Genomic DNA, 72,089 nt, shown 5'->3' with positions numbered 1-72,089 from the left:
AAATTAAATAATATTGAAAATGTTATGTGTCACCATTAGTAGGACATAGTTTAAACGATGTTATTGGTCAACTTTTTACCACCATGAAGACACACCTGAGATAATCAAGTTAAAAGGAGGAGAAGGTTCATGGTTTCAGAGGATTTAGTCCAAGCTTATTTGGCCCTCATGTTTTGGACATGTGGCAGCAAGTACATCATGGCAGGAACACATGGCAGACAGAAAGTACTCACTTTATGGTAGCCAAAAAGTGGAAAGAGTGAGCAAGAGAGACGGGAAGGGGCCAGGATCCCCAAATCCCATTCGAGGTCATGTTCCCAATGATTTAATTTCTTTTAGGCCTCACCTCTTTGTTCCATCACCCCCAATAAAGTCAAGAGCTGGATATTTAAGTCTTCCACACACGAGCTTTTGGCAAACATTAAAGACCTGAACTATAGCCAACATCAGAGGAAGATTTAGAGTTTCAATTCTTGTAATGGAGAAGAATACGAACCTAAAATTCATGACTTATGGATTATTTTAAATAATTTAAAAGAAAAGAGCAAAACAAATCCTAAGTAATATAGATAAGAGACGGATTCACTAAAATGACGGAACAAAGAAACTTCACAAAGACAAAATAGTGCTATAAAAAAGCATCAACAAGATTGATAAATCCCTAACAGACTGTTGAAGGGATAAAAAAGAATGCACATATTACCAATATTGGGAATAAAATATCGTATAGACACTAAACAATGATAAAGTAATAGGAAGTAATAGTTCCAACACCTTGGGAAATGTATACACATGCAGACACACACTCACACACACACACACACACACACACACTCCATAGAAAACCCAAAACATTGGTGATTTCTATCAAATATTTAAAGAGACTCATTTTAAACAAACTCTTAAAAAAAAACTGCAGAAGAGCAATTGCTTCTCAACTGCTTTTATGAAAATGGAATAACTCAATATCGAAGCTCAAAAAGCACATTACAAGAAAATAAATTCACAAGTCAATGCCTCTCAGGAATTCAGGCCTCAATAAAACATTCACAAATCAAATCCATTCATGATGATAATACATTATGACTAAGTGGAGTTTATTTCAGAAGTGTTGCGTTAGTGTGATCCTCAAATAATTCCAGTAATTTTCCATATGATCAGAATATAGAACAATAATAATGTAACCATTTTAATAAATACACAAAAATGTATAATGAAAGAACTCTCGATCATTTTACAAACTCTTCAAAAAGTACAAATAAGAAGAAATCTCCTGAATTTGATAAAGGACCAAAAAAAAAAAAAAAAAAAAACCTGAAGGTAAGGTAACATTTTACTTAGTAGTCAATCATTGCACAAATTTCCCCTAATGGTGGGAGAAAGAACAAATGGTTCCATTATTTTTAGGCAACATTTAATGAAATGTTCTAGCCACTATAATAACTAACAAGTCACAGGTATAAAGATGATACAAGAAAAAATAAATATTCTTTATTCACAGATGACATGATTATCTATGAAAATCCCAAGGAATTTATAAAGTGACTTTAAACATTAAAGAATGAATATAACATATTCACAGTGCAATGTAATTAAATAAATGGAAATGTATCATATTGATAGACATTAGAACAAATATTTGGAATATGAAAATGACAAAAATCTGTTTATAGTAATGTCAAGATCATAAAATACTTAGAAATAACTATACAAAACATGCCAAATTTCTCAATGAAATTTACACAACAATGCAAAAAAATTAAAACAGATGTAAAGGCATTGTGTCCATGGACTATAATCATTACTATTATTATTTATCTATATATTCAATAAAATAATAGTCATAGCTAATTTTTGGTAACTGTGCAAAAGATAAAAAATACAAAGGCCAAATAAAAAAGCCCAGTGATCTTGAAAATAAAGAACAAATTAGAGAACATACACTACCTGATTTCAATACTTACTATAATATTACTGGAGAAGAGAGTGAGGAACAAGTATAAGAATTTTTAAAAAGTGAACAAATGAGAATTAAGGACCTAGAAATAGATTCACATATACACAATCAGTAAACTTTTAACACAGGAACCATAGATACTTCATGAACAAATATAAGTCTTTTCAAAAAATTGTACTATAATAACTATTTTTAAAAATATTTTGAAAAAAAAAAAACCTCAATCCCTACCTCACACTGTACACAAATATTAATCTGAGGTGAATCATAAACATAAAAGTTGAAACTCAAGGGTGGAATGTTTTCTCTCTTATGTGGAAGCTAGAAATAAAAAAACAAGAGAAAGGGAAAAAAAGAAAGAAAAAGAAAAAGGAAAAGGAATAATATAAGGATCTTATGAAAATGGAAGCAACACTGATAAGGAGAGGAAGGGGAGAAAAAGGAGGGAGGAGGGAAGGACACACAAAATCCTGAGGAATGTAATTTACCAAACTGTGCCTCACCCATGTACAAATATTCTACAATGAATACAGCTGTTACATATAATTATGTTGCACTATATAAAATAACAATAATAAGAACAGAAGAAGAATTGGGTGGATCAGGGAGAAGGAGAAGGGAAGAAAAAAGGAAGTTATTGGAAAATGAGATTGATCAAATTATGTGCTCGTAGAAAAGTGGCATAATGAATCCCACTATTTTTAATAATTATAATGTACAAAATGAACAATAAATAAAAAGTTTGAAATCATATCATTTTTGAGAAATACTTAAAAGAAAATTTTCAAATAAGGAAATTTTTCTTAGGCAAATAAAATAAAGGAAAAATTTGCATGAAAATTCTACTTTATTAAAATAACTGCTATTCTTCAAAGACACTGATAAGAAAATAATTATGTAAATTGTCTACCTAGGGTAAATATTTGAAATCATACAGTAAACAAAGGACTAATATCTAAGACATATAAGGAACTTATACAATTCAATAATAAAGACAAAAAAATGACAAAAAAATTGGTGCATGAGTCACATAGACATTCAAATGAATAGTCAATTTGAGTACATGAAAAAGTGAGAAAATAGACATCAGATAAATCTGAGTAAAAAATGACAATGAGATGCCACTGAACACTCTCTAGTAAGGCTAAAATTAAATTGTCAATACTAAAAGTCAGTAAAGATCTGGAACAATAAGTTTTTATATATTGTTAGTTTAAGTGTTAAGTGGTACAATGCTTCTAAATTGTTGAGGAGTTAAAGATATAAACATAAGCCTATCATTATATGACCTAGTCATTCCGTTTGCTCAAAAGATTCTATTATTATGTTTGTAATTATGAGTCATGATTATGTAACTAATATTATTTTAATCAATTTTTCATTCCTGTGTCCAAAATACCCGAAAAGAACAACTTAGAGGAGGAAGAGTTTATTTGGAATGCATAGTTTCAGAAGTCTCAGTCATTAGATGGCCCGTACATCGCTCTGGGCCCAAGGTGAGGCAGAACATCATGGGCACAAGTGTGGCAGAGGTAAGCTGCTTTGCTCATGGTCCTGAAGAAGCAGAGGAGTCTGAAAGCAGCGACAGGGAAGAGGCACCCTTTCAGTGAAAGCCCCCAGTGACCCACCTCCACCAGCCTTGCCCTATCTGCCTATCAAACTAGGATGGACTGATGAGAATACAGCTCTCACAAGGCAATCACTGTACCTCCCAAGTTTCCACATTAACAGCAGCTCTGGAGGGACACCGCATAGGCAGACCATAACAAATACATCTATAATCGCAAAGATATTGTAAATGAGAGTTTATTGCAGCTTTATTTACAATAGACCAAGGCTGGAAACAGTCCTGTTGTCTATCAATAGTTAAATGAATAAACAGACTCACAGTGTTTCATAATGAAATACTGCTAACAATTTGAAAATGTGAACTAGTAATTAATAAAAGATGTATGGATCTTAAAAACTGCTATGCTGAACAAAAGAAGCTTTTCACAAGTAGGACACATTATAGAATTCCTTTTATATAAGGTAATGAAATAGTCAAAAGGAATCTATCACTAAAATCAGTATAGCATAGCCATTGAGGTCATGGGCACAGTAATGAGTTAGAAAGGGCATAAGGTGAAGGGATGTTCTATTTATTGATAGGATTTGGGGTACAGGATACATATATTTGTTAAAACCAGTGCATATATACAAAGATTTCTACATTTTGTTAAAGTGAATTTAATAAGAAAAATTAAAATATTAAAAAAAATTAAACTCTAATGATATAAATACTGTATATTTAAGGAAATGTTACTAATACCCACACTTTGTTTTGAAAAGAATCAAAAACAAGATAGAGTGGTGGATGAAAGGGGAAATGTAAAGGCAGATCACATAATATGTATTGTACTAAAGCATAATTGGTAGGAACTAGCTGGTGAATATAAGGGTTTTGTAGCATTCAAATTTATTATGTTTGAAATCTTCATAATGAAATTTTGAAAAAAGTTTGTATTCTTTCGTTCTGCTATAAAATTGCTTAGGTTAGACTCTGAGAATATCAAATGAGATAATATTTGGAAAATCCTTAAAATAGTTTCGGGCATATAGTAAGTGCTCAATGAGTTGTATCAGTCAGGTTTTCTAGAGAAAGAGAACCAGTAGAATGTACATGAAATTAGAAGAGGATGTTTTATAAGATTGGCTTATACAATCAGAGGCTGGATAGTCCCATCCTGGCTGTTTGCAGGCTGGAGAGTCAGAGAAACCAGTAGCTTCTCAGTGCAAGAAGCTGGAGTCTCAGAACCAGAGAGATCAATAATGCAGCCCCAGTCTGAGGCTGAAGGTCCCTGGCGAGTTGCTGGCACAAATATTCATTCAAAGGCTAAAGTGTCTGGAGTTTGATGTCTGTAAGCTATAACAGCAGGAAAAAATGAACCTGCTCAAGGAGAGTTGAGCTTCCATACCTGCAAGTTCCCCCTTCTGTCTTCTGTTCCATCTGGGTCCCCAGTCTATTGTACAGTGGCATCCACATTCAGGTGGGTCTTTTCCACTCAGTTTGCTGACCCCCAAGTCAAGATCTCTGGAAACACCCTCAAAGCACATACAGAAGTGGGCTTGACTAGTTTGCTATCTCAATCCAAACTGACAATCAAATTCAACCATCACATGAGTGTTGAACTTTAAAAAAAAAAAAAAAAAAAAAAACTCATTTAGTAAAGAAATAATAAAATATTGAGAAGGGTCACATCACCATGTAAATGGAAAATTCTCAAAATGGGTTTATGCTATAATTCCTAAAGATCTGAAATTGGCTTGAACTGCCTTGCCCTTGTACCTGCAAGGCACTGACCCTTCAGCAAGGAAAATGCAGGTTCATAGTGCGACTGGAAGGGTACAGCTCCAGGTCATGTCCTCCGTGAGGTTGTCAGCATTATTTTTTGTTAAGAATAGGACCCAGGACCTGCAGCTCATCTCAGAGAGATTCCAAAGAGCTCTGCTATTGGGACTGGTTACCTAGGAAGAATATGCCTAGGTAACTGGCAGAGTGTGAGACGTTCCTGCCAAAATTTCATTATGAACTCACTGGTTTCTAGGTATTCCATATTCAGGTGAGTGGTCAGTGAATCAAGAGGAAAAGTTTCTCTAGCAGGGCTGTCACGGAAGGAGAGAAATGGGAGCTCTGACTTTTGCAGTCCTCTTCTTGTGAGGTGGTCCTTGACTGTAATAAGTGTCCTTACTTCATGTTGTGGCTGTCTTGTAGGCTTATCTTGCAATGAACTATAGATTTGTAACCACTGTAATTTTGGATCCTGAAGCCTTTTCTTAGCAATAGAAGAACCCTAAGTGGTACCTTTGGTACAAACTTTTAGAATGATTTTTCTCTAAATAAATGTAGATGAAGTACATTATATCATGCAGATTTATTTTTTAAAAGATGATAGAGGCATGAACTACCATCAGTGGGAATGGTCCTCAGAGGATTTCCATCTCATGAGATCAAAACATCTTGCATATAATAAAAAACAAGTGACTTTTGATCAGGCATGCTGGTTTTATCCAGTCATAACTAACAGTTGAGAAACACAGTTCTGGAGACTTAGTGCAATCTATTTTCTTGAGATATTAAACAAAAGGAAGTCAACTACAATTGGCCTAATTTGCTTCAGAGTAGCGTAATATTTTTCATTTGTCATCACCCAATAAATATGCTGACTTTTCAATGCAATTATTTATTGGAATATTGTGAGTGACATTTTGAGGAGCCATAATCGTGAATTATGTGCATACACATGTACACACTGCACTGTTTTAAATGGAATGAAAAAGTATCAATTGCCTATCTTGACTAAGAACAGATAATCTATAATCATATTTGTAATCCACTGTGCTCTGCTAGCATATATCAGACTTGAGAGACCATCAGCTATGGATATACCTTGTTCTACACATCATTCAGAATTCTTTTGTTTATTAGTACATTATAGATATACCTAATAGTGAGTTTCATTTGGACACAGTTATAAAAGCATGGAATATGATTTGCTCCACTTCAGTCCCTAGTACTTCCCCTTTCTATTCCCTTCTCCTTCTCATAATTTCCTTTCCTCTACTCCATTGATCTTTCTTCCATTTATATATAGTCTGTTTCTAAACTAATGCATTATGGATATATAAAGAAAGGTGAAATTCACTGTAGTATATTCAGTAAAGTTCTCAGATTTATTCCACCATTCCCTTTTCTCATCCCTCCTCTGTCCCTCTCAATACCCTTCCTCTGTTCTACTGATCTCTTCAATTTTTATGGGATTTTCTCTAAACCATTTTTCTTTTCTTTTTTAACCCTTATTTTGATCTAGCTTCCTTATGAGAGAAAGAAGTCAACCCTTGACACTCTGGGTCTGGATTATTTCACTGAAGCATGATGCACTCCAGTTCTATCCATTTACTAGTAAATGTCATAATTTCATTCTTCTTTATGACTGAGTAAAAAGCTATTGTGTGTGTATATATATACACACTATATATATATACACACTATATATATTCTATACAGTGTGTGTATATATATATATATACTGTATATATATGTATGCAGTGTGTGTGTGTGTGTGTGTATGGGTGTGTGTGTGTGTGTGTATATATATATAATATATATATATATACACACTGCATTTTCTGTATCCATTCATCTGTTGACAGCACATAGACTGGTTTCATGCTTGGTTGTTGTGAACTGTGCTGCTATAAACATGGATGTGGCTGCATAATTCTGAAACAGTGATCACTACATATTATTCAGGAGCGTATTATCCAAAAAATGGGTGTTGAAAAATGACTTACATTTTGGAGAATCTGCTGAACACAAAAACAAACAAACAACAATTAAATAAATAGTATATATTTAAAGTGGTTACCAGAGGAAGTGAAATAGGATGCAAAGTTAGGAAGGGAAAAGGTCAAGGCTTTCTGAATATCATTCTGCAAAACATTGATCTCTAATATATTTCCTAGAAAAAAAAAAAAAAGTGCTTTGGCCTGTTAAATGAATGGATTGCCCACCACCCACAGCCACCCCTAGCAGAGTCACAATATGGGGAAACTGACTGAAGTCACAGAGAAAAGCTGAAGGAAATGACTGCTTTGTTTTGTTAATTTCAGGACTTCCTGGTTCTCTTCCTTCACTGCATTTCCCTGGTCTACCAGGCTTTTCTTCAGTTAATCGCATCACCCTTTCTTCTTGGCAACAACATCAATATGTCAAGTGCAGTTTGTTTGGGAAGGACTGGTTAGTTCTGGTAAAAAGGATACCACGGACATGAGAGTTTGTGGGAAAGAGTAAGCCTGAACAAGGGAAGAAAAGAAGAAAACTCATCACCTGAGACAAGATGCACTCACCTGACTTAACATAAACCACGGTTTCTGTCTTACCTCGTTTGCCCAGATGATAATTTTCATAATAAACCTGTGAAAAGCTAAGTTGCAAGAGTCAAATGCAATATAGTTTAAAATCTCTTAATTCACTCAGGAGCTGAAAATCATTTTATCTTGCCCATTAAATCAGAGTTAAAGAGAATGAACAATGCCTTTAGAGGACAATGCAAATTCCAACTATTGGATTCTTGATTTAATTTATGCATTATAATTTAAAAATAATAGTTGGATTCATTTATGATATTCATATATGCACACAACATGACAAACTCTTGGATTTTTAACCAGCAGTACAAACCTGGGGTTAATTGGAACCTTGGCTTATAGGTAACTTGAAAAAACATATAAAGTAACACAATTTTCTTCAAAACAAGAGACAATGTAGTTTTTGAACAACTATAGAAATAACCCTTTTTAAGTTTTTCCTACCAGGGGTGGTTTGTAGGAGTTAGACTTTCTGGTATATATACTGAGTCATTGTTGCTAGGACTCTAAGGGTATGTATCTTTACTTCCTCAAGGAAGTGAAAGAAAGAATTTTAGGTACTTAAAAGGGAATGGTCAGGCTTAAAGTATTGAGAAACATTGCTATCATCACAGAAGCACTCTGGGAAATGTACAAATTTCTCAGATATTGATAAAATAAATTCCTATATTGCTATTGCTTTTCCATTTCAGATCCCAGTAGATCTCCTGGACACTTAGAATTTTTCTTCCAGATCAATGATTACCTACAGCGGCTGGTCACCAGAACTGATCCCACCGGCAGCATAATAGACATGGGGACCCTACTGTGTTAGAGGCCATTATCATTATAGAGTCCCAAGGCACAAGGCCTTTGTCCCACAAACTGGGTGTCTACTTATCTCAGACTGTGTACTTACTAAACTACCTTTATGTGTTGGAAGAAAGCTCACAGTGGCCACACCTTTAGATAAATCATGTATCTTGCATTTGTAGAACACCTATGGGTATCAACGTGCTTGATTCCTAAGTGAATGGCTTAAAACTATCTAGAGAAATTACAGGTGGTAAAATAAGGGATACTTGGCCCTGTGAGATCTTGAGAGATTCTGCTTTCTGGAATTCAGTTTTTCCCCACCTGGTTATGATAACAGTGGAGTTGTTGAACTTCCTCTCAAACTGTAAAAACAAAACAAAAAGTTAAGTTTTTATTGAAATCAGGGATCCGAACTTAGCCATGAGCCTCCTAGAAAGGTACCCTTTCCCTTCTGTAGTTTTTGCAGCTTTTTTAAACTTTTAGACTTAATTTTGGAACACAAAACTCACTCAAAATAGGATTTTAAGTGTCCCAACTTATTATAGTCACTAAAGTGATACAGTTTGTTACCCTTTCCTTCATGTGAGTGAACTAAAAATAATCAGACCAACAGAAGCTTCTTCTTTTTTTTTTTATAAACAACTGAATTTATTAAGAGAAAAGGTAAGAAGCAAGCAGAAAAGGAAAAGACTTCTAAAAAATTCTAATTATGTGTGATATATGCAAGTTACATTGGTACTGGCAAAAATTGTTTTTTTAAAGGTAAGAAAACTTTTCTGTCTTTCAAAAGGTAGGGAAAGCTCACCACCAAATGCTAGTCTTTATTCTACAGAAGAAAAATATTTGATCAAAGTTTGTATCCAGAGGTAGAGTACAGTTAAGCTATATAGGTCATAACTTAATTTCATGCTGAATGGCCCAGATAAAGGCTACAAGAGGAAGGTTAGCTCATATGTTTTGCTTTCAGAGTTTCTCAGTCAGGACTTAGATCTCTCTTTTCCCATCTGATATATCATCCCAGCATGCACTGTGCCAATGACATCACACCAACCACAGAGTCCTGCAGAACACCAAGGCACCCGGCATGAAACTAATAAACAGCATCTTGTCAAACTTCCAAGGTGATGCATTATAATAAAAGAAAAAGCAAACAAGGTTCAATGACAATTGAAAAGTTATGTTGACCATAAGTGGTATGTGGCAGGCATAAACTTTTGTGAAGTGAGTGCTTTGAATTAGGATAAATAGAAAAGCTTAATATAATAGCTACTATATTCAAAGACTTCTGAGATATAATTCTTGGAGTTATGGACCAGAATAGAATTGCAAACTGATTAATGAACAATAATGTTTTTGTTTCCATTGCACTGAACCAAACAGAGCAAGCAAGTTCTACATCAACAACTATTTCCCAAGGAAAGTGTGTTGCAAGATCTCAGTTGGGGATTCTACTGTTGGTCAATACTCAGACATCTTTCATCATAAAGTTAGAGAGAGAAAACCACTATATTGTAACAAACAGAGAAATCAACATGTAGAAGTTAGGGGGTTTTCATTTCCCATGTGCTGTTCCAGTCTTAGAAATGTCCTACCTTTTCTTGGAAAGGCCAGGGCCTACAAAGAGATAAATAATCAGAGATATTGTTCAAGGACTCTTTTTTACCTGCTTGTCGTTTCTCACTAGTCATCTTACTGAAAGATGTGGTAGCATGAGGATTACTGGTAGCCTAGCTTTCAGAGGTTCAGCTGTCAATCTGACAATTTCATGAATCTTTCCTTCCTGTCACCCATTTCCTGTCAGACCCTGCAGTGGCCTTAGTGAAGGATTTCCCATAGGCAAGACCAGAGGGTAGAATGTCAAAGATGTTACCCTTTCTCTTTCAAGGAAGAACCTCATTAATGCAAATGCAAAAAAAAAAAAAAAAAAAAAAGAATGGGTAGAAAAATAAAATTTCTACAGATGCTGAGTTGTTCAGGGTTCTTCAGAGAACCAGCATCAATAAAAGGACATTTATTATGAGTAGTTGGTTCACATTATTACAGAGACTGAGAAGTCCCCCAATCTACCATATATTAGCTAGAAACCCAGGAAAGTAGTAATATAATTTCACTGGGTTTGGAACCCAGTGGCCAGAGGTCCAGGGGTACCAATGAGTTCAGTTCTGATGGTCAACAATGAAGTTGCGACAATCAGAGCAGAAGGAACAGGGAGAAAACCAGAGATGTCGAGTCCTAGTTTCAACCTGAAGACCCTAGAACCGGGAGCACCAGTGAATATCTCAGCTCAGCCAGAGAACATATTCAGACTTCCTCCACCATTTTATTCTATTCAGGACCTTAGTGGGATTGATGAGCCACCCACACGGTTGGCAGGAATCTTCCTTACTAAGTCTACCAATCCAAATGCTAAACTCCTCTAGAAACATCCTCAAGAACACACTCAGCTGTGGCATTTCATGAGCAATCTGGGCATCCCTTAAACTAGTCAAGTTGACAAGTAAAATTAACCATCACAAATGCAGGACCATGCATCCCTTTAAAATCCTCTTCAGAGTGTAGAGTAAGAGTGATATACCCAGACAACCTTCTCACTCATTTGTTTATTCTTTCTGTTATTCATTCACTCTCTTGGGTTTGGTGATTTTGCAACTGTTTATCAATTTTTTTTTAAAGATAAACACCATTCTATGAGCTTGGAGAAACACAGATTTACTATTGTTACCAGAAATCACACTGCTTTCTTGATTGGTGCTTCAAGAAAATATGAGATTGGTTAGTATTATGTCTTTGCTGAAACATGATGGAACAATACTTTGTGTCCAAAGATAGGCTTTCCTAAGTGACTTTCCCTGAACTTCAAGTAAATCTTGGCATAATTACTTGATTTGTGTTAATGCCTTGATTTCCCTATGAGCAAAACAAAATAAAGGAAACACAGCACTTACTTTGTGGGAATATTTAGAGGGCTATAAGAAAAATGCTTTTAACTATTTTGAAGAGTTTGCAAAGTGTCCTAACAAATTATCATGTTTATCAGATGAGAATATAAAAACGAATTTTCACATAAGCCCTTGATACTTCAGACATTTAAATTACAACAGTGAAGAGTGCCTTAAAATGATTCATGTGCTTATCATATAAAGTTGCTTTTATATAAAGAAACTAACTGCTAACTGAAGGAGTTATCAAGTATTGAAACCTGAAATAGTTATAAAAACCTAATTTGAAACACTATTCGGTTGAATTATTAAATAATAAACAAACTATAGCTGGGTGTAATAGTTTAAATAGCAGACATTCTGTTCATGTTTACATGCACTTTCTATTCTTAACTAAATAACCTGAGAAAAGCCACAGTAACCTAGAACACTTATCTCTTGTCACCTTTAAATTGATATTTGAAAGTGCACTTGTATATCCTAATTTAATCAAAACAGCAGTTATTTAGTTTCCCAAATATCATGATAAAGTATTGAATGGGACTTAAAAGGTCCAAAATGAATGTCCTGAAATCCATATGCATTATGTGATTTAAAGGAAAGGACCTATGGAGGGCACTGTGAACCATTTACATTACCTCAGGAGTCCTGGATTCTTTCTTTCATGATTACTTAGTTACATGGTACATGCAGACGTAGTCAAGCTGTCTTCAATTGGTTTTCTACTGTTTTGAGAGAAGAAAAAAATCCAATGGCGAGGCAATAATTTGAATGAGGAATGAAAAAAAAATGCTTACTGTATTTGTCACTTGTTTCTTCTTATATAAATAGAATATCTACATTGTAACATTTTAAGCTAAAACAGCACTTTTGAAAGTTCAAGTTCTCTTGATCTATAAAAGTAATTTATGACTGCACAGTAGGCAAAACAAAGGTTACTAATCCATGGCCCAAATTATTAAATAGAAAAGACCAAGGTGGGCATAATTATTTTTATATTTCTGACAGATGCAATTTTTCACATGCTAATACTTGACTGAATGATGGGAAAGGTTAGGAGAAGTGGATTGTCACTAACTGTAGATGCATTTATAGAAATCGCTTGCTGGGATGCAGGAATGAGTTCTGATTCCTCACAGCTCTCTCTGTAGAAAATTCAATATGTAGTGCAGATATGGAAAAAATATGTTTTTTCTTTATTTCATTTAAACATGTTTCTGCTTGATTTTACTAGAAACAACAACAAAATTCCAAATGAGCTCACTCAACTCTGGGAATCTCAGAGTTTGCTAGTCATGCCCTTTTTTCCCATATCTAGAAAAGGAATAGGATGGATTATGTGCTATTTAAGAATCTCCAGGATCTAAAATTCTATATTTTTCTGAGAGTAATGATGGATTCAGGGATGGATACATATGAGAGAAGTAATCAAATGTTAATGAGGTGGAGTGTATAGGAAGTTCACTATATATATAAATTTTTCATGACAAAATGCTAGAAAATGTAATTTTAATTTATAATATTCCAGAGCAGGGTACTGATATATAAAAACTGACACATGTACTCATATCATTTAGTATTAATAGGAGTAGTTGAAATATAGTTGATTTTTTTTTTCTGAACCGTTTTAAAGATGAAACTTGGTTGCGATCATCACTTGATAGTGAGAGAACTTCTTTTTTTGAACAGCCCCTGATTTTTGTAATTCAAACTAAGGGTTAACATACATTTCTTTGCACAATTCAATTTTATATTTTAGACATGTATTTAAATGTGCATAGTAGTACAGTAATGGACCTCACTGAGTTTTACAGCACTTCACAGTTTAAAAAGTAGTCTCAATTATGTTGACTAATTCAATTAGTTAAACAAACAAACAAACAAACATAAAACAACTATGTGATAAATCAAGCAGGAGATATTACCAATGTGTTAGCAAAGAGAGGTCAGGAGCCAGGGATATATCATAATTTGCTCAGAGTAGTAGAATCAGTAAGAAACAGAATCCTGGAAATGTAGATTCTATGAAAGAAAAAAATATATAGCAGGAGTAAGTTCTAGAGTTCCGGGCACAGCAGGGTGACTATAGTTTACAAATATTTCTTATGCATTTTATAAAGGAACAGAAAGGGTAGATTCAAAGTTCTCAACAAGAAGAAATGATAAATATTTAAAGAGACTGAGAGGTTGGTTACCAGTTTTGATGATTGCATGTTGTACTTACGAATTGAATAATCACACCAAACCCCATAAATGCATGCGATTATTATATGTTGATTAAAAATTTAAAAGGGAAAAGAAAATGTGGAATTTGCCTATAAAAATAAAACTGGTATGATAGATTTTACGAGGTAACCAAAACATAAGTTAGAAAACATTAATAAATACTATCCTGATCATGCAAAAACACACATAAAGGAAATTGCTAAAGAAATTTTAAGAGAAAAGATTGCTGTTACTTTCAGATGACTGATCTTAGAATTGCCAAAATTGGTGTCAATTTTGAAAAGTATGAAAAAATGTACTTTCATTTGTTGTAAGAAATTCTTAAATTATCCAGCAAATTTGATGGTATAGTAGTCAGTCTTCCTCCAAATTGAGTCTTGAGATAGTTCCCTTTATAATCAATAACCCCACATTTTACTTTGGACTATATAAATGATAGTTCATATTGCCTATCATTGTGACCTCAATCTGACCAACTTGTTTCTTGAAAGAAAAAAAAATATCACTATGGTGATAAAATGCTGGTTATCACAGTACCAGCACGCCATGAATATTCAGGAACTTAGTGTAACTTTCAATGATGTAAATTTGTAACAGTAGAATCCAGACAAAATGAATATTTTTTCTTCAAATTTAGTAATAAGGTGTTAGTTTTTGAATAAAGAGAATTAAATTATGTAGTTTGACTTTATTTTCCTGTGTTGATACAATATCAAATGTCAAAAAAAATTTTCAATTATAAGTGTGTGTGTGTGTGTTTTAAATATGGCAAAATAAATTGTAAGGGCAGTTTAAATTGACTCATTTATTAAGATTTTATTATTATATAAATTTCTTTTAAAAATAGGAGTTAAGACTTTCTCTGGTGCCAGTATGCAAATTTGATTGATTCTATGAGCAATCTATTATTTATCATTGGTGGGTCAAAATAGCACAATGTGATATTTTATTGAAATGAACTTGACATAACATTTACATGATAAGGTAAAGTCACAGATGCATAATAAAAAAATCTTAGGTAATTATACCTAAGTTATATTGGAATCTGAATAACTAACAATAAGTTATGACTAAAAAGTCATATTGGAATCTGAATAAAGATGTTAGAATATGATAGAACAAAAATCCTTTAAAATGTAAGACACACTGAGGCTGTAGAAGGAATGCCCTTCCATATTTAAGGGATGACAAATCTCCATAAAGTCATTGGGCATGTCCTTTCCTCCTGATCTCTTCTTTAATTCACAAGAAGAGAGATCATTGACACCTTAGAAATCTAAGGTAAAAGCTTTACTTCCACTCTCCTGATCACTTTAATTGAATGTGTAGTGTGTATATGGAACTGTAATTCTGTCCAGAGGTCCTTGTCAAGCCATGTTTTTATTATAATTACCTGATTTGTTCAGCTTTAATCATATTTACTTTTGAAGGTCAGCTGTCCTGCTCAGACATGGCTAGTTGAAGAAGGGACAGCTATGTAACACCCACAAGCGGAAGGCCCAGAAGGCAGACAGGGGAGTGAGCACTCCCTTCTCATTTGGAGAAAAAACAAAGCAAAATTGTCACCTACAAATTACAGTGAACTGACGGATCCTCTATTCTCTTTTACTTTATGACTGCATGTTCGTTTTTACATTTGATACTGACTTAGAACATTCAGTGGGGAAGGCTTATAGTTCTTTGTTGAAGATTTAGTTACCTTTGCTCTTTGGATGCCAATGACAGTGAATCAAATTCACAAACAGTAAGTACTTAGGAGAGAAAACCAAGATTGGATATTATCTCTCATTTTCCTCGTTTTCACTTAGGAAACTTCGATTAAGTCAATTTGCTATTTTTTTCCTTATGTATCATGAGAATCTTCACAAATTCATATCTCTGCTTTTGTCTTCAACTTTTGTGTAGAGAAGTAGAATTTTTACAGCATAATTCCACCTCATGCCACAGATCTTCAGGATTATTATTATAAGCAATTGACGTTGCTTATAAATAATTAGTTTTGATATTTTCATATATACTTAATACAGAGGAAATTGCTTGATCACATGTTGGAATTTTTATAACCAGGGGACTACCTAGCTAAGGTTTCATCTTTGTGTCAATTACAAAATGATATATTAATCTTATCAAGCCAGAATAAAAAGAATAAATAATAAGATAAAGGAAAATAGCACTCAAAACCATCTTTAACAAGTATAGAAGAAATATAGAAGAGTTAGATGGGGAGACACCTAAAACCACTTTTTGGAGCAAAGTAATAGGAAGATACTCCAAATAATTGCAGTGAAAAGCAAAAAAAAAAAAAAAAAAAAAAAAAAGGAAAAGAAAAGAAGTTGAATTTCAAAATAAGCTAACACCATGGTGCTCCAGTTATCTATTGCTGTGTAACAAATAACTCCCAAATTTAGTTATTGAGGACACCATTATTCTATTATTTTATTTTATAGTTTGGGAGGTCGATAAGGCTCAACTCAATGGTTCTGGTTCTCTCCTGCATTTACACTTTGACAGTGGCTGGAATTGGAGCTTTCTAAACATCAGCTTCTTCACTCACACAGCTGAGATCTCAGTCAGGCCTCAGGATAGAACATGGTGTCTACCTTGGCCTGGGCTTCTTACAGTGGTAATGAGTTCCACCAGCAAGCATCTCGAGAGAACTGAAATCCCGTAGCATCCAATGCTGCCAATCCTGCCGTAGTGGGCTTGGCGACTGCCACACATTTTTGAGGATTATCCCCCCTTGTAGAACAATTTCATGTCACTCATAAACATCCCACCCATTCTCCACCACCTGGAAATGACTTGGACTTTTTCACAAATAAAACTCAACAGTTGTGATTTCTACCAACTCTGAGTTCCTTTATGACATATAACAAAATGAATATGTGTAAGACTGAGGTTTGCAGAGGGTAAAGCCAAAATTCTTAAATTTGAACTTCAGATCTCCTACTTATGAGATTTATTACCCTTTGAAAGTTACCTAACCTTAGTCTACTTCACTTTGCAAATCTGGAAATATGATTGTGTACCTTCACTTAGGGTTATTTTGAGGTTTAAGAAGATAACAAAAGGAAAAAGTCTCAGAATAGTGGTTAGGTGGTTGTAGGAAATTATTTATCATTGGCATATTCTCTGATAGTTTCAACTTTATTGGGAATCCTTATCTACCACATATTGAGGTGCTTCTGAGCATTTTTTATTTTTTATTTGTACCAGGTATTAAGCCCAGGGGCACTAACCACTTAGCCACATCCCCACCCTTTTGTGTGTTTTTATTTGGAGACAGGGTCTCACCAAGTTGCTTATAGCCTCACTGAGTTGCTGAGGCTGGCTTTGAACTCTCGATCCTTCTGCTTCTGCCTCCCGAGCCCCTGGGATTTCAGGCATGTGCCACCACACCAGGCTCTGAGTATTATGGTTAAGTAGGGAGAATTTAATGGGTTGTCATTTCTGGTCTCTCCACTTTTCTTTACCATTATTCTTCTAGGGATTGTGAACTGACAGATGGTTCTCTTAGGACTCAAGTTGCCACAAAGAACAAGCATTTTGTTTTACCTTTCTTAAGAAAGTTTCCGCCGGTCTGGAGGGGTAGGGGATCAGGGTAAGCTGTTACTATCCCCTGTCACTGTATTTGGGTTGGCAAGTGCATCTGATTCTTGGGATTACATATCTAGTCCACCTGAGCTTTCTCACATCATTGTGTTTATCATCATAGAGTTATCAACCATAAAGTTTATTTTTGGAGTAAATGTGCCACTATTTTGTTCTATCTCTTAGTGCAATAAAAACTCAAGGGTCCTCATTTATGGACTATCCTCTCAAAAACTTTGTATTATTAGATGCTAATAAATATTTTCTAGGGCCAATGATAACTGTTTTGGTTCTACACTCAATGAGAAATTTTGGATTATACTACATGAACTTGATTAAAACCTCCTTTGTGAATAGAAGAGCTTAGTATCAGCAGAGTTTAGTATCAGCAAATTAAACTTTAAACTGAAACCCAAAACCATCCATGAGGTATTGGGCATGGGATAAGACTTCAGGGACAGCTGGAGAGCAGAATTACAGATTCAAAAACCTTCAGGATTTATGTTGCCATTCACAACATCTAAATCAAACCTATCCAATCATGGAATTTCTTTCTGCTGTGGAATAACAGTGGTGTAGGAGATGAGGTGCCAGCTTGGAGCAGCGTTGACTGAGCAGGATGAAATAGGTGTTAAAGTATTGACATCATGTTCTATTTCAACCCTTAGGCGTACTGTGAGCTAGCACAGAATGAACTGGACTGTGCACCTGAATTCTTGGTCTACTACTTTTTAATCGTGAGCTATTGTTGAGTGAAGCCTACAATTCATTCCATTCACTTCCTTCTGGCAATATAGAGTAAAGAAAGTCAAAAGGATAGTAGTTTCGCATTATGTTTCTGAGAACCGAATCTCTAGGGATAAGACTGACAAAATGCTTCTAACATTGTTGGGCTCATGTCTTTTGTCTTTTTACATATAGCAGATATAAATCTTTGAAATCAATCAATGTTTTAATTTAATCTTCAACAACTGCCAAAGAAAATCCCTTGTGTACAATATCATGAAATGGGAAACATTGACTTTTTTTGATAGGGCTCTAAGTACCTGAATCAGTCAAGACCCATCCAAGATACCAGAAACCGCACTATGTCTCAAAAGCAGAGGAAATTCGATGTTGGAACTTACAAAGCTGATAAAACAATGAGAAGCCAAAGAGGGGTTAGTGAGTTCATTCCAAGACTGATGGTCTGTAGAGTCTTGAGAGAACCCAGAAGGCAGAAGGTCACATGGCAGACTGCCCATGAAGCAAAGAGAAGAAAGACCCCAACTTCTGGCTTCTCCCTATTCTCTAGTCTACCATGGGTGCCTCCCGTTAGCTAAATATCCTGTTAGTGACTAATCCAGGGATCTGAAATTATTCTTCCTCAAGACAGAGACCAGAGTATGAAGAAGACAGAGAATATATGAGAGATCAAAGAGAAAATGATCACTACATACTCTCTTTACATCATGGTGATTTAGGCAAAATTGATGCTTGTAGGCATTCATGTTCTAGCCATGCCGAGGAATAGGCTATTTCCCAAAGGATGTCTTCTCCCTTGCCTGAAATTTTTCTTCCTCTCCATCCACTGCTCTGTCTATCATGGCACCTCATCATGACAGGTCACAATTCTACCCTCTACTACCAAACGGTAAGCTCGGGGGAGCAAGTGTTGCTGGTTGTTTTTTTCAGGTCTTAATACCTATCACAGTTCCTGGCTTATAATTCTGTGCAAAAGTTAATGAGTGAATGAATGCTTCCACTGATGGTAGATGGGGTTCCACTAAATGTAAACAAATATTCATTGGTGTTCTGTCTGGGTGTTTCTACCACCAGTTTAGTCTTTCACTCTTGGATATTAAAATAGAATTTAACTTTATTAATTAATTGCAAAAATGACAAAATGCTTTCTTCCTTTGTAGATTGGTAAGTTCCTACTTGATTGTTAAAGACAATTTTAAGAGTTAAGGGGTGTAATCTTAGAGATGTTGAACTTTGATTATACCCCTTAACTCTTAAAATTAGTGCAGCCACTCTGGAAAACAGTGTGGAGATTCATTAGAAAACTTGGAATGGAACCACCATTTGACCCAGCTATCCCACTCCTTGGACTATACCCAAAGGACTTAAAATCAGCATACTACAGAGATACAGCCACATCAATGTTCATAGCTGCTCAATTCACAATAGCTAGATTATGGAAACAACCTAGATGCCCTTCAATTGATGAATGGATAAAGAAACTGTATATAAAGCATATCCAGTAGGATAGAACACCTGGAAGACAGAACCTCAGACATTGAAGACAAATATTTAACCTTGAAACAAAGTTGACACAACAGAGAAGATGGTAAGAAATCATGAACAGAATCTACAAGAACTATGGGATATCATGAAAAGGCCAAATTTAAGAATATTGGGATTGAGGAAGGCTTAGAGAAAACAAACCAAAGGAATGAACAATCTATTCAATGAAATAATATCAGAAATTTCCCAAATCTGAAGAATGAAATGGAAAATGAAGTTCAAGAGGCTTATAGGACTCCAAATATACAAAATTACAACAGACCCACACCAAGGCACATTATAATGAAAATACCTAACATACAAAATAAAGACAGAATTTTAAAGGCTATGAGAGAAAAGAACCAAATTACATTCAGGGGAAACCAATACAGATATCAGCAGATTTTTCAATCCAGACCCTAAAAGCTAGAAGGGCCTGGAACAATATTTTTCAAGCCCTGAAAGAAAACAGATGCCAACCAAGATTCTTATACCCAGCAAACGTACCTTCAAATTTGACGATGAAATAAAATACTTCCATGATAAACAAAAGCTAAATGAATTTACAAAAGAAAGCCAGCACTACAGAACATTCTCAGCAAAATATTCCATGAGGAAGAGATGAAAAAAAAAAAGAAGCAAATCAGCAAAGGAGGAATTATCCTAAAGGAATTGTCAAATAAAGGAGGAGCCAAGTCGTGTCAAGTAAATAAATAAATAAATAAAATTTTAAAATGAACCAAATGACCGGGAAACCAAATCATATCTCAATAATAACCCTGAATGTTAATGACCTGAATTCATCAATCAAAAGACATAGACTGGCAGATTGGATTAAAAAGAAAGATCAAACAATATGTTGCCTACAAGAGACTCACCTCATAGAAAAGATACACATAGACTAAAGGTGAAAGGATGGGGAAAAACATACCATGCACATTGGACTCAGCAAAAAAGCTGGAGTATCCATCCTCATTTCCGATAATGTGGACTTCAAGCCAAAGTTAGTCAGAAGGGATAAAGAAGGACATTTCATACTGTTTAAGGGAGCATAAATCAGGAACATATAACAATCATAAACATCTATGCCCCAAACAGTGGCTCATCCATGTATGTCAAACAATCCTTCTCAATTTCAGAAACCAAATAGACCATAACACAATAATACTAGGTGATTTTAACACGCCTCTCTCACCACTGGACAGATCTTCCAAACAAAAATTGAACAAAGGAACCATAGATCTCAATAACACAATCAATAATTTAGACTTAATGGACATTTATAGAATATACCGTCCAACCAAGAGAGAATACACTTTCTTCTCAGCAGCACATGGATCCTTCTCTAAAATAGACCATATATTATGTCACAAAGCTAATGTTAGCAAATACAAGAAGATAGAGACACTACCTTGTAGTCTATCAGATCATAATGGAAGTTATGAAGTCAGAAATGAATGAAAGAGTAAAAAACAGAAACTATTCCAACATCTGGAGATTAAACAATATGCTATTATATGATGAATGGATAACAGAAGATATTAGGAAGGAAATTAAAATATTTAGAGGAAATGAGAACAAGAAACTATCATATCAAAATCTCTGGAAGACTATGAAAGCAGTACTTAGAGGGAAATTTATTTCATGGAGCGCATTTAATAAGAAAAGTAAAACTCAACAAATAAACGACCTAACACTACAGCTCAAAGCCCTAGAAAATGAAGAACAGACCAGCACCAAAAGTAGTAGAAGACAGGAAATAGTTAAACTCAGAGCTGAAATCAATCAAATTGAAACAAAAGAAACAATACAAATATTGATAAAATAAATAGTTGGTTCTTCGAAAAAATAAACAAAATTGATAAACCTTTAGCCACACTAACAAAGAGAAGACGAGAGAAAACCCAAATCACTAAAATTCGGAATGAACAAGGAAATATCACAACAGACATGATTGAAATACAAAACATAATTAGAAGCTATTTTGAAAATCTATACTCCAACAAAATAGAAAATTTTGACACATCAACAGGTTTCTAGAGACATATGAATTGCCTAAACTGAACGAGGAGGACATACACAATTTAAATAGACCAATTTCAAGTAATGAAATAGAAGAAGTCATCAAAAGCCTACCAACAAAGAAAAGTCCGGGACCAGATGGGTTCTCAGTCGAGTTCTACAAAACCTTTAAAGAAGAGCTCATTCCAATACTTCTCAAAGAATTCCATAAAATAGAACAGGAGGGAACCCTCCCAAACTCATTCTATGAAGCCAATATCACCCTGATACCTAAACCAGACCGAGACTCATCAAGGAAAGAAAATTTCAGACCAATATCCTTAATGAACATCGATGCAAAAATTCTCAACAAAATTTTAGCAAATCACATACAAAAACATATTAAAAAGATAGTGCACCATGATCAAGTGGGTTTCATCCCAGGGATGCAAGGTTGGTTCAACATCAGGAAATCAATAAATGTAATTCACCATATCAATAGACTTAAAGTCAAGAATCACATGATTATTTCAATAGATGCAGAAAAAGCATTTGATAAAATACAGCACCCCTTCATGCTCAAAACACTAGAAAAAATAGGAATAGTGGGAACATTCCTTAACATTGTAAAGGCCATTTATGCTAAGCCCATGGCTAATATCATTCTAAATGGAGAAAAACTGAAAGCATTCCCCCTAAAAACTGGAACAAGGCAGGGATGCCCTCTTTCACCACTTCTATTCAACATTGTTCTTGAGACTCTAGCCAGATCTATTAGACAGACCAAAGAAATTAAAGGGATACGAATTGGAAAAGAAGAACTCAAACTCTCCCTGTTCGCTGATGACATGATTATATATTTAGAGGAACCTGGAAATTCCACCAGAAAACTCTTAGAACTCATAAGTGAATTCAGTAAAGTAGCAGGTTACAAGATCAATGCTCATAAATCCAACACATTTTTATACATAAGTGATGAATCTTCAGAAAGAGAAATTAGGAAAACTACCCCATTCACAATAGCCTCGAAAAAAAAAAATACTTGGGAATCAATCTCACAAAAAGGTGAAAGACCTCTACAATGAGAACTACAGAACACTAAAGAAAGAAATTAAGAAAACCTTAGAAGATGGAAAGATCTCCCATGTTCTTGGATAGGCAGAATTAATATTGTCAAAATGGCCATACTACCTAAAGTGCTATACAAATTCAATGCAATTCCAATTAAAATCCCAATGAAGTACCTTACAGAAATAGAGCAAGCAATTATGAAATTCATCTGGAAGAATAAGAAACCCAGAATAGCTAAAGCAATCCTTAGCAGGAAGAGTGAAACAGGGGGTATTGCAATACCAGATCTTCAACTCTACTACAAAGCAATAGTAACAAAAACGGCATGGTATTGGTACCAAAATAGAAAGGTAGATCAATGGTACAGAATAGAGGACATGGACACAAACCCAAATAAATACAATATTCTCATACTAGACAAAGGTGCCAAAAATATGCAATGGAGAAAAGAAGGCCTCTTCAACAAATGGTGCTGGGAGAATTGGAAATCCATATGCAACAGAATGAAACTAAACCCATATCTCTCACCATGCACGAAACTAAACTCAAAATGTATTAAGGACCTTGGAATCAGACCAGAGACCCTGCAGATTATAGAAGAAAAAGTAGGTCCAGATCTTCAACATGTTGGCTTAGGACCAGACTTCCTTAACAGGACTCCCATAGCACAAGAAATAAAAACAAGAATCAATAACTGGGATAGATTCAAACTAAAAAGCTTTCTCTCAGCAAAGGAAACTATCAGCAATGCCAAGAAAGAGCCTACAGAGTGGGAGAATATCTTTGCCAATCATACTTCAGATAGAGCACTAATCTCCAGAATCTATAAAGAACTCAAAAAACTCTACATCAAGAATACAAACAATCCAAATGACAAATGGGCTAAGGAAATGCTCAATTATGCTTGTGGGATATTTATGTGTGTAATACTCATTTTTCACGTAATATTGCCCATACTTTCTTTCAGATGTTATTCAGTATGATACATAAAAAATCAGATTCATCTATTTGTGGACTGATACTATCATTACTTCACTTTATAAAGTCTAAACCACACACACAGACACACACACAAATCTTATAATTATTTGTTTTTCAACTTACTCATTGCTAGACATCTCTAAAATGCCTTAATAATAAGTAGTACTCATGTGGTATAATATGTAAAAATACACCGCCATGTTATCTAAAAAGAAAAATTAGGGGAAATATAGTACTTATAGATTTGTTTCAACAGTAAACTTGATGATATGGTGATCTTTTTATAATTTTATTTCATATAGCTTAGCTCATATTTGACTATCTTTAGCTAATATAAATTTCATTAACTGAGCACATACCATGTGGCAATCAGTGAACTAACATTTAATGTGAATGACATTGTTTGATCTTGATCTTGATATTCCTGTGTTATAGGATGTCGTGCTTAAAGAGGCTGATTAACTTATTCAAATTGACCCTACTGATAATTGACAGATCCAGTATGTGAACCGTGGATGGGATAACAAAATAGGAGCTTCATTCATTATAGTACGTGCCTCTTTAGGAAGAGGACCTGATATCTATTTTGAAATATCTGTTAATGTCCAAACACAGATATGACACAGTAATTTTTTGGGAGGAGTATTGGGGATTGAACTCAGGGGCACTCGACCACTGAGCCACATCCCCAGCCCTATTTTATATTTATTTAGAGACAGGGCCTCACTGAGTTGCTTAGCACCTCGCTTTTGCTGAGGCCGACTTTGAACTCGAGATCCTCCTGCCTCAGTCTCCAGAGTCACTGGATTACAGGTGTGCACCACCGCACCCAGATCACACAGTACTTTGATGAGGATATTTAATATGAGGAATTATTGAATTATGATGAAGTTACTATAAAGATGTAAAGAGAAGTCTGAAGGGTTCACCAGGGATTATTAACAAAAGTACTCAAGGAAGGTCAGAGTTTGGAAGTGGGTCCTCGCTGATGTCCCAACTCCATTGGAGAGGTGTCATTTCTGTCTACTGCTTGACAAAGGAATTTGCCGATTCGCCCAGGATACAGCTGTTTCATAGTCATTGTATAAGCAAGAAGAAAAATCAGAGGCTAAAAATGCTGAGGCCTGTGGGCAGAACTTTGAAGGTACTTGGGGTGCTGTTGTAAGTTCAAGACCAGAAGTATATGATGATATGCATTTGGGAGGGACACAGAAAACAACTCATGCAACCCAAAACGCTGGGGAACTTCCAAGGACACAGATGGGTCAAGGTTGTTGGGCGTTTGCTCAGAGGAAGTTGGTATTATTGCAAGCTTGAGACCCAGAGCATGTGAAGGGTTGCTCTCAAGGGTTGCTCACATCCGACCCCATTCCAAGTTTAGAAGTTGCTGATAGATTGTATTTTCTGGGTCCTGAACTGGAGCAGAGCACCCGTGTCCCCGACCCACATGCCTTGTTGACTAATTGTGTGCCGGGGGTAAAAAAAAGCCCACTAGGACCAGGATTACAACCCCCCTTTCTTCCACTACTACACCTTCTGACCAAGCTTTACAAAGTGGCCCCTAGATAGGAAAGGTGCTTAGAGAGCACTGCACATTATCATAGAGCTGGTGGTATTCAAGGACCAATTTGCAGAGAAGATGCAGCAAATTATAGAGTTGATTGACACAGTTAGACATCATTTGAGAAGAGTCAACAATATTTACAATTACCTTTTAAGAGTAAGTGAAACATCTGAGATATCATGTAGACTCTTTAAGACTATATATTTCGTTGCATAAATTAAGAGGAACAGTATGACTTAACATAACACAACAGCTGAAGTCTATTTTCAGCCAAAGAAAGGATTTCTCCAAGGAATTTGAGAAAACTATTTGTCTAGTCTCAAGAATGATTTCAAATAGTAGGGCTTGGTTATATCTCAGTAATAATACCATTAAGTTACCTATACCTGTGACAACTTCTTCAAAATTCCAAGCATGGTTCCTTTTAAAATCATGTGACTGTGTTTCATGGAACATACACAAATTGGAAGAAAAGAGAATGAAAGGAAACAGTTTAGAAACTTTTGTGATTTTCTGTTATAATTACCATAGAACTGAAAGTGATTTGGGTCCATATCATCCCAGTCCTATTCTAGTTTGAGGTTTACAAGAGCATGAACAGAATCCACAAACGGTGAATAATTGCTCTTAGTTGGCTTTTACTATTAGGAACTAATGGGAAACTCACTTGCATTCTCTTAAATTGTATAAAAATGGTTTTGATTTTGTTCTTTAATTATTACTAGGAAGAGAAAAACTATTTTTTCAACCATTTAATATGTTTGCAAGAAAGTCAAGTAGGATTAGGGAAATATTCAATTATAATTTATGCTTCATAAACTCAGCTAGATTTGAAGAATTATTTTGGCCTAAATATTGAGTGTTTTATGTTCCCAGGGTAGGAACATACAAAATATTCAAGAATTCCATTTCCAATGGTTATACTACTCCATTTATTTCCCCTACCATGGTTGTGAAGGAAATGTCAAGTGCAGAAAGTTCTAAAGAATTATTTATCACTCTTTAATTAAAATAAGATCAGGCATGTTATGTAGAGGAGTGAACAGATTTAAATATGACTATGCTTTTAACTACCACTAAACTAGTTATTTTCTCTAATGCAACTAATGAGCTGTTGCTTAGGTAAGTGTATCAATTAACTTTAGAATGCATGTATAATATATCAAGTTTTTTAAAATAGGAACTTCTTTAGTTTTATGAAAATGGAGTTTTGATATGTGATAGGCACATGATACAACATGTGATCTATGGTCTAGATACAGAGGAACCTGTATGAATCTATAACAGAGTCTCTTAGATAACATCATCAATGAATTTTCCTAGAACATCGTCACCCAGATGTCATATAACATGTTGAACATAAAAGGCAGGCACCAGAGCCTCCACCACTGTGTTTAAGAAAATTCCAAGCATCCTGGGGTAACTTACATGTTCATTTTATTCCTTAGCACATCTGAGAGCAATATTTGCTTCTCAGAAGCCTGACATGGACAAGCTTCTGTAACTAACCATGAGAAGCAGATCCTCTAAGGGAGTCAAGGTGAGAGAGGTTTGAAGCATAGTGATTTAAATCTCTGTGTTCTTAATTCTAGTTGTGTGGTTTTCAGATAGATCGTGAGCCCTTTACATAGCTTTTCTTATCTTTAAAATTCAGATGAAAATAGTAGCACACTGAAGTTTATGAGGCTGAGATAGGGAAAGGTAGAGAGAAAGAGAGAGATGTTTATAGAAAGAAACAAAACAGAATGGTAAGCACAGTGCAAGACATTTATTGAATGGCTATTAGCATGGCATATCTAACCTTTTCCTCTCCAAAACTATAGTATCAGTGGCTGTAACTCCAGTCCTAAGTTTGTAGACGTAGACGTCCAGTAAAAAAAAAAAAAGGAGGTACATATTATAAAAACAAGGCAAAGTATATTTCTCCATGAATTCTCTTTAAGTATGCAAATTAATAAATTAATGATCACTCTTAAAGTCATTCCAATTACGATGTGATCAAATCCAGAAAGAAACTACTTATGCATTTAAGCACTAAAATGGAAACTTAGTTCCCCTCAGCAAATAAATTAAAGGCATGCCCAGCAATATTCCCACACGTAAGAATTCTCTTGTCAACAAGGAGAGAATGAAAGGGACAAATGTGAACTTGTACCAGAAAAATTTGTATTGCTACTCATTATGAGAGCAGAGAACTCGGTGAGCATACAACAGTAGTGATTTCCTAACACGTTTTCCTGAAGATGTGACCTCCGTAGCGTCTTCATTCTCGACATTTTGTTGACATTCCTCCATCTCTCTTATGGCCCCTTCCAGAGAAATAAGGAATCGGGGAGAGTGGAGGGTGGTGGAGAGGTGGAGGATGCTCTTCGGAACACTCATTAAAGTTAACCAACCAGAAAATGAGCGCTCGTCAAATGCTTCAGAGTGGAAAGGAGCAGGTGAAGACAGGTGGCACGGCCAGCTCAACATGACAGGTGTGAGGCTTCACGGGACACATCTGGAAAATCCGGTAGGGGTGTGAAGACAGCATCTTGAAGTTAATATTCAGGAGGGAAAATCATTTCAAAAGAACCATCAAGCTAAACTAATAATGATCAAACTTTCTATGATCAACACACATTGTAAAACCAGGTTCACACCCTGCCTCCAGGATATTAATCTATGCTCACCACAATTGTTGGAATAAACACGGATGTTCTCATCTTACAAGAAAACTGCAACTTTGAGTAAATTACTCAAGGTGCTCAGCTGTAAGGGAGGGGTCAAAACAATTCAGAAATTTCTGAATTCAAAAACTGTAAGCGCATGGTATAGCCAGTGGATGCTTAAACAGATAACCTCATGTGAATTATAATAATAGTAGGCAAAAATATGATAATGCAAAATATAAAAACAATTACCTAAGGACTTTTCATTATGGGGTCATGAGAAGAAATTGGGAGATTTGAGAGGAAAGTCTACCAGTAGAAGAAAGGAAAGGCACAGACTGGTTCCCATTTTTAATAGCTTTAATTGAATAAGTTATAGTCAACCAGATATGAGGCAGCTAAAATTCCAAAACAATTTAAAAATCTGTAGTGTTTGAAATCTGAGTACAACCAAGCAAAAGTCTTCCTTAAAACAATCCTTGTGTGCAGTGAATCAAAATGCAGTCTGTAAAAAAAAAATAATAATAAAAGCAATCAGTAATAAAAAGAACCTATGCAACATAATATTCACAATGAGTAGGATCCAACAAGATACAATTCAAAATTATCTGACAACTAAAAAGAAGAAAAGCGATCTATTCTCAAGAGAGAGAATAATCAATGGATAAACACATGATGACTCAGAAGAAATAATTGTAAGTTAAGTTTCCTCAGTTTGGAGAAAAATAAAAGTTTACAGATTTCAGAACTTTAGCAAATTCTTATTTTTAATTATTTTTATTTTTACAGACTGCATTTGATTCATTGTGTACACAAAAAATATTTTTTAAAATGCTATTAAACACATTACAATTAAAAATACATAAAAAGTAAAGAGTAAATCCTTAGAAAAGCCAGAGGAAAATGGATATAATATACAAAAAAAAAAAAAAAATAGAGATTCTAAATACTGAAACTACTAATTTAAAACTACTGAGGTCAGAAAATAGTGGAAGAACATTCACAAGGCACTGAAGGAACCAAATACCAAATCCCAACAAATCAGAATTCTGCATCCCATATCAGAAGTTTTTAATTTCTGCATCAACATTTGGTATCCTGTATCAGGATTTTCAAATCATCCTTCAAAAATTAAACAAAAGTTACTTTTATATCATTAAAACTGAAAGAGACAATTGCCAAGACACAGTATAAGAAATGCTGAAGGAAGTTTTTCAAGATGAAGAGAAATCACCCGATTGAAACTCAAATCTACATGAAGGAAAAGTGAGTGGCATATAAAGAACTGAGACAAAATGAACATACTTTCCCCACTTAATTTATTTAAATAAATTGTTTAAGCCATTTAAAGCAAAAGTTTCTAGCACTGAATGTCAGAGTCCGCAATGACTGGAGCTGTGTCTATTTGACAAGGATAGCATAAGTCAGGGGTGGGGAGGATGCCTATAAAACCACAGGCCTTTACCTGGTATGTGAAGTAGGACAATACTGAGTCTACCAGGCCAGGTGGTACATAACTGTAATCCCAGCAGCTCAGGAGGCTGAGGCAGGAGGATCACAAGTTCAAAGCCAGCCTCAGCAACTTAGCCAGGCCCTAAGCAGCAATCATACCCTGCCTCCAAAAAAAAAAAAAAAAAAAAAAAAAAAAAAAAAAAAAGTAAATAAATAAATACAAGGGCTGGGGAGATGTGGTTTAGTTGTTAAGAGCCCCTAGTTTTGATCCCCAGCATGCCCTAAGCTTCCCAAAAACAAAACAAAAAAAAAAAACCCCTCCAAGAACAAAACAAACTGGACCATGAAAACATATGAGTGCACATTGTATGTCATATTTACTACAATAAAAAGAGCACTAAGAGGTATGGCTTTTTAAACATTTGGATAATATTGGTTTCTAAAAATGCATTTAAGGAGTATTTCAAAATGGTGAATTAAGAAGCCTGCATTCCTAGTTGCTCAGTGGCTCAGGATCTAGGCAGCAGGAGTCTTGCTTCTCAGCAAGGTGGGTAAAGAAGGGATTCACTGAAATTCAATACCAGACAGTCAGAGTCAGAGAGAATACAATGGAGCCAAGTCAGGTGCAGCACTGGTGCTGGGCTGGTTCACCACAGAGGGGAGGGGAAAAATCAGAGAGAGAGATGAACAACAGACACATTTTGCACAGAAATGTTGTGGAACAGAAAGCAGTCTGGACTTAGCTGCCCCAGAGGTAGCACAGCAAATTGGTATTTGAAAAGTTCTCTGGATTTCTCATGGCAGGTGGAGGTGCAGTTGGCTGCTGTTGCAGAATTTCGGGCAATCACAGCAAACATTGCCATATTGTCCTGGCAAGGATGTGGCCTAGGTGAACTGAGCTGACATGAGTGAAACAGGCACAGGGCAGAGGGTACCCTAGGGGATTGGAATCAGAGCTACAGAGGGACTCTGCTGCAGCCCCACCTTGGAGTGAATGCATCTGTACAAATCAAACTCCGATAGACAAGACTTCCCTTCCATCTTACCTTATAATGATGAGAAGGGAAGCCGAGAGCTGGTTCAACAGCTTCAATTTTAGACCACTCCAGCTGGCAGCAACACAAAGAGAGTCGTCCAAGAAGAAATGAAAAGGACAGCTGATTATAGACGGTGATCAGCCAGCCTCCTCAACAGGTTTGACCCCCTCAATGGAGTTAATTCTTTCATTTTTTCATAAAAAATCTTTCCCAGTTTTTTTTTTTTTTTTTTTTAAGAAATCTTTTATTGGTTCTTTCCAGCTACACATAACAGGATTCACTTTGACATAATAAAAGCAGGGAATATAATTTGCTTTAATCCAGTTCCCGGCATGTCCCCTTTTCCTCCCCTCCTCCTTCTTCTCCCTCTACTTTACTGACCTTTCTGATATTTTTGATATTTACTTTTAGGTACTGTTGCTTGTTTGCTTTTACAGTTGGCCTCTCAGGGACGTCATGAGAGTGAGATTCACTGTGGGACAGTCACACAGCACACAGGACACTTAGGTCAGATCCATTTTGCTGCTCTTTCCTTATCCCATCCCTTCTCCCCCACCTTGGTCCCCTTCTTGTAGTCCACCATTCTTTATTTTGGTGGAATTCTCCCTTTCCCTTCCCCCACCCTCTCTTTTCTATTCTTCTCCTTATTTTGGAATACCTCCTGCAAATCAGTAAAAGCATTTGACCTTTGGCTTCTTGACTATGACTTACTTCATTTAGCGTGACAGTCTCCAGGGAGTCATTAAGGATCCCTGTCATGCCCTTTTTTTTTTTAGTATTTTATGATTTTTTTTTGTCTTTTGAGGGCTCATGTTTTTGTTTGCTTTTCTTTCTCTCCTTTTTAATAGCCAAATTCCATTGTTTGCTCCTTTGCTCTCTTACTTTCTTTCTTTTATTTTTCTTCTCCTTCTTTATATTCATCATTTGCTACATCTTCTCTGCTTTCTCGCTGTTCACATTTTGAAAACTCCAAACTCCCTTTTGCCTTCCTATTACATTTTTTGTTCTCTTAAGGAACTGCAATTTTATCATCTTTTAGAACCATTTTACTTTTATGACTCCTCCGCTTCCATTCATGTTGTTACAGTTACTAGGATTGCACACTAGTTATTAGTATACTCATTAGTGTGGTTGCTGTAGTTGACACCTCTATTTATTTTAATGTCAGATCTATTTATTGTTTTGCTTGATGGCAATTGCTGACCCCACTATTCCTGTTTTTGTGGTAATTAGTGTTGTAGATGTCATGGTAGGCATGAAGTATTTTTTGAGGTTGTGTATTATTCTCTTCTATTGGTATTATTTATTTACCCCTATTCTGTAAGGTGCAGGGTTCTACTGGGAAAATACAGTGTAAAAACGCTGATGCTGAGCTAAACTTAACCAAGAGATAGCACACCTTGCTCCAAACACAAACTAACCTTGTTACAACTTCAATAATACTTTAAAATAAGGAACAGAAGAGGCAAAACTCCAAAGAAATAACCAGCCCTGAAGTAGGAATAGGTCTGGGGTCCTTATTTTCCACTCAAGGACAACAATTCCTACAGAAAATTAACACAAAAGCTGTGAACCTCACACCTATGAAGGGTTTCCATTTAGATCACTCCCACACCTGTTTAGATTATCCTGAGTTGTTAAGTGAAGAAGAACAATCACAGACAGTGTATACCACATACCCTGTTGTATACAATGCGATTGCCATATCTACAAGAGGGACCTCAATCTTTTGAGATCTAGAGGGAAAGTGGAATCCTCAAGCTCTGTCACAATATGTACTGTAACAAAATACACTGATTTATACCAAGTCACTAGCAGGGAAACTGTAATACAAAACATTTTGAAAATATGTTGAAAATTAATAAAACCTGATAACCTAGAACACTTTGGCAAGAGAAGTCTCTACCCAAAAAAATGCCCAGCAAATGCATAAAATCCAATACAGGAATACAAGAATTATGAAAAAACAAGGTAACATGATGCCTCCTAATAATTCATCAGTACTTGACTCCAAAGCTACTGCAGTGGATGAAATACCACATAAAGAATTAGAAAGAATGATTATAAAAATGATCAATGAATTCCAAGAGAACACAGGAAAAGAACTGAATGAATTAAGGAAGTCTATGCCATATGAATGAGAAATTTAATGAAGTGATAGAATTATTGAAAAAGAACCAAGCAGAAATCTTAGAAATAAAAGACACAGTAAATCAAATAAAATGTTCTGGGGAAACTCTCTAACAGAGTAAACTATGTTGAAGACAAAATCTCAGAGCCAGAAGAAAGAATGACTGGTCTTGAACATTTGACAGTATTAAAGAAAAGAAAATAAGTAACAACAACCAGTGTATACAAGAATTCCGAAAAAACATTGTGAGACAAAATTTAAGAATCACTGGAATTGAAGAGAGTTGTGAGAATCTGGCGGTGTGGATAACCTCTTTAGAGAAATAATAACAATAAAATTTTCAAACCTTGAAAATGAGATGGATATCCAGACACAGGATGTATTCAGAATGAGATAATAAAAGAAACTCTCCATAACACATCATAACTAAAATGCCTAACATAGAAAGAAAGAATAGAGTTTCTAAAGCCTCAAGAGAAAAAGTCAGTTCACATTTAAAGTCAAGTCAATCAGAATTACTTACGATTTCTCAGCACAAACTTGAAATCCAGGAGGCTTTGAAATGATGTGTTCCAAACTCTGTAAAAAATAAATCAATAAAGATTGCTGAAATCAGCAAATACATCCTTTAGAATTGAAAGGGAAATAAATCATTCCAAAATAAGCAAAAACTAAAATAATTCATGACTGCTAACCTGGAACTACAGAAAACACTTAAGGAAATACTCATAAAAATACACATAAAACTCAAAAGCAAAACAAATCCCAGAACTTGCAAATCTCATTTGAAAAAAATCTAAGCAAATGAGAAAAAGGACCAAATTAAACATTAGAAATAAATCAAAATGGAAAGAACTAATAAGTATCTCTCGATAATAACATTTAATATAAATGATCTCAAATCTCCTATTAAAAATTCAGAGCCTAGGCAACAACATGGAATTTTTCTGTATTGTAAGCTTTCCATTTAGTTTGCTTCTGATGATTATATCCAAGTCTTTTGCAGGGAAAAACCTGGCAGAATGAATTTAAAAACTGAGTTGATGTCTTGATGAGAGACATGTGCATCAATTCAGTTAAGATGCTTTAGACCTAAAAACATAAATTGAATGGACTTAACAGATATCTATAGAATATTTCATCCAACAACTTTATTCATTTTCTTTTCAGTTGATCATGAAACTTCTAAAAACAGACCATACTTTATGCCACAAAAAATCTTAACGAATATAAAAAATTTGGACATGATACCATACATCTTATCAGATCCTAATGAAATAAAATTAGAAATCAATACCAAAAGAAACCCATGTGAGATTGAACAATACACTATTGAATGCTGAGTGAGTCATAGAAGAAATCAAAACAGACATCTAAAAGATTTCTACAATCAAATAAGAATAGTGATACAATGTTCCAGAACCTCTAAGAAATTATGAAGTCAGGTCTAAGAGGAAAGTTTATAGCTATAAGTTCCTACATAACAATATCAGAAGGACCCCAACTATACAACCTATGATACATTTCAAAGCCCTTGAAAAACAAGAACAAGCCACTTCCCAAATCAGTAAAAGGAAAGAAGTAATTGATATGAGAGCCAAAATCAATGAAGTAGAGAATAAAAAATCCAGAGAATTAATGAAACAAATAGTTGGTTATTTGAAAAGAGTCGCAGTGTTGTTAAAACCTTAGTGAATTAACCAAAAGAAAAAAATAACATTAAATAATAAAATTAATAAAATTCAAGGTGGAACAGGAGAAATAACCATAGATTCAGAAATCCACAGGATCCTTAGGAACTATTTTGAAAACTTATATTCTAATAAATTGGAAAGCCTAAGGAAACAACTGGACACATTACTAGACTCAAATGACCTGTCAAAATTTAGTCAAGAGGACACTGAAAATCTGAACAGACCAATAACTTCTAATGAGATGGAGTAGTAATACGAAACTTTTCAACAAAGAAAAGCCTGGGACAAAATGGAGTCTCAGCTGAACTCTACAAAACCTTAAAAGAAGAACTAATGCCAATAGGCCTCAAATTATTCTGTGAAATACAAAGGGATGAAACACTTCCAAATTTATTATATGAAACGAGTATCACACTGACACCCAATTCTTATAAAGGTACATAAAAAAAAAATCTATAGACCAATATCTCTGATGAACTTAGATGCAAAAATACTTAATAAAATATTAGCAAGGTGTGTTCAACAACATAAAGAAGATGTACACCACTACCAAGTTGATTTTATTCCAAAGATGCAAAGATGTGCAACTCAATAAATGTGATTCACTACCTAAATAGAAGTAAGAACTAAAATTATACAGTCATCTCAAAAGATGCAGAAAAATACTTCAACCAAATTCAGCACCTCAGTACCATTCATGATTCAAAAAAAAAAAAAAAAAAAAAAAAAAAAAACACACACACACACACACACCACACACACAGAAGAAACTGAGATAGGGAACTTACCAAAGCATGATAAAAACTTTATGCAGAAAATCCAAAGCCAACATCATAGTGAATGTGGAAAACTGAAAGTATATCCTTTAAAATGTCCATTCTCATCACTCCTATTCAATATAGTACTAGAAAATCTAGCCAAGACAACTGAGGAAAAGCAGGAAATTAAACAGATAAAAATAGGAGAGGAAGAAATTGAATTATCACTGTTTGCAGATGATATGATCTTATACTTAGAAATCCAAAAGCTCTACCAGAAGACTGCTAGAACTAATAAACACATTCAGCAAAGTATCAGGTTACAAAATCAACATACAAAATCAACAGCCTACCTATAAATGAATAATGAGTCTGCTGAGGAAGAAATCAAGAAAATAATTTCATTCACAATAGCCTAAGGAGAAAAGAAATCTAGTAATAAATCTAACAAAGGAGGTGATACACCTCTGCAATGAAAACTCTAGAAAAAAATTGAAGAAGACACAAGAAGATGGAAAGACTACTCATGTTCATGGATAGGCAGAATTAATGTTGTTAAAATGCCCATACTACCAAAGCAATACAATGAAATCTCCATCAAATACAAAAATTCTAGTTTAGCGAAGACAGTCCTAAAATTCATTTGGAAGATAAAAAACCCAGAATAGCCAAAGCAATTTTAAGTCAAAAAAGCAAATGTTAGAGGCATGAAAATACCTAACTACAAATTACACTACAGAGATACGGTTAACAAAAACCACATGGTACTGGCATAAAAACAGACACATAGACCAATGGAACAGAATAGCAGACACGGAGACAAGCCCACACAGATCAATCATCTGATCCTTAACAAAGGCGCCACATCATTGTAGAAAACACAGTCTTTTCAACAAATAGTTCTGAGAAACTGATTATGTATGTGGAAGAATGAAACCAAGTTTTTATCTCTCACCCTGTACAAAATTTAATTCAAAATGAATCGAAGACCTAGGAGTTGCACCAGAGACTATGCAACTCCATGGAGTAAATTATAGGGTCAATACTGCAATATACAGACACAGCAAAGATTGCAATGACTTTCTCAACAGGACTCCCAAAGCTCAGGAAATAATATCAAGAGTTAATAAATGGGATGACATCAAATTAAAGCTTCTACCCAGTAAAGGAAACAACTAAGAATGGGAAAAAATAACCTACAGAATGGGAGAAAATCTTTGCTACTCTTCTGATGGAGGAATACTATTCAGATAATAAAGAGAACTCAAAAAAAAAAAAAAAACTTAACAGCAGAAACACTCACAAATAACTCAATTAATAAATAGACAAATGAACTCACAACCCTTCTCAAAAGAAGAATACAAATGGCCAACAAATACATGAAAAATGTTCAACATCATTAATAATTTGAGGAATGCAAATCAAAAACTACACTGAGATCTTGATCTGACTCCAGTTAAAATGTCAGTAATTAAAAATAAAAACAATAATAAATGCTAGAGAGGATGTAGAGTAAAAAGGAACACTGTTACAGTGTTGGTGGAATTGTAAATTAATAAACTACTATGGAAATCAGTATGGAGGTTCCTTAAAAACTAGGCATGGAACCAGCTATTCCACTCCTCAGTATTTATCCTAAAGAATTAAAGTCATCACACTATAGTGATAAATGTACACCCATGTTTATTGCAACACAATTCACAATAGCCACACTTGGAACCAGCCTAGGTGTTCATCAGAGGATGAATGGATAAAGAAAGTGTGGCATGTATACTCGCTGGAGTTTTGTCAATCATAAAAGAATGAAATGATGCCATTTGCAAGAAAATGGATATGGATCTTGAGATCATTACATTAAGTGATATAATAAAAACTCAAAAGGTTAAGGTGCATGTTTTCTCTCATATGTGGAAGAGTGGAAAAGAAGGGAGGGGGGGCAGATCTTATGAAAATTGAAGGTAGATCAGTAGAGAAAAGGAATGAGAGGGCAGGAGAAAGGAGGGTAAGGGAAAACACTGGGGAATGATATTGGCCAGATTATATTGCTTTTTAGTATGCATGCATGACATGCAACTTGAACCTTTTCATCATTATGTATGATTAAACGCATCAGTAAATATATAGAAAAACATGTATTTAAAAATTCCAAAAGAAGAAAGAAAAAGAGAGGAACAAAAATCAGAGGATATATGTAGATATGAGACCTAAATCCAAAATACAAATAATCATATTAATATTTATATAATAAACATTCCAATTAAAAGGTAGAAATTACTAAAACAGATAAAAATCAAGTTCTAAATGTATACTTTCTAGAAAATAAACACTTTAAAGGCACAAATAGGTTGAATGCATAAGGCTGGAAAAGGATTAGAACAAGAAGGCTGGAATGATTAATATCAGATAATTGCAACTTGAAGCAAAAGTGGTACAAGAGAGGAAATGGGATGTTTAATCATAATAAAAAGGTCCACTGACCAGGAATACATAATAATCATAAATATGTGTGTGTCTGATAAAAATTTTTGAAGGTATTAAGTAAATAGACATGATTAAAAGGAGATGTAGAAAATTCCACAATCATAGTTGAAGAGGTTTCCATCACTTTCTCAGCATTTGACAGAATAAGTCAAAGAAAAAAAATCAATAAAGACATAGATGATCTAAACAAGAGCTTCAACCTTGACTTTTCAAATGCCTGATTATCTGCTGGATCATGAAGCAGTCCCTAGTATGATCAGAACGACTGAAATCGTATAGCATGTGTTTTCTGACAACGATGAAATGAAATGAAATGAAAAACCAATAACATTATTAAGGGAACCACAAGTGTTTAAATTAAATAGCCATTCTTTTATTTATGTCAAAGACAAAATCACAAAGACTTTTGAACCTTTTAAATTAAATAATATTGAAAATGTTATGTGTCACCATTAGTAGGACATAGTTTAAACGATGTTATTGGTCAACTTTTTACCACCATGAAGACACACCTGAGATAATCAAGTTAAAAGGAGGAGAAGGTTCATGGTTTCAGAGGATTTAGTCCAAGCTTATTTGGCCCTCATGTTTTGGACATGTGGCAGCAAGTACATCATGGCAGGAACACATGGCAGACAGAAAGTACTCACTTTATGGTAGCCAAAAGTGGAAAGAGTGAGCAAGAGAGACGGGAAGGGGCCAGGATCCCCAAATCCCATTCGAGGTCATGTTCCCAATGATTTAATTTTTCTAGGCCTCACTCTTTGTTCCATCACCCCCAATAAAGTCAAGAGCTGGATATTTAAGTCTTCCACACACGACTTTTGGCAAACATTAAAGACCTGAACTATAGCCAACATCAGAGGAAGATTTAGAGTTTCAATTCTTGTAATGGAGAAGAATACGAACCTAAAATTCATGACTTATGGATTATTTTAAATAATTTAAAGGAAAAGAGCAAAACAAATCCTAAGTAATATAGATAAGAGACGGATTCACTAAAATGACGGAACAAAGAAACTTCACAAAGACAAAATAGTGCTAAAAAAAGCATCAACAAGATTGATAAATCCCTACAGACTGTTGAAGGGATAAAAAAGAATGCACATATTACCAATATTGGGAATAAAAGATCGTATAGACACTAAACATGATAAAGTAATAGGAAGTAATAGTTCCAACACCCTTGGGAAATGTATACACATGCAGACACACACTCACACAACAACACACACACACACACACACTCCATAGAAAACCCAAAACATTGGTGATTTCTATCAAATATTTAAAGAGACTCATTTTAAACAAACTCTTAAAAAAAAAAACTGCAGAAGAGCAATTGCTTCTCAACTGCTTTTATGAAAATGGGAATAACTCATATCGAAGCTCAAAAAGCACATTACAAGAAAATAAATTCACAAGTCAATGCCTCTCAGGAATTCAGGCCCTCAATAAAACATTCACAAATCAAATCCATTCATTGATGATAATACATTATGACTAAGTGGAGTTTATTTCAGAAGTGTTGCGTTAGTGTGATCCTCAAATAATTTCCAGTAATTTCCATATGATCAGAATATAGAAACAATAATAATGTAACCATTTTAATAAATACACAAAAATGTATAATGAAAGAACTCTCGATCATTTTACAAACTCTTCAAAAAGTACAAATAAGAAGAAATTCTCCTGAATTTGATAAAGGACCAAAAAAAAAAAAAAAAAAAAAACCTGAAGGTAAGGTAACATTTTACTTAGTAGTCAATCATTGCACAAATTTCCCCTAATGGTGGGAGAAAGAAACAAATGGTTCCATTATTTTTAGGCAACATTTAATGAAATGTTCTAGCCACTATAATAACTAACAAGTCACAGGTATAAAGATGATACAAGAAAAATAAATATTCTTTATTTCACAGATGACATGATTATCTATGAAATCCCAAGGAATTTATAAAGTGACTTTAACATTAAAGAATGAATATAACAATATTCACAGTGCAATGTAATTAAATAAATGGAAATGTATCATATTGATAGACATAGAACAAATATTTGGAATATGAAAATGACAAAAATCTGTTTATAGTAATGTCAAGATCATAAAATAATTAGAAATAACTATACAAAACATGCCAAATTTCTCAATGAAATTACACACAATGCAAAAAAATTAAAACAGATGTAAAGGGCATTGTGTCATGGGACTATAATCATTACTATTATTAGTTATCTATATATTCAATAAAATAATAGTCATAGCTAATTGTTGGTAACTGTGCAAAAGATAAAAAATACAAAGGCCAAATAAAAAAGCCCAGTGATCTTGAAAATAAAGAACAAATTAGAGAACATACCCTACCTGATTTCAATACTTACTATAATATTACTGGAGAAGAGAGTGAGGAACAAGGTATAAGAATTTTTAAAAAGTGAACAAATGAGAATTAAGACCTAGAAATAGATTCACATATACACAATCAGTAAACTTTTAACACAGGAACCATAGATACTTCATGAACAAATATAAGTCTTTTCAAAAAATTGTACTATAATAACTATTTTTAAAAATATTTTGAAAAAAAAAAAACCTCAATCCCTACCTCACACTGTACACAAATATTAATCTGAGGTGAATCATAAACATAAAAGTTGAAACTCAAGGGTGGAATGTTTTCTCTCTTATGTGGAAGCTAGAAATAAAAAAACAAGAGAAAGGGAAAAAAAGAAAGAAAAGAAAAAGGAAAAGGAATAATATAAGGATCTTATGAAAATGGAAGCAACACTGATAAGGAGAGGAAGGGGAGAAAAAGGAGGGAGGAGGGAAGGACACACAAAATCCTGAGGAATGTAATTTACCAAACTGTGCCTCACCCATGTACAAATATCTACAATGAATACAGCTGTTACATATAATTATGTTGCACTATATAAAATAACAATAATAAGAACAGAAGAAGAATTGGGTGGATCAGGGAGAAGGAGAAGGGAAAGAAAAAGGAAGTTATTGGGAAAATGAGATTGATCAAATTATGTGCTCGTAGAAAAGTGGCATAATGAATCCCACTATTTTTAATAATTATAATGTACAAAATGAACAATAAATAAAAGTTTGAAATCATATCATTTTTGAGAAATACTTAAAAGAAAATTTCAAATAAGGAAATTTTTCTTAGGCAAATAAAATAAAAGGAAAATTGCATGAAAATTCTACTTTATTAAAATAACTGCTATTCTTCAAAGACACTGATAAGAAAATAATTATGTAAATTGTCTACCTAGGGTAAATATTTGAAATCATACAGTAAACAAAGGACTAATATCTAAGACATATAAGGAACTTATACAATTCAATAATAAAGACAAAAAATGACAAAAAAATTGGTGCATGAGTCACATAGGACATTCAAATGAATAGTCAATTTGAGTACATGAAAAAGTGAGAAAATAGACATCAGATAAATCTGAGTAAAAAATGACAATGAGATGCCAACTGAACACTCTCTAGTAAGGCTAAAATTAAATTGTCATACTAAAAGTCAGTAAAGATCTGGAACAATAAGTTTTATATATGTTAGTTTAAGTGTTAAGTGGTACAATGCTTCTAAATGTTTGAGGAGTTAAAGATATAAAACATAAGCCTATCATTATATGACCTAGTCATTCCGTTTGCTCAAAAGATTCTATTATTATGTTTGTAATTATGAGTCATGATTATGTAACTAATATTATTTTAATCAATTTTTCATTCCTGTGTCCAAAATACCCGAAAAGAACAACTTAGAGGAGGAAGAGTTTATTTGGAATGCATAGTTTCAGAAGTCTCAGTCATTAGATGGCCCGTACATCGCTCTGGGCCCAAGGTGAGGCAGAACATCATGGGCACAAGTGGTGGCAGAGGTAAGCTGCTTTGCTCATGGTCCTGAAGAAGCAGAGGAGTCTGAAAGCAGCGACAGGGAAGAGGCACCCTTTCAGTGAAAGCCCCCCAGTGACCCACCTCCACCAGCCTTGCCCTATCTGCCTATCAAACTAGGATGGACTGATGAGAATACAGCTCTCACAAGGCAATCACTGTACCTCCCAAGTTTCCACATTAACAGCAGCTCTGGAGGGACAACCGCATAGGCAGACCATAACAAATACATCTATAATCGCAAAGATATTGTAAATGAGAGTTTATTGCAGCTTTATTTACAATAGACCAAGGCTGGAAACCGTCCTGTTGTCTATCAATAGTTAAATGAATAAACAGACTCACAGTGTTTCATAATGAAATACTGCTAACAATTTGAAAATGTGAACTAGTAATTAATAAAAGATGTATGGATCTTAAAAACTGCTATGCTGAACAAAAGAAGCTTTTCACAAGTAGGACACATTATAGAATTCCTTTTATATAAGGTAATGAAATAGTCAAAAGGAATCTATCACTAAAATCAGTATAGCATAGCCATTGAGGTCATGGGCACAGTAATGAGTTAGAAAGGGCATAAGGGTGAAGGGATGTTCTATTTATTGATAGGATTTGGGGTACAGGATACATATATTTGTTAAAACCAGTGCATATATACAAAGATTTCTACATTTTGTTAAAGTGGAATTAATAAGAAAAATTAAAATATTAAAAAAAATTAAACTCTAATGATATAAATACTGTATATTTAAGGAAATGTTACTAATACCCACACTTTGTTTTGAAAAGAATCAAAAACAAGATAGAGTGGTGGATGAAAGGGGAAATGTAAAGGCAGATCACATAATATGTATTGTACTAAAGCATAATTGGTAGGAACTAGCTGGTGAATATAAGGGTTTTGTAGCATTCAAATTTATTATGTTTGAAATCTTCATAATGAAATTTTGAAAAAAGTTTGTATTCTTTCGTCTGCTATAAAATTGCTTAGGTTAGACTCTGAGAATATCAATGAGATAATATTTGGAAAATCCTTAAAATAGTTTCGGGCATATAGTAAGTGCTCAATGAGTTGTATCAGTCAGGTTTTCTAGAGAAAGAGAACCAGTAGAATGTACATGAAATTAGAAGAGGATGTTTTATAAGATTGGCTTATACAATCAGAGGCTGGATAGTCCCATCCTGGCTGTTTGCAGGCTGGAGAGTCAGAGAAACCAGTAGCTTCTCAGTGCAAGAAGCTGGAGTCTCAGAACCAGAGAGATCAATAATGCAGCCCCAGTCTGAGGCTGAAGGTCCCTGGCGAGTTGCTGGCACAAATATTCATTCAAAGGCTAAAGTGTCTGGAGTTTGATGTCTGTAAGCTATAACAGCAGGAAAAAATGAACCTGCTCAAGGAGAGTTGAGCTTCCATACCTGCAAGTTCCCCCTTCTGTCTTCTGTTCCATCTGGGTCCCCCAGTCTATTGTACAGTGGCATCCACATTCAGGTGGGGTCTTTTCCACTCAGTTTGCTGACCCCCAAGTCAAGATCTCTGGAAACACCCTCAAAGCACATACAGAAGTGGGCTTGACTAGTTTGCTATCTCAATCCAAACTGACAATCAAATTCAACCATCACATGAGTGTTGAACTTTAAAAAAAAAAAAAAAAAAAAAAAAACTCATTTAGTAAAGAAATAAAAAAATATTGAGAAGGGTCACATCACCATGTAAATGGAAAATTCTCAAAATGGGTTTATGCTATAATTCCTAAGATCTGAAATTGGCTTGAACTGCCTTGCCCTTGTACCTGCAAGGCACTGACCCTTCAGCAAGGAAAATGCAGGTTCATAGTGCGACTGGAAGGGTACAGCTCCAGGTCATGTCCTCCGTGAGGTTGTCAGCATTATTTTTGTTAAGAATAGGACCCAGGACCTGCAGCTCATCTCAGAGAGATTCCAAAGAGCTCTGCTATTGGGACTGGTTACCTAGGAAGAATATGCCTAGGTAACTGGCAGAGTGTGAGACGTTCCTGCCAAAATTTCATTATGAACTCACTGGTTTCTAGGTATTCCATATTCAGGTGAGTGGTCAGTGAATCAAGAGGAAAAGTTTCTCTAGCAGGGCTGTCACGGAAGGAGAGAAATGGGAGCTCTGACTTTTGCAGTCCTCTTCTTGATGAGGTGGTCCTTGACTGTAATAAGTGTCCTTACTTCATGTTGTGGCTGTCTTGTAGGCTTATCTTGCAATGAACTATAGATTTGTAACCACTGTAATTTTGGATCCTGAAGCCTTTTCTTAGCAATAGAAGAACCCTAAGTGTACCTTTGGTACAAACTTTTAGAATGATTTTTCTCTAAATAAATGTAGATGAAGTACATTATATCATGCAGATTTATTTTTAAAAGATGATAGAGGCATGACTACCATCAGTGGGAATGGTCCTCAGAGGATTTCCATCTCATGAGATCAAAACATCTTGCATATAATAAAAAAACAAGTGACTTTTGATCAGGCATGCTGGTTTTATCCAGTCATAACTAACAGTTGAGAAACACAGTTCTGGAGACTTAGTGCAATCTATTTTCTTGAGATATTAAACAAAAGGAAGTCAACTACAATTGGCCTAATTTGCTTCAGAGTAGCGTAATATTTTTTCATTTGTCATCACCCAATAAATATGCTGACTTTTCAATGCAATTATTTATTGGAATATTGTGAGTGACATTTTGAGGAGCCATAATCGTGAATTATGTGCATACACATGTACACACTGCACTGTTTAAATGGAATGAAAAAAGTATCAATTGCCTATCTTGACTAAGAACAGATAATCTATAATCATATTTGTAATCCACTGTGCTCTGCTAGCATATATCAGACTTGAGAGACCATCAGCTATGGATATACCTTGTTCTACACATCATTCAGAATTCTTTTGTTTATTAGTACATTATAGATATACCTAATAGTGAGTTTCATTTGGACACAGTTATAAAAGCATGGAATATGATTTGCTCCACTTCAGTCCCTAGTACTTCCCCTTTCTATTCCCTTCTCCTTCTCATAATTTCCTTTCCTCTACTCCATTGATCTTTCTTCCATTTATATATAGTCTGTTTCTAAACTAATGCATTATGGATATATAAAGAAAGGTGAAATTCACTGTAGTATATTCAGTAAAGTTCTCAGATTTATTCCACCATTCCCTTTTCTCATCCCTCCTCTGTCCCTCTCAATACCCTTCCTCTGTTCTACTGATCTCTTCAATTTTTATGGGATTTCTCTAAACCATTTTCTTTTCTTTTTTAACCCTTATTTTGATCTAGCTTCCTTATGAGAGAAAGAAGTCACCCTTGACACTCTGGGTCTGGATTATTTCACTGAAGCATGATGCACTCCAGTTCTATCCATTTACTAGTAAATGTCATAATTTCATTCTTCTTTATGACTGAGTAAAAAGCTATTGTGTGTGTATATATATACACACTATATATATATACACACTATATAATATCTATACAGTGTGTGTATATATATATATATACTGTATATATGTATGCAGTGTGTGTGTGTGTGTGTGTATGGGTGTGTGTGTGTGTGTATATATATATATATATATATACACACCTGCTTTTCTGTATCCATTCATCTGTTGACAGCACATAGACTGGTTTCATGCTTGGTTGTTGTGAACTGTGCTGCTATAAACATGGATGTGGCTGCATAATTCTGAAACAGTGATCACTACATATTATTCAGGAGCGTATTATCCAAAAAATGGGTGTTGAAAAAATGACTTACATTTTGGAGAATCTGCTGAACACAAAAACAAACAAACAACAATTAAATAAATAGTATATATTTAAAGTGGTTACCAGAGGAAGTGAAATAGGATGCAAAGTTAGGAAGGGAAAAGGTCAAGGCTTTCTGAATATCATTCTGCAAAACATTGATCTCTAATATATTTCCTAGAAAAAAAAAAAAAAAAGTGCTTTGGCCTGTTAAATGAATGGATTGCCCACCACCCACAGCCACCCCTAGCAGAGTCACAATATGGGGAAACTGACTGAAGTCACAGAGAAAAGCTGAAGGAAATGACTGCTTTGTTTTGTTAATTTCAGGACTTCCTGGTTCTCTTCCTTCACTGCATTTTCCCTGGTCTACCAGGCTTTTCTTCAGTTAATCGCATCACCCTTTCTTCTTGGCAACAACATCAATATGTCAAGTGCAGTTTGTTTGGGAAGGACTGGTTAGTTCTGGTAAAAAGGATACCACGGACATGAGAGTTTGTGGGAAAGAGTAAGCCTGAACAAGGGAAGAAAAAGAAGAAAACTCATCACCTGAGACAAGATGCACTCACCTGACTTAACATAAACCACGGTTTCTGTCTTACCCTCGTTTGCCCAGATGATAATTTTCATAATAAACCTGTGAAAAGCTAAGTTGCAAGAGTCAAATGCAATATAGTTTAAAATCTCTTAATTCACTCAGGAGCTGAAAATCATTTTATCTTGCCCATTAAATCAGAGTTAAAGAGAATGAACAATGCCTTTAGAGGACAATGCAAATTCCAACTATTGGATTCTTGATTTAATTTATGCATTATAATTTAAAAATAATAGTTGGATTCATTTATGATATTCATATATGCACACAACATGACAAACTCTTGGATTTTTAACCAGCAGTACAAACCTGGGGTTAATTGAACCTTGGCTTATAGGTAACTTGAAAAAACATATAAAGTAACACAATTTTCTTCAAAACAAGAGACAATGTAGTTTTTGAACAACTATAGAAATAACCCTTTTTAAGTTTTTCCTACCAGGGGTGGTTTGTAGGAGTTAGACTTTCTGGTATATATACTGAGTCATTGTTGCTAGGACTCTAAGGGTATGTATCTTTACTTCCTCAAGGAAGTGAAAGAAAGAATTTTAGGTACTTAAAAGGGAATGGTCAGGCTTAAAGTATTGAGAAACATTGCTATCATCACAGAAGCACTCTGGGAAATGTACAAATTTCTCAGATATTGATAAAATAAATTCCTATATTGCTATTGCTTTTCCATTTCAGATCCCAGTAGATCTCCTGGACACTTAGAATTTTTCTTCCAGATCAATGATTACCTACAGCGGCTGGTCACCAGAACTGATCCCACCGGCAGCATAATAGACATGGGGACCCTACTGTGTTAGAGGCCATTATCATTATAGAGTCCCAAGGCACAAGGCCTTTGTCCCACAAACTGGGTGTCTACTTATCTCAGACTGTGTACTTACTAAACTACCTTTATGTGTTGGAAGAAAGCTCACAGTGGCCACACCTTTAGATAAATCATGTATCTTGCATTTGTAGAACACCTATGGGTATCAACGTGCTTGATTCCTAAGTGAATGGCTTAAAACTATCTAGAGAAATTACAGGTGGTAAAATAAGGGATACTTGGCCCTGTGAGATCTTGAGAGATTCTGCTTTCTGGAATTCAGTTTTTCCCCACCTGGTTATGATAACAGTGGAGTTGTTGAACTTCCTCTCAAACTGTAAAAACAAAACAAAAAGTTAAGTTTTTATTGAAATCAGGGATCCGAACTTAGCCATGAGCCTCCTAGAAAGGTACCCTTTCCCTTCTGTAGTTTTTGCAGCTTTTTTAAACTTTTAGACTTAATTTTGGAACACAAAACTCACTCAAAATAGGATTTTAAGTGTCCCAACTTATTATAGTCACTAAAGTGATACAGTTTGTTACCCTTTCCTTCATGTGAGTGAACTAAAAATAATCAGACCAACAGAAGCTTCTTCTTTTTTTTTTTTATAAACAACTGAATTTATTAAGAGAAAAGGTAAGAAGCAAGCAGAAAAGGAAAAGACTTCTAAAAAATTCTAATTATGTGTGATATATGCAAGTTACATTGGTACTGGCAAAAATTGTTTTTTTAAAGGTAAGAAAACTTTTCTGTCTTTCAAAAGGTAGGGAAAGCTCACCACCAAATGCTAGTCTTTATTCTACAGAAGAAAAATATTTGATCAAAGTTTGTATCCAGAGGTAGAGTACAGTTAAGCTATATAGGTCATAACTTAATTTCATGCTGAATGGCCCAGATAAAGGCTACAAGAGGAAGGTTAGCTCATATGTTTTGCTTTCAGAGTTTCTCAGTCAGGACTTAGATCTCTCTTTTCCCATCTGATATATCATCCCAGCATGCACTGTGCCAATGACATCACACCAACCACAGAGTCCTGCAGAACACCAAGGCACCCGGCATGAAACTAATAAACAGCATCTTGTCAAACTTCCAAGGTGATGCATTATAATAAAAGAAAAGCAAACAAGGTTCAATGACAATTGAAAAGTTATGTTGACCATAAGTGGTATGTGGCAGGCATAACTTTTGTGAAGTGAGTGCTTTGAATTAGGATAAATAGAAAAGCTTAATATAATAGCTACTATATTCAAAGACTTCTGAGATATAATTCTTGGAGTTATGGACCAGAATAGAATTGCAAACTGATTAATGAACAATAATGTTTTTGTTTCCATTGCACTGAACCAAACAGAGCAAGCAAGTTCTACATCAACAACTATTTCCCAAGGAAAGTGTGTTGCAAGATCTCAGTTGGGGATTCTACTGTTGGTCAATACTCAGACATCTTTCATCATAAAGTTAGAGAGAGAAAACCACTATATTGTAACAAACAGAGAAATCAACATGTAGAAGTTAGGGGGTTTTCATTTCCCATGTGCTGTTCCAGTCTTAGAAATGTCCTACCTTTTCTTGGAAAGGCCAGGGCCTACAAAGAGATAAATAATCAGAGATATTGTTCAAGGACTCTTTTTTACCTGCTTGTCGTTTCTCACTAGTCATCTTACTGAAAGATGTGGTAGCATGAGGATTACTGGTAGCCTAGCTTTCAGAGGTTCAGCTGTCAATCTGACAATTTCATGAATCTTTCCTTCCTGTCACCCATTTCCTGTCAGACCCTGCAGTGGCCTTAGTGAAGGATTTCCCATAGGCAAGACCAGAGGGTAGAATGTCAAAGATGTTACCCTTTCTCTTTCAAGGAAGAACCTCATTAATGCAAATGCAAAAAAAAAAAAAAAAAAAAAGAATGGGTAGAAAAATAAAATTTCTACAGATGCTGAGTTGTTCAGGGTTCTTCAGAGAACCAGCATCAATAAAAGGACATTTATTATGAGTAGTTGGTTCACATTATTACAGAGACTGAGAAGTCCCCCAATCTACCATATATTAGCTAGAAACCCAGGAAAGTAGTAATATAATTTCACTGGGTTTGGAACCCAGTGGCCAGAGGTCCAGGGGTACCAATGAGTTCAGTTCTGATGGTCAACAATGAAGTTGCGACAATCAGAGCAGAAGGAACAGGGAGAAAACCAGAGATGTCGAGTCCTAGTTTCAACCTGAAGACCCTAGAACCGGGAGCACCAGTGAATATCTCAGCTCAGCCAGAGAACATATTCAGACTTCCTCCACCATTTTATTCTATTCAGGACCTTAGTGGGATTGATGAGCCACCCACACGGTTGGCAGGAATCTTCCTTACTAAGTCTACCAATCCAAATGCTAAACTCCTCTAGAAACATCCTCAAGAACACACTCAGCTGTGGCATTTCATGAGCAATCTGGGCATCCCTTAAACTAGTCAAGTGACAAGTAAAATTAACCATCACAAATGCAGGACCATGCATCCCTTTAAAATCCTCTTCAGAGTGTAGAGTAAGAGTGATATACCCAGACAACCTTCTCACTCATTTGTTTATTCTTTCTGTTATTCATTCACTCTCTTGGGTTTGGTGATTTTGCAACTGTTTATCAATTTTTTTTTAAAGATAAACACCATTCTATGAGCTTGGAGAAACACAGATTTACTATTGTTACCAGAAATCACACTGCTTTCTTGATTGGTGCTTCAAGAAAATATGAGATTGGTTAGTATTATGTCTTTGCTGAAACATGATGGAACAATACTTTGTGTCCAAAGATAGGCTTTCCTAAGTGACTTTCCCTGAACTTCAAGTAAATCTTGGCATAATTACTTGATTTGTGTTAATGCCTTGATTTCCCTATGAGCAAAACAAAATAAAGGAAACACAGCACTTACTTTGTGGGAATATTTAGAGGGCTATAAGAAAAATGCTTTTAACTATTTTGAAGAGTTTGCAAAGTGTCCTAACAAATTATCATGTTTATCAGATGAGAATATAAAAACGAATTTTCACATAAGCCCTTGATACTTCAGACATTTAAATTACAACAGTGAAGAGTGCCTTAAAATGATTCATGTGCTTATCATATAAAGTTGCTTTTATATAAAGAAACTAACTGCTAACTGAAGGAGTTATCAAGTATTGAAACCTGAAATAGTTATAAAAACCTAATTTGAAACACTATTCGGTTGAATTATTAAATAATAAACAAACTATAGCTGGGTGTAATAGTTTAAATAGCAGACATTCTGTTCATGTTTACATGCACTTTCTATTCTTAACTAAATAACCTGAGAAAAGCCACAGTAACCTAGAACACTTATCTCTTGTCACCTTTAAATTGATATTTGAAAGTGCACTTGTATATCCTAATTTAATCAAAACAGCAGTTATTTAGTTTCCCAAATATCATGATAAAGTATTGAATGGGACTTAAAAGGTCCAAAATGAATGTCCTGAAATCCATATGCATTATGTGATTTAAAGGAAAGGACCTATGGAGGGCACTGTGAACCATTTACATTACCTCAGGAGTCCTGGATTCTTTCTTTCATGATTACTTAGTTACATGGTACATGCAGACGTAGTCAAGCTGTCTTCAATTGGTTTTCTACTGTTTTGAGAGAAGAAAAAAATCCAATGGCGAGGCAATAATTTGAATGAGGAATGAAAAAAAAATGCTTACTGTATTTGTCACTTGTTTCTTCTTATATAAATAGAATATCTACATTGTAACATTTTAAGCTAAAACAGCACTTTTGAAAGTTCAAGTTCTCTTGATCTATAAAAGTAATTTATGACTGCACAGTAGGCAAAACAAAGGTTACTAATCCATGGCCCAAATTATTAAATAGAAAAGACCAAGGTGGGCATAATTATTTTTATATTTCTGACAGATGCAATTTTTCACATGCTAATACTTGACTGAATGATGGGAAAGGTTAGGAGAAGTGGATTGTCACTAACTGTAGATGCATTTATAGAAATCGCTTGCTGGGATGCAGGAATGAGTTCTGATTCCTCACAGCTCTCTCTGTAGAAAATTCAATATGTAGTGCAGATATGGAAAAAATATGTTTTTTCTTTATTTCATTTAAACATGTTTCTGCTTGATTTTACTAGAAACAACAACAAAATTCCAAATGAGCTCACTCAACTCTGGGAATCTCAGAGTTTGCTAGTCATGCCCTTTTTTCCCATATCTAGAAAAGGAATAGGATGGATTATGTGCTATTTAAGAATCTCCAGGATCTAAAATTCTATATTTTTCTGAGAGTAATGATGGATTCAGGGATGGATACATATGAGAGAAGTAATCAAATGTTAATGAGGTGGAGTGTATAGGAAGTTCACTATATATATAAATTTTTCATGACAAAATGCTAGAAAATGTAATTTTAATTTATAATATTCCAGAGCAGGGTACTGATATATAAAAACTGACACATGTACTCATATCATTTAGTATTAATAGGAGTAGTTGAAATATAGTTGATTTTTTTTTTCTGAACCGTTTTAAAGATGAAACTTGGTTGCGATCATCACTTGAATAGTGAGAGAACTTCTTTTTTTGAACAGCCCCTGATTTTTGTAATTCAAACTAAGGGTTAACATACATTTCTTTGCACAATTCAATTTTATATTTTAGACATGTATTTAAATGTGCATAGTAGTACAGTAATGGACCTCACTGAGTTTTACAGCACTTCACAGTTTAAAAAGTAGTCTCAATTATGTTGACTAATTCAATTAGTTAAACAAACAAACAAACAAACATAAAACAACTATGTGATAAATCAAGCAGGAGATATTACCAATGTGTTAGCAAAGAGAGGTCAGGAGCCAGGGATATATCATAATTTGCTCAGAGTAGTAGAATCAGTAAGAAACAGAATCCTGGAAATGTAGATTCTATGAAAGAAAAAAATATATAGCAGGAGTAAGTTCTAGAGTTCCGGGCACAGCAGGGTGACTATAGTTTACAAATATTTCTTATGCATTTTATAAAGGAACAGAAAGGGTAGATTCAAAGTTCTCAACAAGAAGAAATGATAAATATTTAAAGAGACTGAGAGGTTGGTTACCAGTTTTGATGATTGCATGTTGTACTTACGAATTGAATAATCACACCAAACCCCATAAATGCATGCGATTATTATATGTTGATTAAAAAATTTAAAAGGGAAAAGAAAATGTGGAATTTGCCTATAAAAATAAAACTGGTATGATAGATTTTACGAGGTAACCAAAACATAAGTTAGAAAACATTAATAAATACTATCCTGATCATGCAAAAACACACATAAAGGAAATTGCTAAAGAAATTTTAAGAGAAAAGATTGCTGTTACTTTCAGATGACTGATCTTAGAATTGCCAAAATTGGTGTCAATTTTGAAAAGTATGAAAAAATGTACTTTCATTTGTTGTAAGAAATTCTTAAATTATCCAGCAAATTTGATGGTATAGTAGTCAGTCTTCCTCCAAATTGAGTCTTGAGATAGTTCCCTTTATAATCAAATAACCCCACATTTATACTTTGGACTATATAAATGATAGTTCATATTGCCTATCATTGTGACCTCAATCTGACCAACTTGTTCTTGAAAGAAAAAAAAATATCACTATGGTGATAAAATGCTGGTTATCACAGTACCAGCACGCCATGAATATTCAGGAACTTAGTGTAACTTTCAATGATGTAAATTTGTAACAGTAGAATCCAGACAAAATGAATATTTTTTCTTCAAATTTAGTAATAAGGTGTTAGTTTTGAATAAAGAGAATTAAATTATGTAGTTTGACTTTATTTTCCTGTGTTGATACAATATCAAATGTCAAAAAAAATTTTCAATTATAAGTGTGTGTGTGTGTGTTTTAAATATGGCAAAATAAAATTGTAAGGGCAGTTTAAATTGACTCATTTATTAAGATTTTATTATTATATAAATTTCTTTTAAAAATAGGAGTTAAGACTTTCTCTGGTGCCAGTATGCAAATTTGATTGATTCTATGAGCAATCTATTATTTATCATTGGTGGGTCAAAATAGCACAATGTGATATTTTATTGAAATGAACTTGACATAACATTTACATGATAAGGTAAAGTCACAGATGCATAATAAAAAAATCTTAGGTAATTATACCTAAGTTATATTGGAATCTGAATAACTAACAATAAGTTATGACTAAAAAGTCATATTGGAATCTGAATAAATATGTTAGAATATGATAGAACAAAAATCCTTTAAAATGTAAGACACACTGAGGCTGTAGAAGGAATGCCCTTCCATATTTAAGGGATGACAAATCTCCATAAAGTCATTGGGCATGTTCCTTTCCTCCTGATCTCTTCTTTAATTCACAAGAAGAGAGATCATTGACACCTTAGAAATCTAAGGTAAAAGCTTTACTTCCACTCTCCTGATCACTTTAATTGAATGTGTAGTGTGTATATGGAACTGTAATTCTGTCCAGAGGTCACTTGTCAAGCCATGTTTTTATTATAATTACCTGATTTGTTCAGCTTTAATCATATTTACTTTTGAAGGTCAGCTGTCCTGCTCAGACATGGCTAGTTGAAGAAGGGACAGCTATGTAACACCCACAAGCGGAAGGCCCAGAAGGCAGACAGGGGAGTGAGCACTCCCTTCTCATTTGGAGAAAAAACAAAGCAAAATTGTCACCTACAAATTACAGTGAACTGACGGATCCTCTTATTCTCTTTTACTTTATGACTGCATGTTCGTTTTTACATTTGATACTGACTTAGAACATTCAGTGGGGAAGGCTTATAGTTCTTTGTTGAAGATTTAGTTACCTTTGCTCTTTGGATGCCAATGACAGTGAATCAAATTCACAAACAGTAAGTACTTAGGAGAGAAAACCAAGATTGGATATTATCTCTCATTTTCCTCGTTTTCACTTAGGAAACTTCGATTAAGTCAATTTGCTATTTTTTTCCTTATGTATCATGAGAATCTTCACAAATTCATATCTCTGCTTTTGTCTTCAACTTTTGTGTAGAGAAGTAGAATTTTTACAGCATAATTCCACCTCATGCCACAGATCTTCAGGATTATTATTATAAGCAATTGACGTTGCTTATAAATAATTAGTTTTGATATTTTCATATATACTTAATACAGAGGAAATTGCTTGATCACATGTTGGAATTTTTATAACCAGGGGACTACCTAGCTAAGGTTTCATCTTTGTGTCAATTACAAAATGATATATTAATCTTATCAAGCAGAATAAAAAGAATAAATAATAAGATAAAGGAAAATAGCACTCAAAACCATCTTTAACAAGTATAGAAGAAATATAGAAGAGTTAGATGGGGAGACACCTAAAACCACTTTTTGGAGCAAAGTAATAGGAAGATACTCCAAATAATTGCAGTGAAAAGCAAAAAAAAAAAAAAAAAAAAAAAAAAAAAAGGAAAAGAAAAGAAGTTGAATTTCAAAATAAGCTAACACCATGGTGCTCCAGTTATCTATTGCTGTGTAACAAATAACTCCCAAATTTAGTTATTGAGACACCATTATTCTATTATTTTATTTTATAGTTTGGGAGGTCGATAAGGCTCAACTCAATGGTTCTGGTTCTCTCCTGCATTTACACTTTGACAGTGGCTGGAATTGGAGCTTTCTAAACATCAGCTTCTTCACTCACACAGCTGAGATCTCAGTCAGGCCTCAGGATAGAACATGGTGTCTACCTTGGCCTGGGCTTCTTACAGTGGTAATGAGTTCCACCAGCAAGCATCTCGAGAGAACTGAAATCCCGTAGCATCCAATGCTGCCAATCCTGCCGTAGTGGGCTTGGCGACTGCCACACATTTTTGAGGATTATCCCCCCTTGTAGAACAATTTCATGTCACTCATAAACATCCCACCCATTCTCCACCACCTGGAAATGACTTGGACTTTTTCACAAATAAAACTCAACAGTTGTGATTTCTACCAACTCTGAGTTCCTTTATGACATATAACAAAATGAATATGTGTAAGACTGAGGTTTGCAGAGGGTAAAGCCAAAATTCTTAAATTTGAACTTCAGATCTCCTACTTATGAGATTTATTACCCTTTGAAAGTTACCTAACCTTAGTCTACTTCACTTTGCAAATCTGGAAAATATGATTGTGTACCTTCACTTAGGGTTATTTTGAGGTTTAAGAAGATAACAAAAGGAAAAAGTCTCAGAATAGTGGTTAGGTGGTTGTAGGAAATTATTTATCATTGGCATATTCTCTGATAGTTTCAACTTTATTGGGAATCCTTATCTACCACATATTGAGGTGCTTCTGAGCATTTTTTATTTTTTATTTGTACCAGGTATTAAGCCCAGGGGCACTTAACCACTTAGCCACATCCCCAACCCTTTTTGTGTGTTTTATTTGGAGACAGGGTCTCACCAAGTTGCTTATAGCCTCACTGAGTTGCTGAGGCTGGCTTTGAACTCTCGATCCTTCTGCTTCTGCCTCCCGAGCCCCTGGGATTTCAGGCATGTGCCACCACACCAGGCTCTGAGTATTATGGTTAAGTAGGGAGAATTTAATGGGTTGTCATTTCTGGTCTCTCCACTTTTCTTTACCATTATTCTTCTAGGGATTGTGAACTGACAGATGGTTCTCTTAGGACTCAAGTTGCCACAAAGAACAAGCATTTTGTTTTACCTTTCTTAAGAAAGTTTCCGCCGGTCTGGAGGGGTAGGGGATCAGGGTAAGCTGTTACTATCCCCTGTCACTGTATTTGGGTTGGCAAGTGCATCTGATTCTTGGGATTACATATCTAGTCCACCTGAGCTTCTCACATCATTGTGTTTATCATCATAGAGTTTATCAACCATAAAGTTTATTTTTGGAGTAAATGTGCCACTATTTTGTTCTATCTCTTAGTGCAATAAAAACTCAAGGGTCCTCATTTATGGACTATCCTCTCAAAAACTTTGTATTATTAGATGCTAATAAATATTTTCTAGGGCCAATGATAACTGTTTTGGTTCTACACTCAATGAGAAATTTTGGATTATACTTACATGAACTTGATTAAAACCTCCTTTGTGAATAGAAGAGCTTAGTATCAGCAGAGTTTAGTATCAGCAAATTAAACTTTAAACTGAAACCCAAAACCATCCATGAGGTATTGGGCATGGGATAAGACTTCAGGGACAGCTGGAGAGCAGAATTACAGATTCAAAAAACCTTCAGGATTTATGTTGCCATTCACAACATCTAAATCAAACCTATCCAATCATGGAATTTCTTTCTGCTGTGGAATAACAGTGGTGTAGGAGATGAGGTGCCAGCTTGGAGCAGCGTTGACTGAGCAGGATGAAATAGGTGTTAAAGTATTGACATCATGTTCTATTTCAACCCTTAGGCGTACTGTGAGCTAGCACAGAATGAACTGGACTGTGCACCTGAATTCTTGGTCTACTACTTTTAATCGTGAGCTATTGTTGAGTGAAGCCTACAATTCATTCCATTCACCTTCCTTCTGGCAATATAGAGTAAAGAAAGTCAAAAGGATAGTAGTTTCGCATTTATGTTTCTGAGAACCGAATCTCTAGGGATAAGACTGACAAAATGCTTCTAACATTGTTGGGCTCATGTCTTTTGTCTTTTTACATATAGCAGATATAAATCTTTGAAATCAATCAATGTTTTAATTTAATCTTCAACAACTGCCAAAGAAAATCCCTTGTGTACCATATCATGAAATGGGAAACATTTGACTTTTTTTGATAGGGCTCTAAGTACCTGAATCAGTCAAGACCCATCCAAGATACCAGAAACCGCACTATGTCTCAAAAGCAGAGGAAATTCGATGTTGGAACTTACAAAGCTGATAAAACAATGAGAAGCCAAAGAGGGGTTAGTGAGTTCATTCCAAGACTGATGGTCTGTAGAGTCTTGAGAGAACCCAGAAGGCAGAAGGTCACATGGCAGACTGCCCATGAAGCAAAGAGAAGAAAGACCCCAACTTCTGGCTTCTCCCTATTCTCTAGTCTACCATGGGTGCCTCCCGTTAGCTAAATATCCTGTTAGTGACTAATCCAGGGATCTGAAATTATTCTTCCTCAAGACAGAGACCAGAGTATGAAGAAGACAGAGAATATATGAGAGATCAAAGAGAAAAATGATCACTACATACTCTCTTTACATCATGGTGATTTAGGCAAAATTGATGCTTGTAGGCATTCATGTTCTAGCCATGCCGAGGAATAGGCTATTTCCCAAAGGATGTCTTCTCCCTTGCCTGAAATTTTTCTTCCTCTCCATCCACTGCTCTGTCTATCATGGCACCTCATCATGACAGGTCACAATTCTACCCTCTACTACCAAACGGTAAGCTCGGGGGAGCAAGTGTTGCTGGTTGTTTTTTTCAGGTCTTAATACCTATCACAGTTCCTGGCTTATAATTCTGTGCAAAAGTTAATGAGTGAATGAATGCTTCCACTGATGGTAGATGGGGTTCCACTAAATGTAAACAAATATTCATTGGTGTTCTGTCTGGGTGTTTCTACCACCAGTTTAGTCTTTCACTCTTGGATATTAAAATAGAATTTAACTTTATTAATTAATTGCAAAAATGACAAAATGCTTTCTTCCTTTGTAGATTGGTAAGTTCCTACTTGATTGTTAAAGACAATTTTAAGAGTTAAGGGGTGTAATCTTAGAGATGTTGAACTTTGATTATACCCCTTAACTCTTAAAATTAGTGCAGCCACTCTGGAAAACAGTGTGGAGATTCATTAGAAAACTTGGAATGGAACCACCATTTGACCCAGCTATCCCACTCCTTGGACTATACCCAAAGGACTTAAAATCAGCATACTACAGAGATACAGCCACATCAATGTTCATAGCTGCTCAATTCACAATAGCTAGATTATGGAAACAACCTAGATGCCCTTCAATTGATGAATGGATAAAGAAACTGTATATAAAGCATATCCAGTAGGATAGAACACCTGGAAGACAGAACCTCAGACATTGAAGACAAAATATTTAACCTTGAAAACAAAGTTGAACAAACAGAGAAGATGGTAAGAAATCATGAACAGAATCTACAAGAACTATGGGATATCATGAAAAGGCCAAATTTAAGAATTATTGGGATTGAGGAAGGCTTAGAGAAACAAACCAAAGGAATGAACAATCTATTCAATGAAATAATATCAGAAAATTTCCCAAATCTGAAGAATGAAATGGAAAATGAAGTTCAAGAGGCTTATAGGACTCCAAATATACAAAATTACAACAGACCCACACCAAGGCACATTATAATGAAAATACCTAACATACAAAATAAAGACAGAATTTTAAAGGCTATGAGAGAAAAGAACCAAATTACATTCAGGGGGAAACCAATACAGATATCAGCAGATTTTTCAATCCAGACCCTAAAAGCTAGAAGGGCCTGGAACAATATTTTTCAAGCCCTGAAAGAAAACAGATGCCAACCAAGATTCTTATACCCAGCAAAACGTACCTTCAAATTTGACGATGAAATAAAATACTTCCATGATAAACAAAAGCTAAATGAATTTACAAAAAGAAAGCCAGCACTACAGAACATTCTCAGCAAAATATTCCATGAGGAAGAGATGAAAAAAAAAAAGAAGCAAATCAGCAAAGGAGGAATTATCCTAAAGGAATTGTCAAATAAAGGAGGAGCCAAGTCGTGTCAAGTAAATAAATAAATAAATAAAATTTTAAAAATGAACCAAATGACCGGGAAACCAAATCATATCTCAATAATAACCCTGAATGTTAATGACCTGAATTCATCAATCAAAAGACATAGACTGGCAGATTGGATTAAAAAGAAAGATCCAACAATATGTTGCCTACAAGAGACTCACCTCATAGAAAAGATACACATAGACTAAAGGTGAAAGGATGGGGAAAAACATACCATGCACATGGACTCAGCAAAAAAGCTGGAGTATCCATCCTCATTTCCGATAATGTGGACTTCAAGCCAAAGTTAGTCAGAAGGGATAAAGAAGGACATTTCATACTGTTTAAGGGAAGCATAAATCAGGAACATATAACAATCATAAACATCTATGCCCCAAACAGTGGCTCATCCATGTATGTCAAACAAATCCTTCTCAATTTCAGAAACCAAATAGACCATAACACAATAATACTAGGTGATTTTAACACGCCTCTCTCACCACTGGACAGATCTTCCAAACAAAAATTGAACAAAGGAACCATAGATCTCAATAACACAATCAATAATTTAGACTTAATGGACATTTATAGAATATACCGTCCAACCAAGAGAGAATACACTTTCTTCTCAGCAGCACATGGATCCTTCTCTAAAATAGACCATATATTATGTCACAAAGCTAATGTTAGCAAATACAAGAAGATAGAGACACTACCTTGTAGTCTATCAGATCATAATGGAAGTTATGAAGTCAGAAATGAATGAAAGAGTAAAAAACAGAAACTATTCCAACATCTGGAGATTAAACAATATGCTATTATATGATGAATGGATAACAGAAGATATTAGGAAGGAAATTAAAATATTCTTAGAGGTAAATGAGAACAAAGAAACATCATATCAAAATCTCTGGAAGACTATGAAAGCAGTACTTAGAGGGAAATTTATTTCATGGAGCGCATTTAATAAGAAAAGTAAAACTCAACAAATAAACGACCTAACACTACAGCTCAAAGCCCTAGAAAATGAAGAACAGACCAGCACCAAAAGTAGTAGAAGACAGGAAATAGTTAAACTCAGAGCTGAAATCAATCAAATTGAAACAAAAGAAACAATACAAAATATTGATAAAATAAATAGTTGGTTCTTCGAAAAAATAAACAAAATTGATAAACCTTTAGCCACACTAACAAAGAGAAGACGAGAGAAAACCCAAATCACTAAAATTCGGAATGAACAAGGAAATATCACAACAGACATGATTGAAATACAAAACATAATTAGAAGCTATTTTGAAAATCTATACTCCAACAAAATAGAAAATTTTGACACATCAACAGGTTTCTAGAGACATATGAATTGCCTAAACTGAACGAGGAGGACATACACAATTTAAATAGACCAATTTCAAGTAATGAAATAGAAGAAGTCATCAAAAGCCTACCAACAAAGAAAAGTCCGGGACCAGATGGGTTCTCAGTCGAGTTCTACAAAACCTTTAAAGAAGAGCTCATTCCAATACTTCTCAAAGAATTCCATAAAATAGAACAGGAGGGAACCCTCCCAAACTCATTCTATGAAGCCAATATCACCCTGATACCTAAACCAGACCGAGACTCATCAAGGAAAGAAAATTTCAGACCAATATCCTTAATGAACATCGATGCAAAAATTCTCAACAAAATTTTAGCAAATCACATACAAAAACATATTAAAAAGATAGTGCACCATGATCAAGTGGGTTTCATCCCAGGGATGCAAGGTTGGTTCAACATCAGGAAATCAATAAATGTAATTCACCATATCAATAGACTTAAAGTCAAGAATCACATGATTATTTCAATAGATGCAGAAAAAGCATTTGATAAAATACAGCACCCCTTCATGCTCAAAACACTAGAAAAAATAGGAATAGTGGGAACATTCCTTAACATTGTAAAGGCCATTTATGCTAAGCCCATGGCTAATATCATTCTAAATGGAGAAAAACTGAAAGCATTCCCCCTAAAAACTGGAACAAGGCAGGGATGCCCTCTTTCACCACTTCTATTCAACATTGTTCTTGAGACTCTAGCCAGATCTATTAGACAGACCAAAGAAATTAAAGGGATACGAATTGGAAAAGAAGAACTCAAACTCTCCCTGTTCGCTGATGACATGATTATATATTTAGAGGAACCTGGAAATTCCACCAGAAAACTCTTAGAACTCATAAGTGAATTCAGTAAAGTAGCAGGTTACAAGATCAATGCTCATAAATCCAACACATTTTTATACATAAGTGATGAATCTTCAGAAAGAGAAATTAGGAAAACTACCCCATTCACAATAGCCTCGAAAAAAATAAAATACTTGGGAATCAATCTCACAAAAGAGGTGAAAGACCTCTACAATGAGAACTACAGAACACTAAAGAAAGAAATTAAGAAAACCTTAGAAGATGGAAAGATCTCCCATGTTCTTGGATAGGCAGAATTAATATTGTCAAAATGGCCATACTACCTAAAGTGCTATACAAATTCAATGCAATTCCAATTAAAATCCCAATGAAGTACCTTACAGAAATAGAGCAAGCAATTATGAAATTCATCTGGAAGAATAAGAAACCCAGAATAGCTAAAGCAATCCTTAGCAGGAAGAGTGAAACAGGGGGTATTGCAATACCAGATCTTCAACTCTACTACAAAGCAATAGTAACAAAAACGGCATGGTATTGGTACCAAAATAGAAAGGTAGATCAATGGTACAGAATAGAGGACATGGACACAAACCCAAATAAATACAATATTCTCATACTAGACAAAGGTGCCAAAAATATGCAATGGAGAAAAGAAGGCCTCTTCAACAAATGGTGCTGGGAGAATTGGAAATCCATATGCAACAGAATGAAACTAAACCCATATCTCTCACCATGCACGAAACTAAACTCAAAATGTATTAAGGACCTTGGAATCAGACCAGAGACCCTGCAGATTATAGAAGAAAAAGTAGGTCCAGATCTTCAACATGTTGGCTTAGGACCAGACTTCCTTAACAGGACTCCCATAGCACAAGAAATAAAAACAAGAATCAATAACTGGGATAGATTCAAACTAAAAAGCTTTCTCTCAGCAAAGGAAACTATCAGCAATGCGAAGAAAGAGCCTACAGAGTGGGAGAATATCTTTGCCAATCATACTTCAGATAGAGCACTAATCTCCAGAATCTATAAAGAACTCAAAAAACTCTACATCAAGAATACAAACAATCCAAACGACAAATGGGCTAAGGAAATGAATAGACACTTTACAGAAGAAGATCTATAAGCAATCAACAAACATATGGAAAAATGTTCAACATCTCTAGTAATAAGAGAAATGCAAATCAAAACCACCCTAAGATTCCATCTCACCCCAATTAGAATGGCGATTATCAAGAATACAAGCAACAACAGGTGTTGGCGAGGTTGTGGGGAGAAAGGTACACTCATACATTGCTGGTGGGGCTGCAAATTAGTGCAGCCACTCTGGAAAGCAGTGTGGAGATTCCTTAGAAAACTTGGAATGGAACCACCATTTGACCCAGCTATCCCACTCCTTGGCCTATACCCAAAGGTCTTAAAATCAGCATACTACAGAGATACAGCCATATCAATGTTCATAGCTGCTCAATTCACAATAGCCAGACTGTGGAACCAACCTAGATGTCCTTCAATTGATGAATGGATAAAGAAACTGTGGTATATAGATATATACAATGGAACATTACTCAGCCATAAAGAATGATAAAATTATGGCATTTGCAGGTAAATGGATGAAATTGGAGAATATCATGCTAAGTGAGATAAGCCAATCTCAAAAAGCCAAAGGACGAATGATATCGCTAATAAGTGGATGATGACACATAATGGGGGGAGGGAAGGGTTAGTGTTAGGGTTAGAGTTAGGGTTAGGGAGGGGGGCAAGAATGGAGGAAGGAAGGAGTGTATAGAGGGAAAAGAGGGGTGGGAAGGGTAGGGGGAGGGAAAAAATAACAGAATGAATCAAACAACATAACTCTATGTAAATTTATGATTACACAAATGGTATGCCTTTATGCTATGTACAAACAGAGAAACAACATGTATCCCATTTGTTTACAATAAAAAAAAGAAACTGTATATATACAATGGAATATCACTCAGCCATAAAGAAGAATAAAATTATGGCATTTGCAGGCAAATGGATGAAGTTGGAGAATATCATGTTAAGTGAGATAAGCCAATCTCAAAAAACCAAAGGACGAATGATCTCCCTGATCAGTGGATGATGACACATAGTGAAGGGTGGGAAGGAGGTAAGAATGGAGGAAAGAGGAACTGTATAGAGGGAAAAGAGGGGTGGGAGGGGAGGGGGGAAGGTAAAAAAATAACGGAATGAATCAAACACTATTATCCTATGTAAAAGTATGACTACACAAATGGTATGCCTTTACTTCATGTACAAACAGAGAAACAGCATGTATCCCATTTGTGTACAATAAAAATAAATTTTTAAAAAATGAGTTAAGGGGCCCTGGGGAATGTGTAGTCTAACTGAATCATTTGCCTGATTTAAAACTTTTGAGTTTTTGCATGGATCATCATTAGTACATGTTAAAGTAATCTGAATCCTTTTATAACTAAGTAAAAATTTTTATTTTTCAAACTACCATACAATAAGTAGATCACAAATAGGTTAAAACTGTTTATAGGTATGCATTTTTATCTGAAATAAAATTAAAACTATAGGCTTCATTACTTTTTACTGATTGAGGGAAGAGTCGATTGAGCTACTTTTTGATAAATTATATGGATAAGAACGCATTGTTAAATAGTATTTTTCTTTTATTATGTTCCCAATATAATAATGTTGGCGCTCACAAATAAATTTTGCTATTGAGAAGGAAGTTCTTTTTTTTTTTTTTTCTTTTTTAGTACCTGGAATTGAACCCGGGGGACTTAACTACTGAGCAAAATCCCCAGCCTTTAAATTTGAAATAGGCTTTCACTACGTGGCTTAGGGCCTCACTAAGTTGCTGTAGCTGGCTTGAACTTGCAATCCTTCCATCTCATCCTACCAAGCTGTGGGGACAACAGTTGTGTGCACTTGCTTGGCTAAGATTCTGAAGATTACAATAGTCAATAGTTACATGGATCAGAAGATGCTACAAGAATTATTAAGATTGGGGTGGTGGGGTTTATGTTTGTCTACATGGAGGATGAAAAAAAAGCAAAGCAAGATTACTATCTATGTGGAGGAAAATTCTCATGGACAAATTCAATATTTTCAATATTTTTGTTTTGGTGTATACATGTTTGAATTCATCATCTTGCTCACACTCTTTAAATTCAGTGAGTAATTCAATATCTTATTCTTGTTGTAATGGTTAATTTTTTGTGTCAACTGCACTAGACCAGGGGCTGCCTGGATGTTTGATCAAACGTTAGTTTGCATATGTCAGTGAGAAAGTTGCTAAATGAGATTAACATTGTAATTGGTACAATGAGTAAAACAGACTGCTTTTTACATTATATGTGGGCCTCATCCAATCAATTCAGAACCTAGGGAAAAAAAAATGTTGATCCTTTCTGAAAGGGTAAAGTACTACTTCTTTCTGACTGCTCTCACTGAAACCCTGGTATTTTCTGACTTTCAGACCTGAACTGAAACATCAGATCTTCTTGAAACTTAACTCCTCCAGCATTTGCACTGGGACAAGAATATTACTTCTGGTTTCCCTGCAGACTGCAGATTGTAGGACTTCTCAGTTTCTGTAGCAGGTAAGATAAAGTGATAATTTTATATATACATGCACACACACATATATGTATATATGGATATATATACATGTATATATATCCATATATAATATATATACATGTACATATATGTATATATGTATAATTTTTTATAAATGTATGTGTATGTATATGTATGTATATATGTATTATTATATATGTATTATTATTATATGTATGTATATATGTATATTATATATGTGTATGATATATGTATTACTATATTATACATACATATATGTATATGTATGTATATATGTATATTATAATATATTATATATATTGTTATATATTATCCTATATATATAATTGTTCTATTTCTCTGGAATATACAGATTTTAATACCAAGAGTAGTTCAAGATGAATAAAATTTTAAGAAAGTTTTCTGAAATGTGATAGGGTTTCTAAAATTGGTTCTTTAATCTGATTAAATTTAAAGATACTAATGAGTCTATTTCCAATGGTAAAGAAAGCACTGGTAGCCTATGGCCTAGTCTTATAATAGCAATACACAAAATATCACCAATGGGTACTCTTAATCAACCATTTATAGGAAGAAAGTATCCAGCTTACTGTGAAATGTGATACTTTTGAACATGTTTGGCAAAAAATTTCAGAAGTTGGTTGGTTGAGACTATTGTCTCTGGGTAAAATGGAGGAAGAAATTGAATAACTCAGGGATTTTAATGCTCAGCTGGGGCATCATGTGACTTGAAAGCTTCCATGTTTTCCCTCAAGGAGACCCTTATCTCCTCTAGCTGCAGGGCTGAGATTGCTGAAAATCAAATGCAGAACCCCACTGATTGGTCTCAAAGAAACAATCTCAGTTACTGTCTGAATTATAATTGAAACCGAGCTCCCAGTCATAAAGAATGTCTGTTAATGTGAGGGCATCATTTGGAAGGAATAAGGTACTTTAAGTAAATGGAGTAGCCTACACTTGTCCCATCGTTGATTTTCTAAGGACATAACAGGTTCACGACTGGCAAGGAATTTTGCTTCAAGATACATTATAACTTGAGTATCATCTACATCTGCTTTAGATGATATTTAAAGTTTCAGTAAAATTGGAATGAAGTGAATCTATTTTGTGTCCAAGAAGAGCATGAATTTTAAAAAGCCAAGAGAAAAATACTATGGATTGTATCATGTCCTTTCTTCCCCCAAAATGCATGGGTTGAATTGCTAACCCCCAATGTGATATTATTTGGATATGGGGCCTTTGGAGATGATTGGGTTTGGATGAAGTCATGAAGGTGAGACTCTCACAATAATATCGGTGATTTTATAGAAAGAGAAGCCAAGGAACTTGTGTGCTCCTTCTCTCTTTCATCTCTCAGACTTTCTCTCTCTTTCTTCTATAAAAAGAGCAATGAGGAGATGGCTGTCTTCAAGACAGGGAGAGAGAGAGATAGAACCTAACCACCCTGGTGTGTTGGGCTTGGACGCTCAACCTCTAATGTGGTGAGAAATAACTTTTTGGTTTTTTAAGCCATGTAATAAATGGTGTTTTGTTACAGCTGCACAAGCAGATTAAGACACAGTTATCAATCTAGAAGATTCTAAGTTCTGCTCCAACCAAAGGAACACAAGCTGTAACTACCCTGGCTTTATCTACTAGCAGCATAATCTGCATGGTTCTATTCTTCCCACACCAAACTCTCATGACCTAAATAGCAGAAGACTGGTTTCGTAAGCAGAATGGTTAAAGTAGTCTAATCTGATCATGCTCATTAACATTAAAAAAAATATCTCTGTAGCAATATTTAAATTGGTTTTAAGTTGAACTATCCAAGTATCTTTAAATTCTGCTTCTGAATGTATACAAATGTTTCTCATAAATTGTAATGCTCGTGGTGCATCTTCATTGGCAAGAATTACCATTTTGGAAAGAAAATTCCAAACAATATTTCATATATTTATGCAAGTTCAAGTGTACAAAAAAATTAAATTTCTAGTGAAATAAACTTTTAAAAAAATTAAGTAAATCTTCCCATATGAATGAAAGCTTTGATAGTTTATAAGACCTTCAACTTTTATATCTTATTGTATTATTCAGGGTAATTTTTAGTTGACACAGTTTCTCTTCAGCATATTTCCCAGTGGCATTTTTATTTCTAAATTCCTATTCTAGCATGTCAGCGTTATTTGTATCAAATATTGCACTTCCCATGGAAATTTGTATGCTTTTCTATTTTATAAACTCTCCATTCTAATTTGATCTTATATGAATTTTACCCTTTTAAGCCAAATGATTTGGCAAACAAAAACATCTCTGGAATAAGATTTAAATAACAATGACAAATATTCTGAAATATTTAACAGTTGAAACTTTTTAGTCATTTTTTCCAAATGTGTAAAACAAGCAAACATACTTAACAAAACAGCCACAGTAAAAAGTCAGTGTACTAAACAGAGACAATCAACAGCTGGTAGAAAATTGAATTGAACCTTGTCCAGAGACAATAGAAAAAGGAAATTAAAGGCTTCAAAATGCTTATAGCAGGCCAGAGTAAATCCAAATGCATTTGGGGGTCATTAAAACATCTTGAACAATTTTCCAAAGATTTTTGGTTCAAGAAGCCCAAAAAGATTTTGCCAAGCACTACTTTCCTCTCATTGTATTTCATGAGAAATTTAATCCATATGTTTCTGATTCATTTATACTTAAGTCATCAAACAGTTCTTGTGCAAGAGCTATTTGATTTCTAAGAAACTGTTTGGGCCTTTTATAGAAGTCTGCTCATTTTCTTTGAAGTAAATTTTGTAAAACTGAAAATACTTGACTTGGTGTTCTGAACCCAGCTTTTAAGTTGTCATTCAATCATAGATCCTTAGATTTTAGAGGAGATATCAAATGCAATCTATCCCAAATCAAACTCAAAGTAGAATATCTTACCAGTTTTTGGCAGATAAAATTTTGGAATTTTCTTGATCATTTACAGTGATAAGAAACTTATTAATTCAGAAGAAATCTTACCTCATCAAAACTTATTCTCTCCTTTTCCCCATCACAATTGTTTGACATTTATAATATAAGGCCCTGTGTATGAATTATGATTTATTTTTCTCTCTCTCTCTAGAGTGCTTCCTGGTGCATGGTAATACTTGTTTTGATTTTAAACAGTTCTGAAATTTCCCTGATACTGAGAAACTATCTCAAGTTTGAAACACTGGTTCATTTTAGGAAAATCTTCATTCGAATTTTTTTATTTGAATATAAACATAGATGTATATTTTGCAGAAATATTTCCACTAATCTAGATCATTTTTCACAAGAAACTATGACTTCCCCAATTTATAAATAGGAGAACTAAATTTCAGAGAATTGATAAGTCTTAATGAGGTTTCATGACTGATCAGTAGCTCTCATATTCAAACCCAAGACTTGTTGATTCTAAAGCCACAGATCTTTCTTTTGCATTAAACTAAATCCTGATTAAAATTCCCTCATAATGACTTTGTCTCCATAAAGTGGATACAACAAACCCAACTGAATGTTACACACTTCCAAATTTTACTATTTCAGTCTAATTATATATTAGACTGAGTTGCATGAAAACCCAGCTATTGCGAGCCAAATACGATCCAACTTATCTCTAGATAACCTTGACTCCCTGTTTACATTAAGTTTTGTTGTACAAATTTCTGATAGTGCATATATAAGCTCAGTTGCTTAATAAACAATAGAAGGTATTATCTCTTTTAAAGTTCATATATCACTCAAATATTCAAACCCTTATTCCCTGCCTATATTTCTACCTGTTTTCTTTTAACTCCCTCTTAATTCTCTTAATCCTTGGGTTGTCCAATGGATCACTAATGAAAATGTATCTCCTCTCAGCTTTAAAAAAAAAAAAAAATCTCTTTTAATTTTTATTTGGTTGGTTTCCTGTTTGCATTCCTGGCATTGAAGCTTCTCTGATGGAAACCATTTTTGTTTACAAGGAAGTTCTGAATTTCAGTTGCAAAGTTAAATATATGTCATTGCTCAAATGATTTGACTATTTATCATAAGTTTATATTTTCCTTCTCTTGGCTCAACCTTTCTAAGCATCTACTTTATTAGTAACAGAAGAAAGTTGTAATAGAAGTTTTGAGGCAATCTTCCACTGAAAAGTGACTTTTGTGAAGAAGAATTGGATAATATGAAGAAAACAAGCAGCAACAGAATATGTGCATATAATAGACTTTTAGCTATAGATCTGATTGATTATTGATAGGACATTATGACGAGAAGCAGGAGCAGTTATAGTTGAATGGAGAACAGGCTTCAGCTTGGCAAAGTGCAGGAGAACCAGTTGGTATAACAAGTAAAAATCATAGCATAGGAATTGATGTATTTTCTAAGCAAGGAATACGGATTGAGACAGTACAAGAGATTGAGATCCAGCTCATCACCAGGAATCGCATATACAAGAGCTGTACAACAGAGGTGTTTTAGAAATGATCTCATCTGAACGTTGTCAATTTAGACAGGGTTCAACCAAAGCTCTGGTGTCTCTCCGTATGCTGTATAGGTGGAACTGGACTCTGAAATCCATGCCTTTCCCACTTGCGTGATTTACTTTAGGATATGAGGGAGGTAACAGACGTCAAGAGCTAAAAGCAGATTTGGGAGGATCACTCTGTGACTGCGCCCACTAGTAAATTCATAACTTTGTCACTACATGACACAATCAGTAGATATGAAAACTTGGTGAAATAGAAAACTTGTTAATGGATCTGAATGTAATATGTTACCCGTTCAGGAAAAAGTTTCTCTTTAAAAGAAAAATCCGAACTCAAATTTCACAACAAAATGAACGATATAATTAATGAAGAGTTTAGCTGAGTCAAAATGTTTGTGGATCAGACAAGTCTGGAATCCAGGCAAGAAAAAACCTGAACCTGGGTGGAGTAAATCCAAAACTTGGCGATGACTAAGGTATTGATCTTGAGTATTAAATATGGATTGTATAAATAATCTAATCCCAAACCAAATCAAAGGCAGTTTTTATTTGTGAAACTGTAGTTGCTATTCTTTTAATTTATGATATCTGCTTGCCAAAACTCATTTAAAAACATATATAAGGCTCAATCATCGTTTGAAAGCTTTGGAATAGATGTTATAAAACTATCACAACTGGTTTCAGTTTGGGGGCAGGAAGTTAAAGGTGGAGCAAGTTCTCAGGGGATCTTACAACTGATACATTGTTATTTTATTCCTCCATGAATAAAGAAGTAAAAGTTACCTTAAAAAGAAAGTCAAGTAAAAAATTAAATTTAGGTATGAACTGTTACTAATCCATTGAGCAGGGCTTACCTTTTGTATCTTTCTTATCTCACACCTTACATATTTCCATTTTTAATATTAATCTTTTAATAATATTAAATACATTGCAAATTATGTTGAAGCAATTTGTAAATTGTGGGAGAAATTACAGCAGGGAGATTGTGGAGTCCTGGAGTTCAATATTTCCTTCAAGTTTTTATCTATGAAGTCCCCAATGCAAAACCTCTCGGGAATTTAGAATCCAATAGAAAACAAAGAGAGATAAAACAAATTGTAGGAAAAGCTAAAGAAGAAAAAACATGATGCTCATTTATAATAATCATATTAGTTAGTAATTATTTTATTAGGAGTATACAGTTAAAGTGGGGAAGGGATGTAACTTCTAGACTATGATTGAATCTGTTTGCTTCATAAAGGAATCATTGAGCCAGGTGTAGTGGTGCAAGCCTATAATCCTAGTGGCTTGGGAGGCTGAGGCTGAGGCAGGAGGATTGCAAGTTCAAGTTCAAAACCGGCCTCAGCAATTTAGGTCTTAAGCAACTTAGGAAGAACCTGTTTCAAAGAGAAAAGGAGAATCATTAGTAATCTTGCCGGGAAAAGGTTAATGGTGAGTTACAAGAGCAACAATAGCAATTCAATTTTAGTTTGCTTTGACAAATGAAGGGCAGATAGTTGCAAGCAGAGCAACAGATGCTTTCAGAAAATTTTAAAGACCAGAAAGTCATCTCATGGTAGTGTATTTTTTGTATCTCCTCGTTGTCATAAGTAACATAGACTTCCCAAGGTTTGCACTACATCCTACACTTGTTGTTGCCTTAGTTCCTTCCAGCAACCCTGTAGGACAGTCAAATAAAAGTGAATGTTAAGAACATGTAATTTTCCTCCCAAAGATGTGAGTCAGTAGGTAACAAATAAGACACTGGAACCCAGCACCCTGGAAACCAGGGCCAGCGCCAACTCTTTCACTGTTCTGGCCGCAATACGGCAGGGAGAGTGATCAGAGAAACGGATCATAAGATTTCCTAAATTGTTTTCTTTATCAATATCTTTAAATTCTAAAACTGTAATGCTGAGAAAAATCTTTTTTTTTTCAATTTTATCTAACATTTAAACAAATGTTAGAATCTATTTTTATTGAGATGCACATTTTAAAATGTTTTTATTAGTGCTTTGCATTTTTATATAATAGTGGGGTAAATTTGGACATAATTGTGCATGCATGGAATATAACTTGCTCCATTTCAGTTCCGACTACTTCCTCTTTTTCTCCTCTCCTCCTTCCCTGTTCCCCCAACCACCTGTTCCCTTTCTCCCTACTCTACTGTTCTTCCTTCCATTTATTGTTTTTTAATTGTTGCTTTATAGATATACCTAATTTTCAGACTACATATGCATTGATATTGGAGTCATTCCAATCTGAATGCGAATATCTACCTTGTTTTACTACTCGAATTGTTGCATATCTTTTCCTGTAAAGTAGGAATATTGAATTAATCCCTATCTGCCTCACTTTTGCATGAGCAACAAGACTCAAACCTGAAAGCGAACCATCAAGGTGAGACGGTCAATGCCTGGCATGTTAGACCAAGCCTGTGTCTTCTCACCACGGGCTCAAAGTCGGTGACTTGTGCTATGAACATTCCTCTAATGGAAACAAAAATAGCCATACTACTTTTTTTTTTTAAAGCTGCAATATAGAGCTTTATATCATACCAAATTATCTGCATATTTATGTAGTTCTTCTAATTATTATGCAATAATTTTCTTGTAAAGCACTATTCCAGACTCCAGAAAACCAGGGAGCACTTGACTTCTTAAGAGTATTCACTCAATTTGAAAAATATACATATATGTTTGTGACAATGTGTGCTATACTCAAATCTTTATGCATTCTTTCAATATTCATTACATGGACAAAGTAATTTCAATTACTTTGAGGTTATTTTTTCAGTCATTAACTTGTCTGATGTGATATTTTCTTTTATTACCTCACATGGGAGAGCAGGTCTCTCAAGAGGGGCCCTTGCTGCTCTGGCATGTGTCATTGTTTAAGAGACAACAGATGACGTCACCCTGATTCTCCACCACTTCTCGGAAGGTGCGACATCACTCTCCGGTTCATCTCCTTTATCTATGATTTTTCTTTATGTTCTTTCTCCGTTTCAGTGTCTTTATTTTCTATTTCACTCTTGCAGATACCATTTTCCTACGCTCAACCATGAGATTCTGTATCGCTTACTCTACTTGGTGAGATGGCACCATGGTGATTCCCTTCTGAGGGCTGGAAAGATGACAAACGTAGGTGACAGAGGTGATATAACTGCAGCATGTCTTCCTGCTGGATGTTTGGAACAAACTCAGTCCCTCTCAAAGCTTGGAAAGTTAACTGTAGGGCTCTTTTGGGGATTCTTCTGGAAGAAGGAAAACCCTCTTGTTCCCATTAAAAGGGTTTGTTTGTGAAGACTTCTTATGCAACCAGCACCATGTGGGAAGAAAGAGAGGATTAAGAACATCATAATAGGCACAAAAATAGGGCCAATTTTCACATTACAGAGCTAAATTGGAAAGGAAGGAAATAAAGACATCAGTGGATAAAATTAATGTAATTGGAGAATACTGTAGTCAAAGTAGTTTGTTTGCTCTAATCTTGTACACGATATAAAAATGTTGTTGCAAATGGACCCCAGCTGCAAGTAAT

This window comes from Sciurus vulgaris, assembly GCF_902686455.1.
Source record: "Sciurus vulgaris genome assembly, chromosome: 7".
NCBI lineage: Eukaryota > Metazoa > Chordata > Mammalia > Rodentia > Sciuridae > Sciurus > Sciurus vulgaris.
The sequence above is the reverse complement of the archived record's forward strand: the minus strand, read 5'-3'. Positions refer to the sequence as shown.